This window comes from Ambystoma mexicanum, chromosome 7p, assembly GCF_040938575.1.
Source record: "Ambystoma mexicanum isolate Mex_15411 chromosome 7p, UKY_AmexF1_1, whole genome shotgun sequence".
NCBI lineage: Eukaryota > Metazoa > Chordata > Amphibia > Caudata > Ambystomatidae > Ambystoma > Ambystoma mexicanum.
The window spans coordinates 606,111,394-606,183,482 of NC_090939.1; the positions used below are offsets into that span (position 1 = coordinate 606,111,394).

The 72,089-nt window shown below is 45.7% G+C and overlaps 1 long non-coding RNA gene across 1 annotated transcript; it reads left to right on the plus strand.

Annotated features, from left to right (window-relative positions):
- Positions 1-13,379: 13,379 nt before the first annotated feature.
- LOC138526188 (uncharacterized) lies at positions 13,380-40,508 on the plus strand. The gene is made up of 2 exons (XR_011283516.1): positions 13,380-13,465; positions 39,638-40,508. It is a non-coding gene; the product is annotated as an uncharacterized lncRNA (long non-coding RNA).
- The last annotated feature ends 31,581 nt before the right edge of the window (positions 40,509-72,089 follow it).

Here is a 72,089-nt window from a genome sequence, read left to right on the forward strand (position 1 = left end):
CCCCAAACTCAAGCAATTAAAAAAAGTTCTTCCCCTTGTACGTCAGAAGTTTCATGCTCAGATTGTGACAGCAGGTATCAATGGTAGCATTGATTATTGCAATGCGATCTGTTTGACTCAGCCATCTTATCTCCTCCATCGCTTGCAAGTGCGGCGAAACTTGTCCCTTTTGGAAGATGAGTAACCAAGGCGTGGCAATCATTACACTGGTTGCCTATTGAAGCAAGGGTCAAGTTCAAGTCATTGTGCATGATTCATCGTGCCCGAAATGACAAAGGGTGCCTAGCCATTCAAGAGGAACTTCATAGTTATAATCCTAGTCTTGTGTGTGCCTTGATACAAAAGTGAACGGCTGGGTGGAAGAGCCTTCTCTGTGGCTGGGCGCAGGCTATGGAATTCTCTGCCCGTGCATTTAAGAAATAATGATGCCTTTGCATCATTCAGGAAGGAGCTCAAGACCTTTCTTTTTACATGGGGGGGGGTTCCCTTCATTCCCTTCATTCTGGTATCTCTGTACTACTCGTTCCCTCAGTGTAAGCGTCATAATGCCTTTGGCGAAAGCACGCTCTAGAAGAAACAAATTGATTGATTGATTGATTAAGTCTGTTGTTACTCTCTATTGTGAAGGAGGTGCCCTACCTACTAATACTCCGACTCCAAGCAGAGCATGGTGGAGTGTGGAGAGAGTGTTTCCGGTGCAGCAGGAGTTGTCACAGAGTTTTCCTGCAGCCAGTGTGTTGTTACTCTCTGTTGCAAAGGAGGTACCCTACCTACTAATACTCTGACTCCAAGCAGGAGTGTGGAGAGAGTGTGCCGCTGTTCTGCGGCTCTGAGGACCTGAAGAACGATCAAACAGCACTGAATTCTACCGCAAGTAGCAGAACTCTCTGGTAGGTGCACACATTTTACACTCTGTCCCGCTATCTGCGGAGCGGCAACGCATGCCTACTGACTGTTTAGGCGTGGCTTGGCGAATACAGCCTTCAGCTGCATGTGTTTGGTTGATCGCACTGAAGCGCTGTAAGCTTGTGAAGACTGACCTTACTACACGCAATTGTCTTTCTAACTCCACAATGAAGTGGAGACGGCAGGGCTTTAGCCCTTTGATCCACTGAGGCTTTGCGAGTTGAATATCAGCTGCCTTAACATGAAAGGCAAAACGAAATTATACAATTTAAGAATCCTACAATGCACTCCATTGGATGAGGAAATGGTAGCGACTCGGATTCAAAACACTGGCACAGCCAGCAACTCTGACCAAGCTAAAATTACCTAGTTTTTACCTCAACAAGCGAAATTGTATGGTCAAGCTGCTTCGTCTAACAGTGCTAATATGGATACAGCGATGATGGGGGTTGATGAAATGAGTAGGAGCGAACAAGAAATATTGGGGGCGGTGCTAACGCAACTAGAATATGAGGCCAGTAATTCTTTGACTGAAGTATCTCTGAGTCTGGAAAATGAAATTAGGGCAGTTGAAAGTGTGTATGAGCAACTCAGCGTCTCCCCAGGCCTCTTTACGACCCAAGAAGATGAGGCAATTTGTAATCCCTGACACATTTGTGGCGACAGATTGCCTAGATGACGTGTCTTATGGCAAATGATCGATCCTCGCTGCCATTTCAGGGAGATGATTCAAGTTGTTGCGATACTTCTGAGGCTGGTATGAGATCGCTGGCTGGTCTGAAAATTGTCTTCCAATCATGCATTAGGTTGTATGACACAGTTGCACTTGAAGGGAAAACTAATACTAACGGCCTTAAGGACGTCAAAAATCTTCTTTTGAATAGAGCCCACCCCTTGACTCACTCCAAACATACAGGGGCTATTGCCCTGGTGTGTCTATTAACAGGCGATTCATGTGTTAAAAGTCCTGAGGCTGTACAGGAGGAAATAAGATGCCCCTCAATTATCGATTCCCAGGAGGATTCTATCAATTTTGAGGTGAATTGTCCCTCAAAAAGTGGGCTCAATAAAAACATCATCAAAAAATGGACAAATATAAAAAATTGGCCTAAAGTTTCGAACAGAGGGTCACGTAAGTTCCTTAGGAATATTTGGTTGTCGGTTAGAGAAAGAAGGAAAAATGCTGGTGAAAATAATAAACTGTGATATCCGAAGATCATGCAAGAACTCTACAGATTCCATCATTGCGATTATTCATGATGAAGTCACGGGAAGTGGCCCACCACTAATTCCATGCATCAGTCGAATAACCCAATCTGATGATAATGGCATCAAATCAAGGAGAGGGTTAAAAAAGATAATTGCTGGAAAACTTAGATCTTCCTCGGTAGCTCCAGTGTCATCAGGGACACTGGGAGGCATCTCTAGCAGAATGTCAACTGACAGTTGAGCTTTGAGCGATCTACCTTCTGGACAAGTTCTGTCTGGAGTTAGCATTCCAACCAAACATGTGTCTGAAGGGGCACTGAATGATGACATCAATGCTGAATAGGAAGGAAACTTGTGGGAATGGCATGGTGGGAGGGACGGGAATAAAATAGGGACTTTGCAAGGACAGCTTTCAGCAGAAGATAGAAATCCATCCAATTACCTTCAAATCTGTCTTTGGCGAGGACAAGGACATTCCGTTAAATAGGCATCAAGTATTGGCTCTGTTATCTTCATACTCCTACGTTCTGTCCCCTTTCCTCCATACTTATGGGACATTCCTCCGTCCTGTGGGACGGGACCGGAGCACTTTGAATAAGCATCAAAATTTTGCAATATTTTTGTCCTTCCTCTCTTTCTGCACAGCACGCAGCCGTAACCCCGCCCATCTCGGCTCCGCCCTGTGCATCGGCATCAGTCCTTTTCTCCGCTCGAGTGGACGCACTTGCAACTGCGGAAGAATTTCTTCCTTTTTTCCTCCTCTCGGGCTCTCGCTGGCGATCGTGTAATAGTCTGTCTATGTTGTTTAAACTAGACTGTCCAGATTGTTCCTCGTGTCATCGACGCTTCGCGAGGGCGGATCACCATCCTCTTTGCTTAGAGTGTTTGGGTCCGGATCACCGTTGGGGCTCCTGTTTTTACTGTGATTCCCTTTCGGTCCGGGCACTTCAACGTCGGTTAGAGCGGTGGGAGGAGGTGTTTCGACATACTCCTCCTTCGCATTTTCAATCTTTCATCGACGAAAAGAAGAAACGCCCGGTAAGTTCTTTACTTTTCAGAGCACCCCGGCTGGGAGACACTTTCCCGGGTTCTTCCCGGGCCGGGAGGAGCGTTGACCGCTCTGTCACTGGCGCTTGCCCCGAGGTGCCTTCTGGGCCTAATAATAGTACCAGAGTTTTCTCCAAGGGGCTCCGTAAGGGGCCTGGTGACACCGGATCGCAATCCGAGGTCCCTCCTGTGGGGGCTGCTTGTAGACCTGTCTCTACTGAGTCGTGGAGTACCGGAGCTCGCTCTGAGGCCTTTTTGTCGGCTTCCCTCAAAAGTACCGGAGTGCGCCCCGAGGCCTTGGTTGGGCTTGGTGTTACCGAACGTATGTTCGAGGCCTGCGCTGGAAAGGCTGCGACCGGACTTGGGTCCGAGGTCCCTCGTATATTGGCTAAGGAAACCAACATTTCTGAGAGGCCTGAGAAGGCCTTATCAGTGAAAGCTGTTTCTCACCATTCTGCTCTTGTGGCGACGCCAGATCTGTTGAGGGGGCAAGGAGTGGAAGTTCCTCCTTCACCGGCAGTGCCAAGGTCCTTCCTGTGAAGGCTAGTTTGGCTATTGGTATGTCACAGAAACACTCCAGGCCACATAGAACCTGCTCAGCCAAGGTTCCTTGTGTAAAGGCTAAAATGAAGACCCCTGATACACCGATGGGGGCCCCTGCCTCACTTCCTCACGTGCCGCAGTTCCCCTCAGGTGACGGCAAAATGGCAGTCGTTCCCACCACTACCACAGCAGCCATTTTGGGTGCTACTCCCACAACTACGCCATCAGCCTCAGGTGTGGGGAGCGGTTCTGTAAGTGAACATAAGGTTCCTTGTGCACATCAGTTTCGTCCAGTTTATGACTGGAACGCTCGGATGCCCCTTCGGCACAACATCTCGCTGCCGGTGGGTTCGGCACCCTTGATTTTTGTGGACACTTCTGTGGATGGGCCTGTTTGGCAACCCTCCCCTCTGCGTCCCTGGAATTATCCTCCTCATGAGAGGCCTCCTCCGGCAGCTCCAAAGCCGTCTCCGGAGGACGCCTTTTTCGGCAAATTTCATACGCTCGTGCATTCCGACCCCATGAGGGAGTATTTCAAGGGTCTCTTTAGGGAGATATGCCTGCCTGCACCTGCGGCTCCACCCGTGCCTCCGGTGGTACTGCCGGTGCCGCCTTTGCCTACGGTGCCTCCCCCTACCCTTCCGCCCTTGCGTCCATTGTCCCTGGTGGACAAGGCAGTGCCCGACGTAGTTCAGCAAGACCCTGACCTGTCGGATGATGCGCAGGGCGATCAGGACAGCGAAGACCAGCCCCACTCTATTAGAGCTTTTCACGACCGGGTGCTGGACATGATGTGTCTATTGGATATTCCAGTGCCCGAGGCACCAGCCCCACAGGAGGGTGTGCTTTTGGGGGGCGTTCACCTCATCTCCTTCGGAGTGTAGCGGCCTGTTCTTGCAGAAGGACATTTTAGCCGAGGTCCGTAGAGTCTGGGAGAAGCCACAGTCTGGACTTTTCGTCAATAAGAAAATTGACGCGCACTACAGGTTGCATTCTTCGGAAGAGGTGGCCCTAGCATCTTGTCCTCCCCCCCCCCTCCTCCACGGTGGTGGCTGCGGCCACTTTACAGTCCAGGCCTGCAGCATCCTCTTCTACGATGGCTACTCAGGTCCTGGGGAAGGAGGACAAGCTCCTCGACTCCCTTGGGAGGATGATTTTTGCTAACTCGGCCCTGCAGCACTGGCAGGCCAATGCAGAACTAGTGTTAGCGGGGGCGAACATGAAAATGTGGAAAGGTCTGTCAGAGTTCGAGGAATTAATTCCGGTCGAGAAGCTGGAGGACTTCAAGGCGAGATTGTCCGATGCCAGGGTCTTGGCCCAGGATCTGCTGGAGGTCGCGGCTCATCACGTCGACACTTCGGCTCGGGGCCTTATGCTGGGAGTTGATACCTCTCGACAGGCTTGGTTGCACACCACCAAGTTCTCAAAGGAGGTGCAGGACAAAGTGTTGGACCTGCTGTTTGACGGTAAGGAGCTTTTCCATTCCTCAACGGATGTGGAGCTGACCAAAACAAAGCACAGCACCCAGACAGCTAAGTCTTTGTCTGTCCTGGTTAAAACAACTTTAAGAACCCAGAGCCCGTTATCGCAAAGCCGGCCCGCCTCTGGTTTCAGAAGGTTTCTAGATTGGAAATCCCGCAGAGTAGATACCCCTTTGGGTAATTCCCGCTTGAGGCAGCAGCAGACTTGTTTTTTCTCCCGCTCCTCCGCCTCCTCCTCAGGTTCAGGTTGTAACGCCACCGAAAAACCTGCCAAATGAGGGTTCTCCGCGCTCGCAGGGGACCCCGCTGGGAGGACTCCTTGCATCTCATTGGGAGGCGTGGCAGACCATCACCGAGGACAGGTGGGTTTTGTCAGTCGCTCGGGTGGGCTTCGGCTTACCCTTACCCCCTGCCCCACCCTACAACCCTCCTTTCCAGCAGTCGGGATCATCCTCCCTAAAAGCCGAGGTTCAGAATCTGCTGGACCTCAGGGCTGTGGAACCCGTTCCCCTTGGGGAACGAGGGCAGGGCTTCTACTCCCGGCTGTTTACGGTGCCCAAACCCAACCAGGCTGGCCTGCGCAACATCCTAGACCTTTCCCAGTTCAATCTTTTCCTACCCCAAGAGAAATTCAAGATGATCACGCCCTGCCAAATATGGTCCTCCTTGCAAATGGGCGACTGGCTCAGCGTGGTGGACCTTCAGGATGCGTACATGCATATTCTGATCTGGAATCCACACAGGAGATATCTCTGTTTCTCTGTGGGAGAGGAGCACTTCCAGTTTCGAGTGCTTCCTTTTGGCCTCAACTTGGCGCCGCGTGTCTTCACGAAGATGATGTCGGTGATTGCGGGCTATCTTCGTCTGCAGGGTATCCATGTGTATCCGTATTTCAACGACTTGCTCTTACACAGCCCTTGCCCATTGAAAGCCGCGTGCAATCTTCATTCTCTCCTTCAGCTCCTGTTCCATCTTGGGCTGTCGGTGAACTGGCGGAAATCTTCCAAGGTCTCGCAGGACTTGATTTTCCTAGGTTTTCGCTGGAACACGATTGACTGCAGAGTGTACCTGAGCGGGGACAGAATGGCGGATCTGTTAGCCACGTGTCAGATGTTTGCGCAGTCGGAGAGCATGTCCGCCTGCTGGTCCCAGAGGCTTCTGGACCTCATGGCCTCGTGCGTGTTGGCTCTTCCTCTTGCTCGTCTCAAGATGAGGCAGACTCAGATGGCTCTTCGGAGTTCTTGGCATCAGGCTGTGGATCCGGACTCCAAGTTGATAATGATTCCGGCTTCCATGAGAGCGGACCTGGAGTGGTGGTCATCTCTCAGCAACCTGTCGGTGGGGGTGGGTTTTCAGGACCCAGCCCCTATGGTAATGGTCACGATGGACTCCTCCCTTCTAGAGTGGTGTGCGACGTTGGATCTTCTTCAGGTCTCGGATCTTTGGTCACCTCAGGACAGGCTCCTCCACATAAATCATCTGGAGCTTCTGGCGATCTTCCTAGCGCTCAAGGCGTTCAGACCGATCATGCCCAACAAAGTGGTCAGTATCCGCACGGACAATGTGGTGTCAATGTATTACATCAACAAGCAGGAGGGCACCAAGTCTCCCCTTCTCGTGGACCTGTCCATCCAGATTTGGGAGTGGGCGGTTCTTCATGGTGTCTGGCTAGTTGCAGAACACATTCCGGGCCAGCTGAATGTCACGCAGATGCCCTCAGTCAGCGGACAATGGTCAGCTACAAGTGGGAATTGAAGGCAGATATCCTCTCATGGATTTTCCTGCGTTGGGGCACTCCGGAAGTGGACCTCTTCGCGACAGCAGCAACCAAGAAGCTTCCTCTGTACGCCTCCAGAAAGGGGCTGGGAGCCTCCTTCCTGGGGGATGCTCTCGAGATTCCATGGCACAACATGAGGGCTTATGCTTTCCCGCCTCTGCCTCTGATTCATCGGGCGATTTGCAAGCTGAAGAACACGGTGAACTGTTCTCTTCTGCTCATAGCCCTGTGGTGGCCGGCCAGGTTTTGGTTCTCAGAACTTCAACACCTGTGGGTGTATACACCGATAAGGTTACCGGTGTGCCCCGATCTTCTTCACCAGGGGGCACCCCTCCCCACAATCGTTCAGCTTGGCGGCATGGTGCCTGAGTTCAGGTCCTTAGAACATCTCAATCTGTCTGCGGATAACATGTGCATTATTCAGGTAGCCAGGAAACCCTCGACTAGGTCTCAGTACAGAAGCAAATGGCTCAGGTTCTGTCATTGGTGTTTAAACAAACAACTGGACCGAAGGGCGGCTAAAATTGACACTGTGCTGTCCTTTGTATCCCACCTAGCAGAGTCGGGAATTCACGTTCTTTCATGCAGAACTTCTCTTTCGGCGGTATCTGCCTACCTATCTACGGACCAATGCTCTTACTCTCTGTCTAATCCAGTGGTTAAGAGACATTTTGCAGGTTTGACATGCCTTTATCCCCCGGTTCGTAATCTGCACCCGTCGTGGGATCTAAATGTGGTCCTTAGGCGTTGTGCCATAGACCATTCGAACCAATGGCCACGGTGGACCATAAACACCTGTCCTGGAAGGTGTCTTTTTTGGTTGCCGTTACTTCTGCAAGGCGTGTGAGTGAGCTCCAGGCTTTGTCGGTAGAGCATCCCTTCTTGGTTTGTCACAAGGATAAGGTGGTACTACGGACAAACCCTTCCTTCCTGCCGAAGGTGGTCTCTGATTTCCATCTAAACCAGTCAATCTTCCTGCCGGTCTTTTTTACGAACCCTGCTTCAGAAGCGGAAAGGGTTCTGCACTGTTTGGATGTTAGAAGGGCTCTTAAATTCTATCTGGACAGAACATCCGAATTTAGGAGCTCTTCTCACCTGTTGGTAACCTTTGGTAATCCACAAGGTAAACAGGCCTCTAAGGCGACTATCTCCAGATGGATTGCTGCCTGTATTACGGAGTCTTACACTGTCCAAGGTCTGCAGCCTCCTAAAGGTATTCATGCACACCTGGTGCGGGGCAAGGCAGCTGAAGTTGCCTTTCAGAAATATGTCCCCTGGGAGACCATCGCAAAGGCGGCTACTTGCCTTTTGTAAACATTATTGTCTAGACCTGAGCTCCAGATCTGATGCTCAGTTTGGCCAGGCTGTGCTGAAGAACCTTTTTCAGTAGGTTTTTTTTCCATCCTCCCGTAGTTCCTGTAAGGAGTGCTTGGGAATCTCCTATAAGTTTGGAGGAAAGGAGACGGGACGTAGGAGTATAACCAGGCTACTCACCGTAGTGACCACCTTACTCCTAGTCCATAGTCCCCTTTCCTCCATACGCCTGCCCGCCGTCCCCTCTAATAAGGTTCCTCTGTTATTGCTTAATGGTCTCTGACCTGGCGATAGAAAAGGACTGATGGGCGATGCGCGGGGCGGAGCCGAGATGGGCGGGGTTACGGTCACGTGCTGTGGAAGGAATAGAGGAAGGACTAAAAATGTTGCAAAATTTTGATGCTTTTTCAAAGTGCTCCGGTCCCGTCCCACAGGTTGGAGGAATGTCCCATAAGTATGGAGGAAAGGGGACTATGGACTAGGAGTAGGTGGTCACTACGGTGAGTAACCTGGTTTATTCCTGCCCTTAAAGCTATTTCTTCTATGGATATATAATGTGTGCTTTTATTTGATCGCTCACGTTTAATTGAAAATATGGTGAGTGAGTGCCAGAAATAAATATTATTGAAAGGGTATGAGAGCTATTATGCAACACTTACAATGGACATCTGTACAACTGTAAAGAGAAAAATCAAGTCAACCTTACCGTGAAATGCTTTTTTTGAAGGTGATCAATGGAGGCAGGTTGCTCATGAATTTGACTCGTCAAGCTGGGGTTGGCTTAATACCTCACTCCCAGTGGCGACGAGAACCCAACCTGGCTTCCAATAGGATGGAGTTTAGAATTTTGAGCTGAAGTTCTCAAGGTCACAATTCTTTTTTTGAACTCTGACATTGATGAAAGGCTTTTAGGTGCTGATATTCTTATCGAAGAAACCTGGTTAAGAACTACTCCCAGCTTTGATGGGTGCATGATTAGTTGTAAAAGTGTGAAGAAACGTTTAAAAGAGGGACCTGTGGGAGGTCTATTAACTGCTGTCAAAATTAAGAGATTGCATACTATTCATGATGTCAAAACTTGCTTGGATGGGCTATTGATAACACAGTTTACTGACTTGGTTGATGGCCAGCTGGCCTATGTCCTTCTAATTAACATCTACTATAACAAACTCACGAGTGTTAGGGAGAAAGTTTTGAACAAGGTTGAAAATGTCTTGTTTGAATGGCATAATGCGAATCCGGGGAGCTTGATTGTAGTAGGAGGAGATTTTTATTATAAATGCACTGTGATCCCAGGAGAGCGGGAGGATGTGGACACAACTGAGGTTTCGGTAGACATTGTGCCTTCATCTAGAGGGGCCAGCAACGGGAGAAAGTGGTCGCAATTTTTGTCCTGACGGGGTTTTAGTTAAACCAACCGGATGGGTGACGCAAAGTTAGAAGAGGAGTCTGCAAATTTAACTCAATTGGCTTTTAATAACCATACAAATTGCACCGGACGAATGGCATTTGTCTTTCCTAAAATCAACACACACAAAAAACCCAGAGAGGATAGTTTCTTCTAATAGTGTTTTGAAAATGTTGAAAAGTGTGCATGGTTTAAACTCCAACAATCAATAACCATGTTTTCTCTGGAACATGCAGTACCAAAATGTGACATTTCAGCTTTAGATGTTTGATAATTTTCATCAACTTATCTCGTGGAGTGGTGAAGTGCCCAGTCTGGGGACCTGCCAGACCACGGTTTGAATCCTGAGGATGGCATAAAATCACAATTTTAAAAATGACAGGAAATGTTTGCTCATTTTACACACGGCCTCTAAAATACCAAGGGGGATGACATCCACTCCGTCCACCCATGTGTTCACTCGACTTAAGACCTGCATGCATGTTAATCAAGAGTTACTAATGAATATTGTCAAGAAAGACACCCGTTCTATATGGAGGACATTAAGCAAAAAGAGTGTGATGCAAACTCCCACCCAATCTTGTAGTGTATCCGAAGAGGCATGGGTGAATTTCTTACAGAATATGTTTAGTGGGACACGTGAAATGGGCAGCTCTCTGGTATCCACCATAGGGAAAGCAACAGTGTTCGTATGTCAATTTGATAAAGAGGACATTGAATTTGTGATTAATAATCTAAATAACTGCCATTCTAGTGGTCCGGATGGGGTAACAAATAAGATCTTTCAAATAAATTCCTCCCTCTGGGCTGATATACTGTGTCATTTATTTGAACAAATAGACTGGAGTGGAAAATATCCTTCGTCATGGTCAAAATCTATATGAGTTCCTATCCATAAAAAAGGAGAGGGGGGTTTACCTATGAGTTATAATCCCATTTCCCTTTTAAATACTTCTTCCAAGATGTTTGCCACTATTGTGTTGAGAGAATTAAGAAACTGGGCTGAGTCAACGCATTGGTTCCATCCCCTTCAAACAGGTTTTCGGAGGGGGATTGGCACTGTGCCCGAGTAGCTTGGTGTTGAATGCATGTGTATCCGAGGTCAGAGGCTGTTTACCTAGAACTTTGTATGCGGCGGGATTAGATTTATCCCCAGCCTTTGATAATGTGGATCTTTCCTTGCTCTGGAAGAAGTTAGTGAGGTGGGGTATTGATTCTATGAAGGTCAGGCTTAACATCAAAGGTGAACTTTCTAGTGACATTGAGGTAAGGAAGGGTGTTCGCCAAGGGTGTGTTTTAGCCCTGACTCTCTTTAATCTGTACTTATTTATGGGAGGAATTGCGGCCTTGGGATGGCTATGCTCCACATCGGTTGGATCTCAAGTTAGGCTGTATTGCCTATGCAGACCATTCTATTCTTCTGGATTATACTCCGGCAGGTCTGCAACGGATTTCGACAGGAGTAACTAATTATCGGACACGGAATCCGCTAACAATGAATCCTGCTAAATCGTAAGTAATGATTTGTAGCAGGGCGAAGAAACAGAAAAGCTATGTATGGAAGATTAATAGCGTCGTAATTGAGAAGGTCGACTGCATCCGATATCTTGGTTTTTGCATTTCCTGTAAACAATAACGAGAAAGACCGGAAAGTAAACTGGAAAAAAAGATAGGTGTATGCCTTTCTCTATTAAAAACTGTTAAAAGTAGACTCTGTGCATACTCACTCTTACCTCTGATTGAGTTCTATAGATTAAAGATTACTGAAATCGTTTTATATGGTTGCAAATGAATGAACTTTAGTAATACGAAATGTATCGATACATTAGAAGGTAGGATTTTGAAACAAGCACTAGGGTGGCCAATCTCCGTTCCGGTAAGTGTGATCAAACTAGAACTTGGGTTGGCTTCCTGGTTGTCACAGTTTATGAAACGGTGTCTCTCTCTCTTCCTTAAAATGTCAAGAGCCGAGAAACCACATATTGACTTTTACTTAAATGCTCTAATAGTAAAAGAATGTAATCCTTTTTTATATAAATTTCAGAAAAGATGTGAGCAGTTTATGAATCTTTTAGGAGCAGATGGTTCTGTATCTGATGCGATGCTTAAAGAGAAAGTGAAAAGGTGGGATAGAATAGCTGACATACAGGACCTAGGAAAGAGGAAGGGTCTGCAACGTTTCTTCAAGATCAATATGTAATAGCCACCTTGTCAGATGTGTGCAAGGGAAGCCACACTACAGTAAAGGAAGATTATTCTAAGGCAGTCATTGAAGTAGACACTGCCCCTGAAAGAGTGGGACGCTACATTGTAAATGGTTGGCCAGGTGAAAGGTTACTGCTGTTCGTGTTACAGCCAAATCAACAAATGGCCCCAGAACTTTGTTTCCAATTGCATGCTCTTCCGGGGAGTAAAGGCAATCCCACCTTCACAAGTAAGGCAAATGGCGATAGAGCAGGCCCCTTAAGGGAATTTATATGCAACATTGATGAAAAGATGCATTTGTGAAGCATATTGATGGCCACAGATGTATACGGAAGTGAACAATGCTGTAGAACACTGCCATGAATGCAACAACAGTGAAAGCGGCTCAAGCTACCTCAAGTGCTCCTCCCAAAACATAGACACGCCAAACAAACTCTAGGAAAAGGTTGTGCATTAGAGAATATGGAACACAATTACAAGTATGATATAGTGGTGGTGGAGTACTTATCCAAATTAATTGAACTACACTTTACCCAACATCGTCACGGCTACCATCATAAAGACACTTAAGAGAATCTCTGAAAGCAAAGATTTGGGAAAACAGTTACAGACAACTGGGTTCACTTGGTGTCTGGGGCAATGAAGAACTTTCTGGAGAGAAACACCATTTTGCAAAACAAAGCAACTCTTTCACCCTCAGGTGAATTGCCAGGTGGAAAGGGTAAATTGCTAATTGCTAGCTGTGGCTCCATGCAGACACCTACATGCTGCTGTCATGGCAACCGTGGTGGCCCACAGAATCAAGCTGAGCACCATCGCTGGAGTGTCCTCATTCCAGGCTAGGCAGGGCCACAGAGCATTTTTAACTTTAATACCATCCTGGATTCCTGACAAAAGATTGTACACTAAGGCACCCATCAAGGACCTCCTGTGGAGGATAAGAAAGAAACAAGATACGCGTAAAGAATTATATGACCAATTGAAATTGACTTGTACATCGGAAGTAATTAAAGGAGAAAGTGTAAAGCCCTGATTGTATCACAAGAACAATCTCACCATGTCTACATTCAGTGCCCTGCAATGAGCGCTCAAGAAAGGACACAGCTATGTCCTCACCGACGACCGCTGTGTATGGAACATGGAGAGGGGGTGTACTATGTCACAAGAAGCATACACACATCTGGGAGGACTAGTCAATATAATAAGCATTCATAGACCAGCAGCTGGAAAATTAATGACAGCCAATCCCTTTGGAGACATCGAGGAACATGTGTGAGTCACTGCAGAAACGGCATCGCCCTCAGCACCTCTACTGTATTGAACAACCAAGTCTCGATGCAGAACGAGGAACTGCCAAGTATTTCCCAATACATCCATTACGCAACATACAGCTGAGACATTACTCAATGAAACCAGAAACATCAGGCCAGCGAAAGAGAGGAACCTGCTGAGGTTCCGCAATTATGAAATTACTTGTTAGGACCTGACCTTTTGGTAAGAGAAGGAGAGGAGTATGTGGTATCCAGAGCTAAAGCTTAGCCCCATGCTGCACCACCAGGGCATGACGTCACAGAGGTAGGAAAGATTATGCGCGAGTAAGTGAGCAAAGAGTAGAGGAGCTGCTGGCAAGGAGATGCATACCCTTCGCCCTCTGGTGTCAGGTCCCGAACTCGCCCCTTACTCGCAGCACAGTTGTACCCCAAATAATTCCTGTTGTACAACACCTCATAGCCACCTAAGTTCTGTTCTTTGCATTTAGTACTGTTTTTATTATTACTTCCTTCTGTTTCTAACCATCATATTAAAAACTTGGAAAGCTTTCTGAGCCCTCACAGGCTAATGCAGAGGTGCATATTTCGGGAGGAAGTCGTCACAAACGTTCTCATTTGATCCGTTCCAACATCAGGTGGCATATTCAGGGTTCCTGGGTTGGCCACCCTCCAGTGGTTCTCCCGCTGAGAAACCTCCAATGGTCAAAGTATCACAGTGATGCCTCCCTTCTTGCAACCTTCTCCCCAAGGGACCTACCTTTCCAACAGTTCTGTTACGTTTTTGCTCTTCGCTGTTCACTCTGCTATTCAGTGCTGTAAAGTGTTGCTACGCTCTTGTCAATGTTTCAGACAGGGTACTGGTTAGTATTTAGTTCTCTGGATGGGAGTGTTTACTTAGAAACCTATAGCATTTCAATGTTTAGTTGAAGGTAAGTGTTGAGTTTGTACAGAGTGTGGGTTTTCATTAATCCCTTGATTATTCTTTGTTGGAACTGGCTCTGTCACTTAGTGTAGCGGGTCTCAGCAGATTGGCACTTCATGGTTTCTCGAGGGGGGCGGGAAGGAGGGATTAGCTTTCAATCTTTTTAAATGTGTTTATTTATAACACAGCACATCGGAGAACATGTACAATAGCATTAGTATTAGCTTTCAATCTTCCTGCATGGGAGCCTAGTGGCTAGCCCGTGTGTCCTTGGCATTCACTACCTCTTTGTGCAGCGTCTTCTCAGGGGCTCCTGTTGTAAGTGTAGTGGTTGACAACACCGTACGTCTAGCACCGCTTCTGGAGTACCACACAGGGCTGTGGGAATGAGCCAGATATGCAGGCACTTGGCTGAGAAATTGGTTAAAGTGCTTAGCAGGTGCTGTTCTGGTGGCAACACATGAGTGTTCTGACCTCCGTGTTTAAGGGGTGTCTGCAAAGTAGGCCCTCAAATGTGTCCAAGACCGACCCGATACTGGTATATGTTTTTTGTAAGGCCAACCCTGGGTGGTAATTTATTTTTGTGCACATTTACTCGTTTGGTTCAGAGTTGGCTGTGTAACAAATACATGGACTTGTTTTCTTTCAAATGCGGTGGAGTTTCCCTGGAATATTTTGCCCGATTTGTACATCCACTCCAGGGAAAACTAGAAGGGGTTCCTGCCAGCTACTTGTATCCTATCTTGTGTGGCAGTTAGAGGTATAATTCAAATATGTTAGTGATTAACAGGCGAGCCCCCCCTTCCATTACCCCTGCACACCGCTCTGATCACTATTTGTGCTCCACTTGAACTCGGGAGGTTTGATGTGCCCCCCACCAGACATCCTGCAGTCAGGCCCCATCATGCCCTTCTTGTCCAGGGTAACTCCAGTAAATTACTGTGCACAAGCAACAGCACAAATGCTAATGACTGGCCTACATGAAAATTACTCCTTTGGTTTTAATGAACTGGGGATCGCATACCCTCATTGCAATTGGGAGAGTAGGTGAAAACGTGAAAGGCCAATTCATTTTCTTCCGGGTAAATCTTCCAAGGTCAAATCGTGACATTACATTTTTGACACCCAATTCACTTGAAGTCGTGAAACCCTTTAAATTCAAATATGTGAATGCAGAAGGAAACGAGGAAAGTCCATAGGAGGTTTTTCTATTGAGAGGGTATGGCTTCCTTCCCATTGCCGTGTTTTTTTAGGACCTCTCGGCTTCATTGACCGCTGGGCAACTGTGACGCCCTGTTCTTTCTGTGTTTGAGCCAGTGTACAGCTCGATATCCTGTTTGATTAGAAGTGGCCCCCAAATAACCGTTAGTGGTACAGGCATGTGCTGGAGACGCGCGTTATTGGACTAACTGTTAACTAAACATACATTTATAGTAGATTCAAGACTATGGGAAGCAGCCGTAGTGTCAGTCTGTGCCCAGATCAAACGCTGCTGTTCCAGGACAGCAAATTGTGATGGGTACAAAGGGCAGGTGGAAGGTATGGGCCATCTGTGCGGTCGCCCATGGGCTCGTGCTCTTGGGCCCTCACACCCCAATCGCCTCCAAACCAATCCTTGGGAAGCGGCTGTGTCCTAATACTATTCTGCCAAAACTGGCATTGGTATCATTCAACATATCTGTGTATTTGAAAGGGTAACTCTGTCAGTTGTGAATGGTAGCAAATCCCCTAATTAATATAGTGTTAATGTTTGGGTAATGGTAACTCTTGTGGGGCTTTTGCATCTGAAAGATCGCACAACTCCACCAGTTTACTACCAAAATCTGCATCTTCTCTTCAATGGTGTCGCGAAATGGCCCGATTCTCCTTTTGAACTGTCAATTTTATTTCTCTATAGCAGGATTTAAACAAGGATTTCTGCACTCATTTGTGTGTATGGGGCCGAGCTTATTCATCCAGTCCTTCCGGATCCTTCCAGTTGCAGAAGATCTTCCGGATAGTGGGAATCCGAGCGAACCGTTTTCCTCCATCTGTTCTACTGTGGGTTTGTCCTTTCCCACTGCCCCCCTTTGAATCGCATGCATTCAGTCACATGTCAGAGGACACTGGCCGTTTAGTCCTTGTCCGTTATCTTCCCTTTCAGATTTTCTACATCTTCCAAGGAAGGGGATGAGGAGGAGGAGGTTGAAGAAGGTTCCTTTCCCTCCTTCCTGGCTTTATATCTGGCCCGGTCATCTCTTGGGACAATATTAGAGCAGTTGGGCCTCTTCAGCAGATGGGTCCCCCTTAGCTCTCCTGGAGGGAGAGCCCATAGAGGGCAAGGAGGAGCAGGTCTCCATGCTCATGTGCTTGGTGGTATGTTTCCCCACGGCTAGCTCAGAACCTTACCTGGGCCTCTGCCCCAGTGAAAAGAGGGACGGCACCACCCTCAAACCGAGAGCACCAATGAAGTGCTTAGTCTGCTCGCCTGGGAGAGATTAGGCTCGCTCCCAGCTGGTCCTGGATGGGCCCGCCCACTGGAGTGAGAAGGAAAGTCCTGAGTGGTCCGGTGGGAGACACCCCTGTCTCAGGGTGGGGCACCTCCCTGAGCTTCAGGGAGCGGGAAGACCGCCCAAGGACCGACCCCCTGCTAGGGCGGTCCAATCAGTCTGTCTCTGATGTTACAGCCTCTCTTTAACGCAAAAAAGGAGAGTCAGACTATGTTCCAATACATTTTGACCCATTTTGTTTTATTTTTACTGTATATTTGGAAAAAGTCATGACACAAATGATGCTGTTTTTGGTGTTGCTTTTAAGCAGGAGTGTCATGTTTAAACTAGAAATGTAAATAATCCACTATGCGCCTGGATGTGTCTGAATGCATTGTGTGTCCAATAGGTTCTCCAGGTATAGGGTGCATGGTCATGATATGAATATGTGTTTTGTTATAAACAGCCTTTATATCAGTTTACATTGCACACACAAATGGTTGGCCTGTATTAAGTTTGGTGGTATTTCATGGTACAGATTAAGCTTTATGTGGTTCTTCTTATTTGTTTCAACCTCTTGGTTGAACATTTGCATTGCTTCAGGATCTCTTCGATTGCTGATAACATTCTTACAGAAGCCACAAGTGCATCTCTACGTGGAGTGTACAATTTCTGTACTAATAAAAGAAAAACTATATGATCTATAAAAAAGTAAAATATCATTAAAAAAGAAGGTGAAAAGGAACTGCAAAAGCATTTCTTCAAAGCCAGGCTTGACTGCTCTCTTGTCCTAATCTCTGGCGGTGTGGCAAGGGCCCTGGCACAAGTTGAGCAGATTTTGTTTGGTCAGGAATACTGATGGGAGTGGTTACCACTGCTGCCGGCGGCCCTCCTGAAGGTAGTCCCACTTCTGAGTTGGCCACTGAAACTGTGAAAGGTGATCGTATTGCTGGGATACCACTGGAATTATTCCAGCAATAACACTTGACATGTTTTTGGACCGTTGTTCTTGTTTCCACCCTCCCATTGATGGTGTAAATAAATATTGTACAGTAGTGCTTTTACCACTACTGTACATTTTCTTAAATGCACAGAATGCTAAATTTGCACCCTTTGGTGCATTACGTGGATAAAGGTGGTGAGAGAATATGCACCCTTTCACCCCTTATCCTACCCACATCACCATGTCTCTTCCCTGTATTGATGGTGGAAAATGTGCCTGCTTCCCTCCTGTACAGTGAAAAGAACATTCACCTTTTGTGCCACATTATCCTTGCCTCCACCTCTCTCTTTGAAGGTCGAAAGGAGCAGATTTTCATTTGGAAAATCTGAGTGGTAATAACTGGCGTTCAGCTGAACTATTATTGCCAGAGGTATTTCCCTCTAAACTTGGAATTGAAAGAATGGAAAAAAGGGCCATATTTCGCAAACGCCACCAATTTTACTGTTACCTGCCAACTCATACAGCGCTCGCGAGTTTATCGTGGCCATGCTTGAGAAGGCCACCCAGTTCCGGAATTCAAAGGAAATTCAGGACTGGGTGATATTCTCACGCATGCCCACTGGAAAGTAAAGAATTCTACCCATAGCAGCTATGAGTACTGTGACCGTACAGTCACGGGGATGTATGTGGTGTGGTCAGGCAACTCAGAGATGGCTTGTTAGGATGTGCTGTTGGAAGTAGATTGACTCCCCATAGAATTTAGCTGTTGCTCTCTTCCATGTCTAATCCCCATTCCTCATTTTCATTTCCTACACTATACCTTTTCAGCATTTTTAGATTTCTTTTTATTCTGTTTCCCTTTCCTTTTCTATTTGTAGCATTTTTCTTGCCATTTTATTCTTGCCTTTCATTTGTGTTACTTGTTTCCTGACTGACCCTCTCTGTTTAAACGTGTTTTCTCCCCCTTTCTTATCCAGTCCTCCTTTCTTGATATGTTTCTCTTGGCTTTTGTTTCTTCATCTCCATCCCCCATTTGTCTCTTTCTGAAAATATGTTTCTTCTTTTGATCATTGTGCCTCTTTTCGACTTCTGTTTATCTTCTAATATTGTACCTGTTTTTTTCCTCCTGTAGGAAAACAATGGGCCTCATTCGGAGTTTACGGGACCAAGTGGCGTTAACATTATCCAATTTTGGCAGTAATTCAGTGGTAATTCTGCTGAATTACCGCCAAAATTGGATAATGTTAACGCCACTTGGCCCCATGGGTTTACCATGGGATACAAATGTTGGTAGGGCAGTGCTAGCCCCTATTTATGGAATCCTAGGACTCCATTGTTTTTTTTTGGCACAATTACCACTGGAGGTAAATTCCCCACTTTTCCTCCAAAAATTGGCAAAATTAGCACTCAGTAATTCATTTGATGGTAATTCGGGCAAAACGTGTACATTTGGCAGTGCAGGAAAAACTGAGGTTATTCATTTACTGCCCCAAAAAAGTGGCAGTAACTGAATTACCTCCACGTTTTTCCCACACTGCCAAACTCGGAATGAGGTCCATTGTTCTGTAACTGGACTCATATAATAACAGGCCGGTGTTTTATGGTGAGCTCAGTGTTCAATCTCCAAGTGCTCACATACTACTTCTGACATTAGACCTCAACGGTAGGGTCGGGCGCATACTGGAGAAGACTAGGTTATTATATGCTGCTGGACTTGTTCCCGGAAGGGAAATTCCTGACACTACACACCGGGAGGGAGAGGCATAAGGGCATGACTACGGAAATGCTACAATTGTACAGACTGCGATCAGCGGTGTCACAGTTGTGGGACTGCTACCCAATAGAACCCCTAGAAAGTGAACTACTGGTTTTTATATCTAATTCTTAGGGCTGCCAGAAACTACAGGTCTCCCTGTATACATTGATTAGAGAGAAGTCCCCAATAGGTGAAGTGAAGGTTAGAGGAAAGTGGGCTGCAGAACTGGAATTCGAGATATCAGATGGGTTATGGAAGAAAATGTGCTACTTTGCCAGGTCTGTATCAATGAATGTGAGATGTAAATTGATTCAATGTAAGATCCGTAATATGCTGCATTATACAATATGTAAGCTGAAGAGAATCTACTCTGACCACAATGGCCGCTGCCCGAGATGCGGTTATGAAGATAGAGGCAAGGTGTATATTTTGTGGAGCTGGCCAGACTTATGCACTTTTGGAGGCAAAGTTATTCAATACTATCCAAAGTGGTACTCGGACAACTTTAGAGGTCATCCATGAGTGTATTTTTCGGGATATTGGACAAGGTCCAGGAAAAACGTACATGATCTTTCCTAAACATGGGATGTATACTGGCCAAAAGGGGCATTCTAATGAGATGAAAAGACCAACAACCCCCGAGTGAACGGCAGTGGTTAAAAGAACTGACATGAGTCAATGACTGCGAGGAAACATACGTAGGTATTCATCCCATGGCGTCAAAACCTAGAGACACAACACACGATATAAAAACGTAGTATTAACTCTGTACTTAAGATATTACTCTGCGTGAAGCATTTATATTGTAGGAACGGTTAGCCTGATCTGTTATTGATTTTAATGTGTGTCTGCCAAGCGTAAATAAAGTTATTAATAAAAAGACTCTTCGGTCGGATGGAGCATCAGAACGCAAATATGGAAGTTTTGATTTCATTTGCTGTGATATGGGATATTGTACCCCCTACCGACTGTTCGTTACAAGGATATTGCAAGTCACCGGGTTCTTACTGATTAGAAGGTCATGGAACTCTGTAGTGACATGCAATATCCTTTTCACATATGTTGGGGGGTATTTTATTCCTTACAATACATGCACTCTCATTAATCTGTAATGTGTGTCCTCTTGCTTAATATAATGCAAGAGATTGTCCAGTTGCTGATATGTATAATCAAAGCAAAATGTGTTTGGAGTAAAAAAAACAATAAAATGCAGTTTGTAATGTGTTGTTGAAAAATAGTTTAAACAATGGGCCTCATTACGACTCAGGCGGTAAGGGGTTTACGGCGGCGTAAACAGCGCCAACCCTTACCGCCTGAGTACGAGGTCCCTTAGCGCCATGGAGGTTTTAACACCTGCTTTTAGCAGGTGTTAAAATCCATGGCGCTAAGGGACCATGGAGTTAATTACGCCACCGTAATTTACGGTGGCGTAATTAACGCCTTCCCCACTCCCATTATGCCCTATGGGGCAAAATGGGAATGGGGAAGGGTAAATGGGAAAATGGGGATTTACCCCCCCGCCAAGGTTGGAATGGGGCGGTAAATCCGCCAACCACCATGGCGTAAACGTAGTTTACGCCATGGTGGTAAAGTCACGGCCCAGGTGGTAACTTACCGCCTGGGTCGTAATGAGGCCCAATGTCATTAAATGCCTCTTAAAAACGTGTTCGTTTTGTGCTGTAAAATAAACAATAACATGCAGATTCTTGCACTCAATGGGCCTCATTACAACTCAGGCGTTAAGGGTTAACGCCGTCGTTAACCCTTAACGCCTGATTCTGATTTTAACGGCTGCTTTTAGCAGCCGTTAAAATCCATGGCGCTAAACCGCCTTGGTGCTAATTACGCCACCGTAATTTACGGTGGCGTAATTAGCGCCTTCCCCACTCCCATTATGCCCTATGGGGCAAAAATGGGAATGGGGAAGGGTAAAATGGGAAATGGGGATTTACCGCCCCACTCACCTTGGAATGGGGCGGTAAATCCGCCATCCACCGTGGTGTAAACATAGTTTACACCATGGTGGTAAAGTTGGCGTACTTACCGCCTGGGTCGTAATGACCCCCAATGTGCTAAACCCCAGCAGTGCACAAAATGAATACAGTGGCATGAACAGTTTCTTATGTGTTAATGGCTGTAAAGGAATTTGAAAAGCTTCTGAAAACTTTAATTAGCACCCGGGGCAGGGTCAGCAACCAATCAGTTTGTTTGGAGCGCAGGCTGAAACTGCTAATCTCAGCCTGTGTTCCGAGCCATCAGGTGGCTGCTTTCTCCGCCTTGAACTGCCATTTTAAACCCCACACTCCCTTTCCTTAAGCTTTTTTTTTTGTTTTTACACTCTTCCCTCCAGGACCCCTTTTTACTCTTTGTATTTTCCGCCACCATCGTAAGCAGCTACGCCTTCCATCTCTGTGGCGGCCATTTTAGGACAGTATTTTGTTTGAATGAACAGGATGCCACGCAGCGTGTCTGGTTCATTCAAACAAAATACACTGCTCCCAACACCCCAGATTACCAGATTGGCAATGAGGGGTGCTAATAGCGTTAACACCCTCTTGGGTGTGCTGGATCCTGTGTTATCCCCCTGGGGACCCTTGTTAATCACCCTAGCTTCGCTCAGGCCTTTTACCCAGGCCCCAGGCTGATAACACCCGATCTGGCCGCCAGGAAGGGGTTAACTCTTAATTATGTGCTGCAGGGACAGCTGCAGTTCTGCTCTGTGCGGGCAACAGGCATTGTGACGCAACAACTAGCCTGTAATAAGAAACGTGGTCACAGGCTTTTATGCAGGTATTGTAGGCTGCCATGTATTATGATGCGTCGGTACAAGCTGTTTTATGGTGGTATTGTTTACCATTGAGTAATACGCTTCTGCGTCTCAGCACAGTCTCTAGTATGGGTTAGGCAACACCTGTTGGAGTTGTTCTTTGCTGGATTACCCTAAAACAAAGGTCTTTTGGAATAATATAGGACATGTTCTGCTAACAAAAATGTTGGCGTGGGCATAGCAGACGATTCCAAATATTTCTCATGCCTGATGATCACAAACCTTATTATGTCCTTGGTGTATGCTCTGCCTGCTAATGTGACTGCCCATGCTTTCTGAAGTCTGCTATTGTTTTTTGTCTAGTCCATGTGGTCAAAAGGTGTCAATCTGCAGAATATAAGGAAATCGCAAAATCACCCATAGAGGCCACCTTAACCTATTGATTGATGAACTAAGCCTATGAATGAACTAGCACTCTATATGGTTGCTGAGGGGATTGCATTTGTGCAGAAATAGGTTTTACAAATAAGCATTTAACAGTCACAGATTATAAGAGAATGGGCCTCATTCCGAGTATGGCGGTAAGGGATAGCGGCCACCGGTAACGAGACCGGTGGCGGTATTCCCTTACCGCCATACTCCGAGTTCCTTCTGCGCCCTCGCCCTTAACGCCTGCTTTGAGCAGGTGTTAAAGTCGAGGGCGCAAAGGGGCCTGCAAGCCAATAACGGTGACCGTAATGAACGGTCACCGTTACTTGCATCTTCCCCATTCCCATTGAGCCCTATGGGGGCTCATTTGGGAATGGGGAAGAGCCTTGGTGAATGGGGAATTACCGCCCCGCCATCCTTGGAATGGGGCGGTGATTCCGCCATCCACCAAGGCGCTGCCGGTCCGGGTACGGCGTCAACCAAGGCGTTAATGGCGCCATTGGTTAGCGCCGTACTCGGAATGAGGCCCAATGTTTGGTATCAAGGGTACAATTATTCAGTATTCTCGGGCACCCAACTCAACAATAGATTGTGGAAAAAAATGAGCACACCCACATTTACATGTGCTCCGTCACACTTATTATTCAAGATTCTGCACAACTTTCACAACATTCAGTTCTATCCAATCATACTGTTGTTCTCGCAATATTTTACAAGGTGATTGCCTCCAAAGGATGGTTTGTCTCAACTTGATGCGAGTAAACATAATCTTTAACAAAATACATTTTGAGGCACTAGCTTCTTGGCCATCACTGATTTTATATTCTTCAATCGACATGCATGTTTTGGCATGAAATGGTGGCCCAGTAGTACTGTGTCTTCATCAGGACCGAATGGGGTTCAGTCGTCGTAACCTATTCCTGTTTTGGCTCCAATATAGTATCCACACAGCAGTGGACTAGAAACATTACTGAAAGTGGAGGAATACGCTCCCTCAAGTGTTCTAGGAAAGAGGGGGTAGAGGTGGTGTGTGCCATGAAGGTGAGGGGTGGCCCAAGCAGAATTTTGAGTCAGCTGATCTTCTTTCAAAAGAAGTGGGTGCACAACAAGAACATACTTTCTATCCAGTTGTTGTTAAGTCCACCATGTGAGCTGAGGACCAAAATATATGGTGGCCTCTGATCTAGGAAGTTGGAATGCTCTTCATGGCTCAGTAGATACAAGTGAGGATACTCTAAAGCACAAGAATAAATAATCAAAATGGTATGCAATGGAATAGCCTAATTGGGGTTCCCTGTTTCCCTTGCAAATACAAATAAATGCAGCGAGAAATAGGTTTCTGTCTACTATATATTTATTTATAAATGATGAACAAATGGCAGGCAAGCAGGCTCGGACTGGCCTATAGGGCAATAGTCCCATGGGCGAACCAAAAACGCAAAATGCTTGTGTGGGCCAGTTTTTTGGATAAAAGTGGGCCACTTATTTGGCCAATGTGGGCCAGTTTGATGAGTTACTTGACTATGAGGCCAACAGTTTTGACCAGTTTTGCCGTATAAATATTTTTTTTAATGTAGAATTTGCATCACATTTTATCAAAAACCTCCCCCTTGGGTACTATTCAAACAGCATCACAAAAGAAATGAATTCACATTTGCAACTCTGGGCCACTTTTTCGTTGGTGCCCAAGACTATTGTATGCCCCAGTCCGACCCTGCAGGTCCTTCCTGTTCCTGAGCATATGGGTAGTGGCCATACATTTCTTCGGAGATTGTGGGGGTCCAGTCATACAAGTTGTTGGGCTTTGAGGTGACTGGCAATAGCAGTTAATGGGCATGGGTGGACTGGTTGCACCGCCTCTGAGAATTTGGGGATGAACTATTCCTGTTGCTGGGTAATGAGAAACTGACCGCTGGGATGAACCATTCCTGTTGCTGGGTAATAAGAAACTGACCGCTGGATCAGACTCACTGGGCTCTAAGGGAGAAACAATATCATTTTCCTTGATCTAACGTTTCTCTTAAGATAAGAGAGCAGTGGCCATGCAGCATAGGGTGATTCAGCTTGCAGTAAGTAAAAGAGAGCAGTCCGACACTGGACAAAATTAAGCCGCCGAAGGACCGGCAACGTTGCCGGATGGACTGATACAAGGGACAGAACATCACAAAGTGCAGAATGTCCTCTAGATGGTAATAACACTAAGGGCAACTAACTGCGCCTGGAAAACCCCTCCATTTAGCAGTGTCCGCTCTTAAATTCAATTTGGTGAAACGAGCTGTGATAAGTACCCAGCGATCAGAAATGTGATCCCCAAAGGTAAAATGGGGTTGGATAGAGCAGAATGGCTAATCATTGCCAACCTTCTATTAGCCATAATTTGAAAAGCCCCTTAAGATTATTTTAAAGCTGTTTTAGACTCCACCCCCAAGTAACCTATTTGGAGGGAAGAGTGGCGCATTACATTGGGGCAAACGATTATCGATGTAATTTAGTAAGGGGATTTTGTTCCAACCATCAGCCCCCACAATAGCCTTCAAAATGTACTGCGTCAGCGAGGCTCTGGGATTTGCCCAAATCTGGAGCCATAATCAAAGAGGGGGCCAAACGCCAGTGATCCTCCAAAAGACTGCAAGTCCCAATTCTGAGTGTATTGAGAAAATCGGTGTCCGATCTGTATCCTGTCAATTATAGGCCTATATATTCCAAATGCTAATTATATTGCAACTACATAGACAACTGGTATTTTGGTATTGGTTTGAAAAAAAACACGTTTATTTCTATTACCTGTGTTTGTGTGACTATTTAGTATGTCAGATGTCCCTTGAATCACTGGCACACGTGTGTTAAGTTGGTAGGAACAGGAAACGTATGTATTCGTACTAGCACCAGCTGCTGTGGCTTGGGGGGTGTGGCATTGTGGCTGTGTGCGAGTTTCATTGTGGGTGTGGCTATATGATTGGGCTTCACATTATGTTGTGTGAAAGATGTTGCACTTTGTTTTGTGCTTCGTTTGTGCATTTTCATGTGTAATCATGTATGTTCCGCAAAGTCTTCCTTCACCTGTAAGAGCAGGCTGGGTGTATGGAGACGTATTGTAGTATGGTGTGAAATGTGTTTCACGACTGGCTTTTTTAGGTATATAGTTTCAATTGCTCTGACTTCTATTGTGTGTATGTCTGCGATGCCTCTGTGAAAAGCTTTTTTTCATTTTTGTGGTATGTACTGGTTGTGATGTGGCATATTATTTCTTCTATGTTCAGTGGCTTGTACCATGGAATATTTTTCCAATATTTCTCTCTTAATACTGTTTCCATAACTTCTTTTAGTCCAAGGGGGTAGATGATGGGTCACAGGGTGATAGGTGTGTGTGCACCTAGGGCTTCAGTATGTGCCAAAAGTCTCAAAAAAACAAAACAGACAATTGTGAGATAGTGTGGGCTAAACAGTGCACTTTTCAACCTCTACCCATGCAAAACACTGTTTTTTCTAACTATCATTTTAAGCATTGCATTTCTCCAAATTTGGCATGTGTTCGGATTCAGCCTGATCAGTTGCATGCGTTTGTTGAACTTTCCTCACCGAGAACAAAAGTTAGAGTAGATTATTTTCCAATGTAAAGTTCAATGTACCCTTAACGGTAGAGCTCTGTTTGCAATGGATGCATCTCAAAACATCAAACTTTTCACTGCGAGTCTCATAACATCGATTTTCTTTTTTATAACCCATTTATGTGCCAATGTATGCATGGGGAGACCGCCCGCGCCCCACTTCCCCACTTTAATTTAAACCCTAACCCCACTACTCATCTCTAATTTCAGTTAAATTCCATGTTAAAAATCCCATGTTTTGGTATTCGCAGTAAAATGGTTCGATGTTTTGGTACGATACTAGCTATTCTTTGTTTTAAACACTCAAAATGTTAAATCTCAGACCAACATAAATCGGTATTTTTGTGGGTCCACTTACCAATTAACAGATCAAGTTCACTAAAAGGGTCCCTTAAAGAGTACACACTTAGTAAGGGATTTGAATCAGTTATTTCCTTGCTCAATCTTTTCTTAGCTACCTGCTTTGAGTGTTCCTCTCACTACTTTCTCAAATGCTCTCTTTTTGTCAGGCACCACTCAGCAGGGCCCTCTTTTCCAATGCAGCAATGGTGTAACGAATGTCAGTTGCCATGGAAATTGGGACAACAATCCCGCCGCTGACGCATTTCTTCCACGATGCATGGCGGCTGCAACGTCATGCATGACATGATATCGGAATGTTCCTTCAATCAGCACGCACGCAACTAGTAACTCCACAGTGCGTAGGAATAGAACCCCAGGATAAGGAGAGAAAACTGCTTCTCAAAACATATTCATACGAGTGGCATTCTCCATTTGCTCTTCCTTGTCTCTGTTTTTGGATTCGGGATTTATGCCCCTGGACTGGCTTGGATCAACCTCTTATTGATATTTGCCTTCTTGGCTCTATTGTTGGCATCAGCATATTTTGGCTTGTCTTTTGGAGTACCCTCTGGATTTCGTGTTTCATGTTGACTTTCCCTTGGATCTTCAGCAGTATACTGCCTCTTTAATTGCAATAGTCCTTCCTGGCGGTATTACTCTTCAATCTGCCAGTCTCCTTTGCCACCTGGTGTTCTTGTGAGTATCGAGGATCTTTACTCCCATAGATTTCAGCCTCGTTCTGCCCAGGGAGGTCCCTGCATCCTCCTCCCTCGCTGCTCGGACTAGTCTTGACTGGATTGGACACTTGGAACTGTGTAGGTAGTTGCACTCTTGTTCCGCCCCGGTAAGTGCATCTCTGTTGCGTCCGGTCTCTGCTCTGTCGAGCGGTTTTCTGGCCTATGGACAATAACCTCAGAAAAAAAAGAACACCAGGAACCACATTCCTAGGTTAACCACCCTTGTCCTTTACTCGCAGCTGAGGATTGTACTGCTGCTTTTCACCCAACCTTACCGTGGATTCTACCTACCTTTTCCCACAAGCCCTCGACAACCGAGTACAGTATACATTTTGGTGGTGGTGTTCTCGAGAGGAAAGTATCCCGCACAGGGGCTGACGCGTATTACACATGCCAGCCTTCTAGCCCCTGATACCTTTTCTCAGTACTTCACTTAGCCCTTGCTTATCATCTTGTAGCCTTCTGTTGATCTTGTTTCAGCACATGGCCCCTTGCTGTCAACTCATCTTTCATGCGCCCGCACATACAGACCCAGATCATAGAAATAAAAGTTGGCAAGCCTCTTATCACACACTTAGCACATATTATCTTTCAAGTAAACCCGTCATTCTTACCACTATAGCTCTCCTATGTGGAAACTGTGCCGACCCTCATTTGAGTCCAGTTCTGTGTACAAAGTTATGTAATCATTTCATTTGGGGACATTTATATTGTATTGGTTACATGAAGCTTTAATGAAAAACAAAAAAAGAATACACCACCGTGAAAAACCTGAAGGCACTCTCACAACTACTCCCCAGGGATCTTCTGCTCAGGTGGCATGGGAAGCTATATATCGATCAGTTGTGGCTTATGCTTAACTTTCAATGGAACCCATGATCATCTGATTGACATGCACATGCACTTCTTTGAGGACTGGTTATTTCACCCAATGATTCAATGAATCTATTTCATGTGTTTTCTAATTAACACACTTGTAGCATACTTGCCTTTACCTGCAACTTGTCGAGATGTTCGAAATATGTTTGTTTCCATCTTGACTCGCCAGCAACCCGGATACACGCTATCATATCATCTACGGTTGGTATATCCATTTACTGTCAACCTCACCCCCATAGATTGCCTGTAGGGAACCCCAACTGCTACACCACTTTCTTGTCCAAAACTTTAATGGATCGGTAAAGTAGTATTCTGTATAATATACAATATTTGTTCTACTATACTGAATGTATGCATACTTTAATGTTCCCTAAATACGTGAAGTATACGGGTTACCACTATTTGAATCCACTACCAAGTAGTACGGTGAACCAGGATGGGATGAGCATCAAGTGCCGGCCATTTCTTATGAAAGACTTTCCCACACTGGTATGAACCGAAAGAGGCTACAAGCCACTTTTTTCAAAACCAGTTAAGTAAGCGTGTAAAAACCTTAGATCTTGATAGGTTGACCTTTCAGTACCGGCACACGCAGTCTCTGCAGCTCCCAATTACAGAGAAGAAACCTGGAAGCTGGACTGAAGCTATGAATGAAGAGGAACACCTAGCCCATAACCAAGCACCTCGACCTACCCAGAGCTTGTCACTCAATAGCAGTGGAACAAGGTCTTCCATAAGTAGATCGTGGGGATGCCAGTTGTCCTTTGAATGGTTTAGGGATCTAATACCACCAGGACCTGATCGATGTACTGGGGTTTCCTTGTTTCTGTCCATTGATAATGTGTAGAATGATTTGTGCTTGTGAACTGTAACATCACTTCAAGGTATTTGTTGAGGACAGATAACCCTGTGTTTTTCTGAAGCCGCAGCGTAGTCTGGTCTTTCAGCCTGGAATTGGCAGTGTCTATGCCAAGCCCTCTCACCCCCCACCCCTGTGATACGGGGCACCAATGGTAGGTTATAGCTGTGTCATGGATTTTATTTCTGCATCAGCAACTTGAGGGGTTTGACCTGATGCATCATACATATTTTTAAAAGCACTGTGAACTAAGTGACACTTTGGGAACTTTTAAATGTTTGCAACGCATCTGATGCACTGTGGTTGGTTTGTGGTTCCTAAGGCAGCAAGAACTAAGGCCATGGCGCAAAAACGCCTCCACATTTTTGTTAGAGGGAACCTAGGCATAGTGCGTAAAACGTGAGCATGTAGATGTATCACCAACAGGAAATGCGCCCTCAATCTCCTCTACCGTTGGTACTGTCCCCCGTAACGCCTACACCACTCTCAGGAGTCCCTGGACCCAGCCTGCTGGAAGCGGTGCGGCATCCGTGGGCACAGGCTTTCTGGAAGAAGGTGCTCCAGTCGATTGAAGTGATTACCAATTGCCAATTGCCACTGATCCCCGAGGTGGCCTTGCTGGGTGCTGCATGGCCGGAGAGCTAGTTGAAATCAGGAACGACTGCTAGGCTACTCATGCAGCTGCTCCTGGCGACAAAGATCTCCTTGGCTTGCAAGTGGAAGGCCCAGGAGGGCCTCCTATTATCACTTTGATGGATTAAAGTCTGGGAGATCCTTGTAGCTGAAAAAGTCAACGGCAGCTAAAGAGGGGGCACTTCACCGGTTTACAGACTGCTGGGCCCCAGTCCTGGAGTACCATAGAACGTTCCCAGCGCTATCCTTCCAACCACGGCTAGCAAGACACTTTCTACGCTCTCAGTGGTCCCCTCCCTTAACGTAGGAGGGCCACAGCTATCAGGAGGTGTCTGGAGACATGTACGTGAAGGGGGAGGGACGGATCCAGTTTACATTATGTGATATCGCTTGGCTGCCTCTCAGGGCAATTCTGTATGTAATCTGTTGCAACCTGTTCTTAAATAAAGTTGTTAAAAAAACGTGAGCATGGCCAATCCAGTATTGTAGACTCCAGCTAGAAAAGCAACTGCAGCACGCAGCAAGAGGGTCAACTCGTTATTGGCAATAGTGCCAAGGAAGTCTCATAAATGGGGAATACATACAAAAGAGGGGAAGACAAAGTTCCAACAGGCGCTTAGTTCTGCCAGCACACAGACAAAGCAAAGGTGCAGCTGTCCAATGTTAGGGATTTTGTGATTGATTTTGTATTGTTATTCAATTGAGATGGTCAGCCTGCTTCGTCTGATTGATGAATAAAAATACTGGCCCTATTCTAGTCCACCCTTTTAAAATGTGCTTTTAAATGATCTTAACATTGTGCATAAAAAACTAGGAATTCATTAGCTATCACGTATTGATTATTCTGCCTGTCATATTTGTTATTTTTCTTTTCCTTTAAAATTCACCAAGAATGTTTGTATTGTCTGAATATCTGTTCTTTGTAAATATTAGTTAGCTTGTTTTTTCAATCTTCATTCATGTTTCTAACCCGATTTGTTCATAAGAAACACACTTTGTTACTTATTAATTAAAAATGTATTTTTTCTGCAAAAGTCAGTAGTTTGCTGTGCAGTTGACTTATAATTGAGTATGGCAGCGAATGCATTAGACTTTGTTCCTACTGACTCATAGTTATAAAAAATGTAATGTCACACATGGGCCAACAAAACAATTATTTTCAAAACCACTCACAAAATGTTTGCAATGAATAGTCCAACAGGGGTACCTTCTCTTTCTTTATTTGCTGTCATGCATGGGCAATAACTCCAGCATCTGCTTCACAATACACCATTGTAGCTGCACAAAACCCAGAGCCAGCCCTCTGAAGAGAGCCCTGACATGTATAACGCCCAGTTCTATGAAATACTGCTTAGCCCAACGTACTGGGAGAGCATTGCCCACTCGCCACTCCAAAGTAGGATGGGCCTCAGGGGTGTTGCTAGGTCTGGAAAAGATCTGGGGCTACGCTAATCTTGGGACTGCTGGGACTGGGGGCCAACTAGCCTTTTTGGTTGTAACCCCTCAGCTTCTATCCGAGGCTATAATCCCCTCAGCCCCCCCTAGCAACGTCTCTGATGGTCATGGTATGCTTGCAGGGGGGCGTTGGACAGGGTGTGTCTCAAGCTAGGCCTATGCCCCTCCTGGTTAGTTTGCTGCCGGCTGGGCGAGGTGGGTACGGGGGTGGATTTTGTAAAGGCATGCTGTAGTGCAGAGAGAGAGAGGTAATAGTGTGTTACACATTCAATGCGATACGTTTGTTGTTTAGGCGTGCATGCATGTGCTTCCAGCTCTTCCATGGGAACTAAACCCAGCATTTCCACTGCAAACCAGAAGAATGGGAGCTATGTGGGGCTCCAGTACGTTTGCTACAGAAATGCAAGACCTTTCTTGATGCAGAATAGCATGAACATCGGTGCAGCCATAGTGTTCATGGTAACCTTCACTGCTGAACATGTTGCTGGGGATGCCAGAGTGGTGCATTGAACTACTAATGGATGGAGTTTGTTTTGCAGATGAGTGGAGCTTCTCAAAATTGAGCTCTTTGTGACCGTGAACATTTGCCTCCCTTGTTATCACGGGTTCGGCAAACTTTGGCTCTCCTGGTGTTTTGAACTGCAACACCCATCCACCTTGGCCACTATAGTTCATGACGAGTTGCAGTCCAAAGCATCAGATGAGAAGCAGGTTGCAGGCCCCTGCCACTCGGTATAATGACAGAGAATATCGGGAAGGTTTTTACCTTGATTCCGCTCCTATCTCTCCAAGCACCCTTTCTCTGTATCATGTTCCCCAGGGCTCAATTTTGGGTCCGTTACTTTTTTCTATATCTACTCTACCTTCCATCATTGAATCGTTCACTCTCTCCTCTCATTTCTACGCAGACGAGTCACAAATCTTTATTTCTTTTTTATTTATTTATAAGGTGCCAAAACCCACAAGCATCAGCGTGCTTACAAAAACACAGAGAACCAATGAAGACAGGACAAAACATTAACTAATGCATGGATCGTTTACTGAAGGGGGCGGCGGTTGGTGAAACAGAAGGCACAGTAAGCTAGAAATGTATTCAAATAGGAGGGTTTTTAAACATTTCAGAACCTGTAGAAAACGTGGTTCCAAGGTTAGGTCAGTAGGCAGCTTGTTCCAAGTTTTGCACTGCAAGGACGGGAAAAGATCGCCCTGAAGATCTAGCTCTTTTTTTAAAATTGTTTTTTTAAATTTGTTTTAGTTGTGATTACAACTTTTTAAATGTTAAAACTTTTCAGGTACAAATTTTACCAGATAATAAGAAAACAAAATTGATGTAGCTATACAGTACATGTTTTTGAAGAGCATTTCCATCACACATTTTTCTTTTGCAAAGTTAAATCTCATTCATTCTTTGCTATATACTGTACATTTCGTTATCTCTTTGATTTGCTGCTGTTTGCTCAAAGCATTTTAATGTTCGTGCCTCTTACTACACATCGATTTCCCAAATTTAGTTTTTGAAAAAAGTTAATTGTAGCAATACTTAAAGAGACATGTTGTGCATTCAGGATCATAAACCACATTGCAGTAGGTGTTAAGGTGCAATAGTCGAAAAGACATTCATACAAATAGTATTTCTAAAGTTTCCACCTGCGCCTCTAGATTGCAAAATCTGCAAGCAGTTGGAAGATCATGCTGCTTAGATCTCATTGCTATTAGAGCTCTTGTCGGCCAGAGATTGAAGCAAAGCTTCATTATTTGCCTGTAATATATTGGATCAGGAAATCTTTGTAAATATTTAGGGGTTTAATTCATCATTTTTGGAATAAATATCCCAGCTTTAAAGATTTTGTACTGCTTACATTTTACCTCTGTGTTGGCCCAATCCTTATACCAAAACATTTGCTTGGCACGGTCAGGGTTCGATATAAAGGTAGGTTTATTTGTATTTGTATTTATTGTTTTATATGGCGCCTTAATCCAAGGCGCTTTATAGTTAACAAAAAGAACACATAAACATGGAACAGTAGAAGCAATAACGGTAAATGTGAATCAAACCAGAAAAATCGGCATGTAGAACAATTTGCATGAGAAAAGGGGAAAGGAGAGGAAGGTGGTTTGGAAGGAGGGAGGAGAGAGAGAAAGTAGTGAGTAAAGTGAATAGTAGGAGGAAGGAGAATTTAGAAGAGAAGGGGAAAGATGAAGAGAACAAAAATAAGGGTACTAGAGGGGCAGAGAGAAGGGTGAGAGGAGGAAGGATGTCAGGGATGGGAATGAAGATGGAGTGATTTCAAAGAGGAGCGGAAGGAGGGATAGGTGAGGGAGGAGCAGATAGTAAAAGGTAGGGAGTTCTAGTGTAAGGGGGCAAGGAGCTGAAAAGAGCGGAACGAGAGGAGGCACAAGGGGGTGGGGGGACCGAGAGTAAGAAAAGATCAGCAGAACAAAGAGAGCGAGAGGGAGTGTATAATGAGAGATGAGAGGATAGGTAAGGATGTCAGCTTTCTCCAGATTTTCTATGCAATCGTCTTTCCAAGTATTTAACATATCGTTAGGTTTGCTCTCGATGGCCTGTGAGATGAAAGATATAACAGTTGATTTGAATGTGTCTTTCATTAGAAACTTCCTATGAAGTAGTAAAGAATTCCAGCGTACAGCTGCCTTTAGTGAAATCAGATCTAACTCCTAGCGGATAACTGCAATTGGAAAACCTTTAGGCAAAGATAGTATTGTTTTCCAAAACAAACCTAAATAATCCCAGTTTGGCTGGTTTTCCAGGAATTTGGATTGAGCATCATATGTTAAAGTAGGAACAACTTTTTTCTTATAGGATTTCAAAGGGGTGTGCAGGAGAATTTGCCATATTTATGATGAACCAATTTTGCTTGCGCGCATAAAGATTGCATTTTGTGTTTCATCTCAGCTTTATAGGGTGCATCAGATTTGTTATTGTTTATGTATAAGCCTACATATTTGTATTCATGTACGCTTATGAGTGAGGTTTTACTAATCGTCCAGTTGAAACTTGATTTTCTATTTTTCAATTTGGTGGTCTGGATTTTTAGGATGTTAGATTTAGCAATGTTAATTCTTAGTCTGTTCTCCAGGGCATAGGATTCAAGCGCACCTCTGGGGGTTTGATCTAATGAATCTTCAGCATAAAGCAACCATGCTATTGGATGCATGCTCATTCTAGGAGGAAAGGTTCTAACCGAGGCAAGATGTTTATGAATATCTTTGATATAGAAATTAAAGTGGATGCAGGAATGCAACCTTGCTTGAGTCCACAATAAGTTCTGATAGAACGATAACTGGCCTTCACTGTTTAACTTCACTCGAACGGTAGTTTCAGAGTGGAATTGCTGTAATAAATTCAGTATGTAGGGGGGGCAACCGGCTAACCTCAATTTCTGCAACAGTAAAATGTGAGGGATTGAATCAAACGCTTGTTTGAAGTCTATAAATGCGATATATAATGGTTGTTTATTTACTATCACTTGTTTTTTTAAGGCAGATACTATGAGCAAATTGGGTGCCATGTCCAATCCACTGACGAAACCAGATTGGTGAGGGTCTAGCATATTCTTTATCTTTAGCCATTTGGTTAAGTCTCTAAGTAATAATCTTGTATACATTTTTCCTGGCGTATCTAGAAGTGCAGGGGGTCTATAATTAGTTAGTTTAGTCCGATCTCCCTTTTTAAAAATGGGTATCAGTATCGACTGTTTGCATGAAGAGGGAATGGCACCTGTTCGTACTATGTTTTGGAATATTGCATGCAATATTTGGGACCATTTATCCGACTGTGCTTTTATGCTCACATTAGGTAATCCATCGGGTCCTGGTGCTCTCGACAAGCTTAATTTTTTGATTTGCATACAAATGTCTGAAATATCAATTTCTAAATTAGCTGCATGGTTGCTGCTCTGTTGTAGGGCACAGTGGGATACAGGGGAATCCGCAAATAGAGCAGTGAAATGACTAACCCATTCTTGCTCGCCTATTGCGTTCAATAGAAGTGAATATGATCCTGTTTTCGCTCCTTCTTTAAGAAGCTTCCATATTTGGGCACTGGATTTAGTTGTTAGTGCTTTGATTTTTTTCATTAGCTTTTTGTGTCTTAAGAATTTTATGTTGGATTAGAAAGTTCTTATAAGTTGTACAAATACTGGCAGTCTTTTTTGTATACTCTAGGTAAGAATTGGAGTTTATGTTCTTTAAATCAAGTCTCTTCTTCATTTTTCTATTCCTAATGTGTAACTATTCCTAATATTCCTCTTGAGTACACAATAGCCGATAAGTCGGACGGTGGTCAGGACCTGGTTTTTGTAGAAAAAAGGATAGACTGTCAGTGTACACTTCTTGCGAACAATTAGAAGACTCTGTGGGGTGGGTCACTTTGAGCAGTTGATCTAGTAGACTGTATAGTTTAGGGATTGTCCAGCTAATTTGATTTCCTCCCTCAGACAATTGTAGGGCCGGTTTATAGTACTGTGTCAAGGGATATGGATTTTTTCAATCCAAGTAGTTTCTAATATGTTATGATCACTGTATTCAGTAGGAATTATGGTGAATTTTGTGACACGATTTATTGAGTTGACACAAATACATAGTCAAGTATTGCATGAGATTGATTTCTCTTCCAGGTTGGACAAGGAGGAGTATCGCCTTCAATAGTTCCATTAAGTAAGGTCAGATTCCATTCGGCCATCATATTCATCCACCTGGTGGCTTTGGGTGTAAGCAATGTATCGTTTGAGGAGAGACATCTTATATTTAGGTGTCCTACAATTATTGTTGTGTAGAAGTTTGATTGATTTGCAATGACATCAAGCATCAAGGGTACATGATAAAAAAAAATCATGAAATGGCAGGGTTCCAAGACACATTGAGGATGTTGGTGCACGCAGCCAGAGGATGCAAAGTAATGCTAAGCTCTAATTTAAGGAGCTATATGCAAGAGTGAGGGAACAACCATGGAGAGAGCTTGCCAGCAGATTCTAAATCTTAATGTTGCAAGAAGAATTTTGGATAGGCTGAAAGTCCCATTGTTCATAGCCTCTAATGTAATTTCATAAGCGGGAATGGGTTAATATTTTAACCCAAACGATGGCCTCGGACTAGGTTTTACAAAAGAAATAACAGATGATGCTGTTGAATTTAAAGGGTTGGGAGATATCGGAGACATGATGGGGGAATGGGACAAATCAGACTTGTGAAGATTTGCTGAAGCAAGGTGGGTTTCTGATACCATATTAATTTGAGGTTGATGCTGCATGTAATTTTCGATAAAAGGTTCATGAGAAAAGGAAAGCTTGAGTTTGTCACTCAAATTCATGTTCACTTCTAGGGGTATTTCTAAGGCAGGCTTATTTAACGTGTTTTTGACTATTTGTGATTATAGAATCGGTATGCCCGTATTATCTAATGCATGAACAAGGACATCAGTCTTAGTTGGTAATATTGTTGCTGCTCGGGCAATCTGATGGTGGCATGTTGCTTCAGATATCTGATTGGAAGATGGGGAGCTCTGAGTCGGACTCGCTAAAAGATCCTCATCTGATATTTGTAGATGTGTTCCGACATCAAGGGTGGAAACCGCTGGTAAAGGTGGTCGGCTCATGACTGGGCAAGGTTCTTTTACTCGATCATTGGAGGCTCGTATGGATGGTTCTGAGCTCTGGGACTTTAAAAGTTGTGTCGACTGCTCCCTCGTGGAGGATGGCCAAAAGTGTCTGATGTCAGTCCCCACAGACTTTTGGATCGCATGCCTTTGTTTGTTTTGTTATTGCTTTTGAGTTTCGTTTCATCAGATTCCATGTATTTCCCACGAGTTTGTCAGTGTTTGAAGGCATTGCTGTTTTAAGCATATAGAAGGGCATGGGAGTAAATCTAAGAATAAATAATGATCAGTGGGGAAGAAATAAGCAGAAGGCAGCGCCCTGTGGGAAGTTATCGCAAGCACTGTCTGCTGCTCATTTTAACAACAGAACAGCACTGGCAAAGCACTCCCATAATGCATGCGCGCAATGCCCGATTTTTGTATGGCTGCTGAGATAGGAGGCGGGGCTTGAGGGCACTAATGGATAATACATGGACAGCATATTAGTTTTGAGGAAAGTTAATGCCAACAGTTTAATGAAATAAGAGTTCAGCGCACCAGAGCCAAATGATGTGAAGTCACGGGTAACGCAGCTTTGCAGTATATGGCAATCCAAGTGGTTAGCAAGAGTAGCAAGGCAAGACAGTATCCCCAGCAGAACAGCACTCGCAAAGCACTCCCACAATGCGCCTCTAGCTCTTTTACATCTTGGGACAGTCAAATATCCAGTTACTCTTGTGAGGGGATATAGGATTGCTCGTTCCTTAAAATAGACAGGTGCGCCTCCATTGATACATTTATGGATCAAAGAAAGAGCTGTAAAATGTATTAATAAAATCAATTATATAAATACATATTCTTGCAGACACATTCAGCCAATTGAGATTCCTTCTAGCTTGGGAGACCTAATCCCTCTTTGCAATGTAACAGATGATTCGGACAGCTTCATTTTGAGGTATTTGGATGTTTATGGAGTTTTTGCTAGCCCCAAACAAAAGGGCATTACAATAATCCAAGTGTGGCATGACGATGGCTCTGACCAGAGTATGACGATTTTTGAAGGACAAGAGTGGTTTGGCCTGCTTCAACACCTTTAGGTGGTACCCTGTGCTACTGACCACTCTGTGAACATGTGCATCGGAGCCAGGAGAAGCTTCGGCATACACCCCAAGGTCTTAACCTTATCCATGATGTCTATGCAGTTTTTTACAATTCAATGTACATGTGGGTGTACTCTGAACCCAACTTGGCTCTGGCCTTCGTAGATCCAAAGATCATCAGCTCTGTCTTGGTGCTATTTAAACACATAGAGTTACTGGACATATAGATTTTTATCAGGCCATAGATGTGAACTAGTCTGATTGAGTCAGCCTTGTAGTCTCCACTCAACTCCATCAGAAGTTGGGTGTCGTCCATGTAGTTTGTGAAATGGGGACCCTGGGTTGATAGAAGATCGCAAATGGGCTTTATGTAGAGATTGAACAATGTGGGTGAAAAACAAGCCCCCTACGGGACACTGCAGTGTATTGACTCAATATCAGAAGAAGCATCACCCCAGCATAACAGTGAGTTCCTATCACTCAAAAAGGAAGCGCTTACCAATGATAGTCAGGGAGTCCAGTAAGCATGTGTGGTCAAGCAGATGAAGGCGGCCGACAGATCTAAAAGAACCAGCAGCCCAGACCTGCTCTCTTCCTACAGCTCAAGAATGCACGTCTCGATGTCTAATAAGGCAGTTTCTGTTCTGTGATTTGCTTGGAAACCAGATTCTTTGGGTTTTGCTGACTCCCTTTATGTTTCTATATCATCATGCCTTTCTGCTGTCCAGAGCTGGGTGCATTCCCACTTCCTCCTCCTCTTCAACCTTTCAAAAACTGAGATTATTTACTTTCCACTTGCTTCCCCATCACCCGTTTCCTCAACTCCTGGTTGTCCCCCATGACCCCGCGCTCTGTGCTTCCCTTTTCATCATCTGCATGTAATCTTGGCATCCTCTTCCTATCGTTTCACACTGCAAAACTACTGATCACCTCTATTTTCTCCCAACTTGACTACTATTCACTCATTTCCATCTTCCTCCTCTTTGTTCGGTTTTCAATTCTGCTATTCTTCTTTTCTCACTACCTCCTCGCTCTTCTATTACACCCTCTCTTCTCTCCTTCTTTATGACTCTTTACTTCTTTTTCACTTTCTCTGTATAGTCTTCAAGTGTTACCATGGCCTTGCCCCCCCTTCCTTGCATCCCTCACGTCACTGTATTCCCCTTCACGTTCTTTGTTACCAGCATGTTCACCTTCTTACATCCCCAAACCTCCTTGTGCTCCTTTACGTTTCCATTCGTTCTTTATTCTTGCCCCAAACTTTAGAATGCTCTCCCGTCTGACATTCATGCCTCCTCCACTCTTGACATTTCCACTCCCATCTCAAGCCGCATTTCCTAACTTATCTGCCATCCTTCTAATTCTCTTTCCTTTGCTGCTTATGATTAGATTCTTATTTCCCATATTTTATTACCGCTTTGTTTATAATGGACAGCGCCTTGACGAAGGTGCTCTATAAATTCCAATAAAATACACATACATGCATCAGAACTAAATATAACACACTCTTTGGGTCAACAGACTGGAGCCTACTTCTTTCAGTATTGAATTATGCTTTCTTCAGAAGTGGATTGGAAAGCCTGGTCTCTTTTCACTTGGTGGCTGTTGTGATGGACTCCAGGGATTCTGTGTTTGGGTTAGCTAGAAGTAGGGGGGTTGCTAGGTCTGGAAAAGATCTGGGGCTATGCTAATGTTGGGACTGTTGGGACTCGGGGCTAGCTAGCCTTTTGGTTTTAGCCCCCGAGATTCTATCCAAGGCTACAACTATAAGACCCAGGGCTATAGCCCCCTCAGCCCGCCCCCCCCCCCAGCAACGCCTCCGGCTAGAAGTGGACAGGCCATCTCAGTATGGCAGGGAAAACTTAATTTGTCAGTAGGGTCTCACCTCTCCGCTGAGGCAGGTCAAACATCAGACTCCCTGGGGTGACAAGAGATTCTCTCATTGCTAAATTAATAACCATGGTTTTACTCTTTCTTTTCAGAAAAATAATTGCCCACGTCGGCGAGGCACAGTTCTGGATATTCAGCTAAAGACCATGAAGGAACAAAGATGCTTTGCAGAAAAGTGGACACTTGGAGCCTCTTCATGTTACAAATGGTATATATTTGTGTACAGCGGGTGACACAGGCGGAGACTTTGTCAATATTGAATAACTTTGAATGTATCATTTCGGCACGCTTCGTGGCACCTCCCACAACCAAAGTTGAATGAACCGAAGTTTGGCCTTGCAACCACTTGCCACTGACACCAAATTCCCGGACAATGTACTGGGAAACCACCTAGGTGCTCTGGGATAAAATGGATGTTCCGCGCCTACCTTACAGACGATTTTTATTGACTAAAAAACAAGAAAGGGAAACCCTCTGGAGGTCCCTCTTTCTCTGCAAGGGTGCACAGTGTTTATTTTGTAGAAGTGCAAGCTTTAATTACAGTAAATTATTAATACAAATGTATATGATGTCAGGCTCCTTTTGGGAATTCCAGTCAAGTGTCTTTCTCTATCTGCTGCTTGCTTTCCTTGTGCATCAGCTTCCCAACGCAAGAAATGTACAAAAAAGTCAAAATGGCGGTTAAAGCTCACAAATATATACTGTATGTTATTTTATAAATTAATTCATTTTAACTCTCTAGAAGTGCACCTAATTCGGATGATTTGGCAGCCTACTGGTGTTTAATGCATAAAATAGCAGGTGCAAGGTGTTGCAGGTAACTTCGACACCTGCTGAGCGAGCGACAGCAGAAGGAACACAGATGGACAGAGGCCACCCCGGATTGATTTTAAGTGCGCACAGTAACACTCTGCCATATTTGATGACCACTTGAAGGAAATAAAGTTGAAAGATTAAAGCCAAGCTGTTCATTATTGCCTGCAATGACGCGCCAAGGTCAGTCAACATTTTAATCTTTTAAATTGAAGACATTGGCCCTCATTACGAGTTTGCCGGTAGGCTGCTGGTAGTACCGGTGGCCTACCAGCAACCTCGACTTACCGTTTCCCCACCCGATATCCCGGTAATATTGGGCTATTTCAGGCGGCAGCGAAACAGTATGTTCCCATTCCCGTGGAGTCGCGTAGGACTCCACGGGAATGGGAACAATGAAGCACCGGCACTGTTAGTACCGGTGCTGGTGCTTCAGTGAATTATCTGCCGCTACAGGCTTAAATTACCGGCAGGTCAGGGCTACAGGTCGTTCACAGCCCCTATCAGCCGACTTGGAGTTAGCTGGTCCCATAAAGTTGTTAACAGCACCTTATTTCCAAACCGGCTCATATATAATGAGGGCCATTGTCTCGGTCATTGTTTACGAGTTCCAATCCATAAAACCAACAGTTGAATTCCACACCATTAAGCTTTATATATTAAATAAATTGACTCTTCGTTCTTTTTTCTCTGTTTTTGAGTCCCACAGCTCCAAATGAAGTTCCAAGTAAACCACTGCCCTTGAACTCCCGATATGGTACTTGAGCAGTGCTGAATGCAGTAAAGCATAGTTTCACTGGACAGTTGTCTCTTCCAAAGTTATAGAGGTGGAAAAACAGTGTGTGAGAAACCCGAGAGTAATCTCACATCTACTCCCCCCGGATCCTCTGTTTAGGTGTCCAGGGATAGGCCATTGTTTTTGGATCTCAACCCTGGGGCGGGCCATTGAGGGAGGATCACCTGAGTGGAGGGTCCTTGGGGATTGGAAAGAGGGTACCTGAGGGCGTGACGTGGTACCCCCCTTCTTGATAATGCCCTTCCCAAACCCTCCCTCAGCCTCTATAGGGTATATTCCAGCACACTCTCCTCCTTCCCCTAAACACTATTCAAATACTGAGACAAAGAAGAGGAAAATCAAGAGGAGTTCAGATTTTCCATGTGAAACACCACTGTGGTACTGGCACGAGGAAGATGAAGATCAAAGCACACCAACGTTCCCAATGGACATGTCCCATTAACGAGGCCAGGAATGGACAGGCAATTGTCTTCAACTATGCCCTTGCAGCCTGTTAACTATTTAGATGGGTATAAACGGAAAACACACATGCTCGGCAAGAAGAACAAGTTGGAGCACGAGGTGGAGAATGAGCTGGAGGGCGGATCACAGCAGAACCAAGAACCGGGCCAAAGAGAACGAAACTTTGAGGGGCTATCAGGTGAAGCCAAGAGAAGCATGGCGAGAGAGCGTGTCTCCAGGGAGCTGAAGCTGTCTGCAGGAGGAAGCCAAGGGCTGTGCCTATCCCGTGGTGTATACCGGCCAGTTCATGCTTGTTCCCCTGGGTAACAGTAAGAGCACAAGATGGTCTGATGGGCAGGTGGGAAGTCCCTGACCTCGGACGCAAGGACCGTAAACGAAGGAAAGCTGAATTAGGCTGTTAACTCATTTGCTGGTAAAGAAACTACTGTATACATTGTATCGGAATGACCGCAAGGGAAAGCACCCGTTATTGAAGTCTCTGGTAGCCAGTTTAACAAACGTGAAATGTGGAAAAAAGGATACAGTTAACAAGAAGACAATTGAAAAAGCATTCTGGAAGGAAACAGTATCACAGAGTGGTCGCATATAAGAATATATGCATTCAAAAGTCTCTGTGAAAGGAAAGGGAAGAGCTGCAACGGCAGGGGAGCTGTACGCAACTGAAAACTGAGCAAAACAGAAATCTTTAAAGAAGCTCCTCATCGGAAAGAGAGCTGGAAGAAAATGGAAGTAAACAGCAAAGTGGAAGTAAGAAGAAATGCTAATGGAGACATTGTGAGTGAACCAAAAACATTGAGAAGCATTGGGGTGCCCCCAGGAAGGAAGCTGATCCAGGAGGGCTAAAGAGACCCCAGCCTAATAAACTGTGAGTAAAGATAGGTACCTGGTTGCGCAACCTGTAATGAGTGGACTGCGCGGTCTGCAAACTGCGCCATTACCAGGGGAGGCCCAAGTATAAGAAGCACTTGCTTATGCATGGCGAAGGGAGTCCCACAAGCAACAAGTGAAGAGAGATATTTTCTACCTTCAGAACTGCTGTATACTTTTCTGGTTGAAAACAAAGTTAAGGACTTCTTTGATATATTGAAGTTGAAGGTCAGAAGGACTTGGTTTTGCATGGGGAAGGGAGTCCTGCAAGCAACAAGTGAAGAGTGATATTTGGAACTGTTGGGCATTATACTTTTGTGTTTGAAAATAAAGTAACCTTGGACATTGACACTTTGGCCAAATACCACACACTGCATTTCTTTGTAGAAGTGAGGGCAAGCATGGGTTTTGACATACAGTAGTTTACGTTTGACTGACAGACTTAGACTTCCCTTCATTTTGTTTTCATTAGCGAGCATTACCATCCTAGACTTTAGGGCAAGATAGGTATTTTTTCCATCCTGATCACTAAAAATAAAGGTTTTTCATTTTTATCTATTTGTCTGGGTCATCTCTTGATACCATTCCTTTCTCACAATCGGTTAAACGAAAGGGAACGTGTCTGATATAAACTCTATTATGCCAGGATAGAAGTGACATCAAAAGAAAAAGGATGGCGTTGTCAATTAGTGTCGAATGGTCTGGAAAGTTAGCATTCTTCCCCATTGGTCCTCCTCATTATTGACAATGGAAGATATGTGACCAAGTGTCTTGGACTTCGCCTATAAATGCAGTCTTGATCGTGAATTGAGCACAAAAGGCGACCTTCAAAAATAAAACTGCTAAATATGCAAGCGCTATAGATCGGCTTATATGATAGTCGATAAACACAGAACGTTTGCATTAGTATAAAAGTCCACTTGCTCAAAGGAAAGTGCTATGGGTAGGATATAAGACAAGGGTGAGAAGACGAGAAGTAAGGAATGAGAGACAATGCAAGGCTTCAGTAAATACAATTGTATATAACCCATAGGGCTTATATGACACCCCAGAGGATCGCTAAATTTAAAAATGCAGTACGACAAACTTGTCCTAAGTGTGGTGAGGCAAACGCCGGGATGACGCATATGTTCTGGGCGTGCCCAGAAATTGAGAAATTTTGGGGTGAAGTAGCCCACAGATTGGAAGAAAAAGAGGTTAAGTTGAATGTTGAGGTTGCCTGGGCATGTGTGTTAGGAGGGTTTCCCAGGCCATGGAATCTTAAGCATATAAGTAAACTAAAGAATATGGCATATATACTTGTGAAGTGCAGAATTGCTATGGGATGGAAGGCATGCCACAGACCAAGGATAGAAGTATGGTGGAAAGACCTTCAAAAATGGGCAGAAGGGCAGGACGCTAGCAATTTGGGAGGGGATGAAGCAGGAGCCCTGACATCCTGGAAACATTTAATTGCCACTCTGTTTTGGCCAGCTCAGGACTGGCCGAGCGACCAAGATCCAGCAGAGAACACAGAAGAAAGAACTCCTTCGCGAGACAGAGATGCAGAGCATGAAGTAGTATAGGCTCGGTTGGGGGGGTGGGGAGAGGAGATGCAGTAGACATTTTGATTTGCGTGAATTGGAATATTGTAATAAGTACTGCAAGTTTGGTTGTTGTTTGTTGAAACAAAATTAATAAAAATTGTTTTTTAAAAAAAAAGGAATGAAAGAGGGTGAAGTACAAAGAACAAGTTGAAATACTGGGTGTGTGGCAGGCGGCACCCCACAAAAACATTTTTTTGAAGTTAATAGAACTGAAAAGGAGAAGTGTCTTCAGGTCTATATCTAAAAAAGGTTGACATTTAGGATTTCACATTAAGGGTGTCTCGATTGTTTGAATGAAAGGTCGAGAATAGGAAAGTCAACCTCTAGCAGTCTTGCAATCAGTAATCTCTATATGAGATGCCTAATTTTGAGCGTGAGCTCACTCCACTACCATGGTGGAGCACGGCAGATGTGACTGGCATTGCCGTGTTCTGGGAGCAGTGCCACTCTCACGGGTGGATAGAGCAGCACTGTGTGCTAACTGACTAAACCCCCCCTTTTCCTCCACGCTGTAATAGCAACCCACAGTCTTTTTGGGGGATGTGGTGCTCGTGATGTTGAAGTGTGGGTTCACCTGGTAAGTAGCCCAGCTGTTTTGTCAGTGTGTTCATCTAGCACAGGGTTAAGCTAGGAATCTGAGTGGCATCTTAAAATGGAATGAAATGTGTATAATTAATGCATACACCCCGCATTTGTAACAAGTGCTGCCTTCCTGTGGGGTCCCCTTATACTCACGATGGCAGGTTTTTTTGACCCCCGTAGTAAGGTTACTGCCAGTTGTCAGTCAAAATTCACATGTACGTCTGATTTCGGATCATTCAGCTCAATTAAAGCTACCATTTGTAAATTACTGATCGAGATTACCAACACTGTAGTTCTGAATATGGTATTATTTAGAATGGTATTTAAACTGCTTCAAGGTCATACTGTGCCATTTCCTTGCTTTAATTTGCAGAAGTTGTGTTCTTTACATTAAGCGCTTTGATGCTCATGGGTTTGGTGCGCTTAACAAATGCGAAAATAAAAATAAATTAGAGCAATGTAAGACATATGGAAACCAAAAACACAAATTATTACTTTTTATAAAGTGTTAATCACGTTTCCATGTTTTTGTAAACGAAAGAACAACTATTAGACTCTGCTTTTGTCCAGCGATTGGGTATTCAGTCAGGTAGTACTTGTTCTGTGTCCTACACCCATATTTAGGACCAACATTTCCGCACTTTACAAATACAGGTCCTCATGTCGATGACTGCAAGACACCACGTCTGGACTCTAGTATTGGTTGTACATCATGCCATAGGTCTTGCACCCCTGGCATGGTCATGCGTCATCTGCAGGCCTTCCCTACCTCCTGCGAAAGCCAATGTAATGTGCAGGCCCTCTTCCTCCAAAGTAGAATGGTTGTTCAATCCCCTGCTAACCTTTCTGTAGAATCATGCATTTTTGCTCTATTCAATTGTCTTTGGGCCTCATTACGAGGTTTGCGGTAACCCCGTAACACCCGACCGCCGCCTGCTATCCCAGGGCCACCGGGATATCACAAGCGACGGCGGTACCAGAGGACTCCATGGAATTGGGGACACTGATGCACCGGCACCGTTGCTTCAGTGAGAGGGAAGGACCTGATTACCCAGCAGGTCAAGCCTGCCGGGGGTTCCGTACCCCTACCAGCATTTTCATAGTACAGCAGTCCGGAATGGATGCTGGTACGTTGCTACCGGCACCCTTATTTCTGGACCGCCGTACTTGGAATGAGGCCCTTTGTCTCATAGAGCAGCGCTATTTCATACATTACTTTATCAACCCAAGATAACCCGCTCTCAAGGATGCAGACAACCATGCTTTTCAGCTACTTTGTATCCCTACAATACATCACTCATTGGCTCTGAACTGGGGATGTACTTCCAGGGATGGGTATGTGTGACTTGCTAGCTGAAATGGCGTATTATACTCCAACAATACAAATGCACACGTTTCCTTCCTCTTGCACAACTGGTAATGAAATCGCTGTGCACAGGGGATGTTACTCTGTTGTCTTACACAGGCCCTGAAGTATAGCATGCCCATGTCTATGCTAGTGGAATGGTCTGAAACTTACTTCTGTTGTCCATGCTGACCTTTTGACAGCAGTGGGTGCAGCTGACCGCCGTGGGAAAACCTGCACTTGAAGGGAGCGGATGTGCGTTTAGGCATGGAATTCTGTTTACTCTCCTCAGTTGGCCGTGAAATTATATATTTGCTTGGGATTTTGCCCAACTGACATTCGAATCTCCAATCCTGAGAAATGGGGCCTCGCTCTGAATGGCAGCACTTTTTGGTTTCCTCCTAATGTATAGAAAAGAATGACCTTGTGCTAAGTGGAAGAACGTGATGTTGTCTTGCGCCAGTTGATGTGGGCTTTGATTGAGCTTTCACCTAAACCCATCACACCACAAAGTGCCATCAGTGAAGTGCAGCCAGTGCGCAAGAGGGTCTGTCTTATGCAGGCTCGGACTGGCTTATCGGGCAATAAGACCAGGGCCGAAAAAAAACCTCAAAATGCTTGTGTGGATCCGTTGTTTGGGTCAAAGTGGGGCACTTTTTTTGGCCAATGTGGGCCAGTTTGATGAGTTACTTCACTATGCGGCTAATAGTTTTGACCAGTGTTGCTGAGTATTGTTTAAAATGTACAATTTGCATCACATTTGATCAAAAACCTCCCCCTTGGGAACTATTCAAACAGTGTCACAAAAGGAATGAATTCCCATTTGCAACTGTGGGCCTCTTTTCTGTTGGTGCCCAAGACAATTTTATTATGCCCCAGTCCGACCCTGGTCTGAGATGTGTTATGAGAAGGAGAGAGTGGAGTCGAAGATGATGCCTAGAATTTTTGCCCAATCGGTAGTTGAAGGCGCAGGTCTAAGGGAGGCCGTCTAGTGTGAAAGCAGGAGCTGGGGTCCCAATGAGGACAATCTGTCTTACTGGTACAAGGCACCAGCTGATTTCTGAAACCTTGTAAAAGCAGGGATAATAAGGATTGGCGCTGAAGTGTTACACAAGTACACCACAGACTCCCAACCCCCCTGTAGACGTTATGACAAAGCCGGAAGGGCTGGGGTCACGTTTTAGTGTTGGCCAACATGCCCCAGCTTAATCACTTATTGTGCTGCGCTCAGGTAGTTGTAGCCATTTGCCCCTGAACAGAGCTGCTTATTTACTGAAGCGTTCCTTTGCACGTATCTCACGAGGGAGACTCTTCACACATAAATACAGATGGAACTTTGAATGGCGGGAGAGAAGCGCTATTATTAATTCAGTTGGAAGACTCGAGACAGTCATCTAGGAGGGTTGAGCATAGTGCGCGACACTGCAGCACCTCTACTGAAATTACCAAATTGATCCTGCCTCGTCATTGACGGTGCCCCATTACCAAAAGAGGCACTTACTAACAATCACCGCCGCCCCTGGGATCTTCAGTGCTCGGTACCCATTTGTGAGATTTGACACTGCACTTTCCTTTACAGCTGCAAGCCCAGGCTTCTCAGCGCAGTGTCCTATTGCTAGAAAGGGTGCCATACTGGACATCACTGCTGTGGCCCGGCTTCTTTGTTTGGTGTTCTGCATGGGGAGTAGACCCCTCTTTGCTGCCTCTCATTCTGCTCGTTCATACTATGCAGCGCACCCCGTGAGAATGAGAGGAGAGCTGAATGACTTGCTGAACCTGCCCCTACATAGGAGGCACAGACTGAGTCCGTGGGCCGCTGCTGGGGGACATGGCCCAGGTTGAAAGACTTACTTGAGGCCCCCCCCCAGCCATTTGCTGCAATTGTCCTGGGACCAAGAAGGCTGACAGCCCATGGAGGTTTGTGTAGCGGGGCACAGATGAAAGGGCAGGCTGCCAACTGGACAGGTTGGGATCTCCAGTCATGGTTTTCCTGGTGCCCATGAGGTGCTTGCTCCAGGCGAGGTTCTCCTAAAAGTAAGTACGGAGCAAAGTGAAAAGATGAGCAAGATTTATAATCCCACTCTGCACGGAGAAAGATTGTGTGTGGCATTGGAAGCCACCAATTCCAACAAGGCAATAAGAGATTTGTTTGTCATTGTTTATTTATACAGCGCTTATACAAAGGTGGAGTGCCTCAAAGTGGGAAGGGAGTACAGTAATCATTATTAGGCCTTGAAATTTCTGAATGATCTAACAGAAAAATCTAGCATACTAGGCCTGCCAGCATTTCTCCTAGTGCAAGTGGATGAAGTGTTACAGTTGCGACCAAGCTAGGGAGGGGGGACAGAAAAAGGGGGTGGGACAGAACAGACAAACTTACTAGTCCTAGTACATTCAGGTCATGCATGCGTACAGATGGAGGTGCGAGGAAGGGGGGTAGGGTGTCAACCACAGCTCCAGTCCAGCAGGGCCCTGGGTAAAGTGGAGAGAGGTTGCACAGCTCATGGAGCGTAAGCTGAACATGCAGTAATGCTGAACATAGTGCAGCGGCCCGGAGGCAAGTGCAAAACACTGGCGGGGAGCCTGGGACCTGTAAGGCTCTGGAGGTGAACCGGGCAACCAGTCAGCAAAAACTGAACAGAGTTAGGGAAGTAAGGGGGAAGAGGGGTGGAGAGAAAAGAACGCAGGTTAGCAGGGGAGAGGGAGAGAGAAGGAGGAAGAGAAGAGGAAGTTATTGAGGAGTTTCTGGAACTTAAGGTGCTCCGGCACAAGACGGAGAGAGGCAGGGAGGCTGTTCCAGAGGGAGGCACCTGCAGAGGATAAAGGTCTACCCCCAAATCTCTGTTTGTGAAAGCGGCTCACCCACAGAGAGTTGGAGGAGGATGAGCGGAGGACTCTAGAGGGAGAGTATTTAGGAAGAGAGCGTAGTAGATATTGCGGGCCCTGGCCCCAAAGAGCCTTCTGGATTATGCAGAAGGTCTTGAACTTGATCCTTTCAGTCACATGGAGTCAGTCGAGGGATTTGAGCACCAGAGAGATGCAATCCATGGGCTTGAGGCCAAGGATAAATCTTGCGGTTCTGTTCTGGGTGAGTTGTAGAGGACCGAGAGTAGAAGTAGGAAGTAGTACAGCCTAGAGAGAAACAGGGCTCTTGAGGTGGTGAGGTAGAATACCTCTGAGGAGGTGCAGTTGGTAGTGGGACTTTTTGGAGAAGTCTGAGATGTGATAAGAGGAGAGAGTGGAGTCGAAAATGATGCCTAGATTTTTTGCCTAATTGGTAGGTGAGGGCGCAGGGCCAAGGGAGGCTGTCCAGTGGGAAAGTGGAGCAGGGGTCCCAATGAGGACAATCTGTCTAACTGCCATTGAGTCAGAGATCGTTAGCAGCACACCAAGACTGAATTGTGGATAGACAGTCAGGGATGTACGAGGAGGAGGCCAAGGGGGCCATGTAGCTATTGAAGAACCAGGGGTATAGGTTAGATTCCTGGGGGACACCACAAGTAGACAGAGTGATGGAGGAGAGAAAGGGCCCAAGTTCCACCTGGGAAGAAAGGAAAAAGTTGAACAAAGCATTAGCAAACCTCTGCAGGGACACCGGTCTAACATTCATTAGACACAGTGGGATAGCATTAAACAACCCAGATCTATTTCATCAGGATGTGACACACCTGTCGATAGAGGGCATGGAGTTGTTCACAAGGGACATTTTTTAGGCATTGGCAGAAAGAGGTTGCATCTGAGGCACTTTTGGGGGAACCCAAGCGGCTTCAGGCCCACTGAGGTGTGGCGGCATGGGTCAGGGGCGAGGGTGCCCGAATTTGGAAAATGGGGCGCCAGTAAACAGGTGCCGAAACAATATTTATCAGGAACCAGTCCTGCTTGCTGACCGCAAAAGGATAGCTGGGCACGCAGAATATGGAAAAAGGCTGGCAAGATGACGGCATCACTCACCTGACCATGAGTGCCCAAAAGCACACACACACTGATTTTTTTTTCTCACATTTAACTATGTTATATATAATAAAGCCCATGCCCCAAAAAATGTTCCACCTTATCATACGCTGAGTCTTTATCTGCAACACATTGTGTCTCTACACTGCTTATAACAGCGGGGCTGCTTCGGACTTCAGGCCCCCATGCTGCTGCTAATGTGCCGGGCTTCCCCTGGCATTCGCAGACTGGGTAAAAAGGACTTTTGGGGCCCCTCCATGCTGCTGCTGCCCTGCCACACCATCTACAGATGTAGGAGCATGGTACAAGACCTGCTAAAGCCATATGGACATTGAGACAGCCTTGTCCAGGTTACCACTGGGGTAAGGATGTTGTATATCATTTTATAATATAAAGTGCATTCTATACGGACTTTCCATTGATATTTTAAAGGACTTTTTTAGATTTAAAAAATGCAACTTCTTAGGAATGATAGTTATCCCCTTTTTATAGAAAAATAGAAAACTGCTGGTGTACTGGGACATCTTCAAGTTCTATATAGATACCATCCAATCACTAAAATACCACACACCAGCATTCCTTTTTTCGCCTTTCCTTGGGTTGTACATTTACTCTAACCTTGTTTTTCTTCCTCAGAGTGTGGGGTATTCCAATGACTATTGTCTTTTCAGACCCAGTCCTTTTTCTAGAGCGGCACAACCAGGGTGATCCATGAACTCAGGAAAGCGGATGACACAGAAGATTGGCAAGAGGTGCTTTAAGTACTTAAGTCAGGAAAAGTGTATTACTGTGCTCGCCTACACCTGCCTCACCCTACTACATAGTGCTGTGTAATGCCCCGATTACCTATGGTAATCCTATTAACTCCTTCTATTCTTCGTTCCATTCCATGATACTGAGGGCTCCTGTATGTAGTCCTGGCATTACTGAAACGCTGCATACCTCTTCCTCATCCCATGTCTCACTCCTTGAAAGAACACCAAAGATACACCGTTTTCAGTTCGCCACAGAATGCAAAAAGGAAGCTGTTAGCACATGGTAATACTAACTCCAAGATCCACATCCCAAAAACTGTGAAACCAAACGGATCCAGACCCTCAAAACCGAGGGAGTATAAAAAAGAAGCATTAGCCAACTGATTTGTATTTGTATTTTGCAGTCTATCTTAAATCTAATGCGATCTTCTACTGCTAGCCAGTGCAGGGCACAATGAAAAGGTGAGACGTGCAGTTTTGCCCAACTTAAAAATCATTCAGATTGCTGCATTTTTTGGGTGGAATACCAATGAACTGGCTATTACAGTAGTCCAGATGTGCATTTGTCGGGGCACCCACGACAGGGGCATGGTCTTCATTGGGAATATAGGGGAGAACCTGCCGTAAGAGTCTCAAAGCATAGTGCACTGCCTGAACCTTTGCTCCAACCTGGCACTCGCTGCCAAGATCATCCTGCCAAACACATCCAAAGTTCCTAACCGTAGAAGCAAATTTTATATTAGTTCCTAGGAGGGGCAGAATAGGCCGTTTCTTTGCAGAAATAAGTAGGTGTGTTGGGCCAAACAAAATAAGTTCAGTTTTGCCTGCATTTAGTTGTAGTTGATTATTAGACCGCCAGTGACTGACATTGATATTGATATTTTATTTCTATTGCGCTCGTACACAAGTGTTTCAGAGTGCGACGTGTCAAGGGAGGGGAACAGGGGAGAATAAAAACAACAATCTTACTAGGCCCAGTGACATTGAGAACGCGCAAGTGCATGGGAAGCGGGGGAGCAAGGACAGAAGCAAAGAGGAAGGTCTTGAGGTGCTTCCCGAACCAGAGATGGTTCTCCTCAAATTTTAGAGTGGCAGGAAAGCTGTTCCAGAGGGAGGTCACAGCACTGCCCAAGTCTACTAAATGCTTCATCAAACATGACAATCCTGATGAAGATTTGAGTGTCCTCCGCATAGGAATAAAAACTCATCTCATGTTGTCTCAAAATCTCCATCAGTAGGCACATATATAGGTTGAACAGTAAAGGCGAGAGTGATGATCCCTGTGGGACTCCACAATTCAGCTTAATGTTGTCTGACAGAAACTCACCCAATCTCACCTGCTGATGACGATCTGTCAAGAATGATTTGAACCAAACCAATTGCATGATCAGAGACCCTTCCAAGCCCTTGCAGTCGGTCCAGGAGAATGTGATGGTTCACTGTATCAAAGGCCGCGGACAGGTCCAGCATCACCAAAAGGGAGAGCTCACCTTGATCCACCACTGATGCAGGCTCTGTCAAAAGTGGGAAAACCATTATGACCAAGCTTCTCACACTCTGGTTGTAATGCACTGTGGGGCCTGAACCCATGATCGTGAAGATATGAAACCAATGGTCCACTTCCCAAGGAGTCTCCATCTTTGTATGAAACAAGTTACAGACAGACCACTTTTCCTCACTTCAGCTCGTCTGAAACAGCGCATGGCCATGAGGTACAGACGCAGAAGTGTTGGCGGGCCAAAAAAGTGAGGAGCGGGCTGGGGGATGAAGTGGAGAGTCATGTGGGGTTGAAAACAGAATGAGTGAGGAGAGGTGACTGGGGTTTTAAGGAGACCTGGGTTGTGAGGATGTCCACAGCATGTAACGGGGGAGTTGGGTGGGGGATGAGGGTGGTGGGAGTGAAGGAGCAGAGACCCTCGGGAGACTAGGGCTGCAGGGACGTCCCCAGCATGTGACAGGGGAGTTGGGGGGGGGGGGAGTGGGGTGGGATGCATGAGGGGATGGGCAGCAAAGTTTCCATGACAGTTTTTCTCCATAGTGCCAAAGCCGCACCCAAGAAACAGAGATTCTGCAAGACTGGCCTGTGGGGAATTAACATGGAAACCTGCCCAAGCTCGCTGGGCAGCCTCCTGAGAAAAACGCTGGCAGAAGAAAAAACGCTTCCCTGGGCCAAGAGGCAGAAAACAGAAAACCGAGGAGTCCTTCTGTAAAGCTGGAGATGCCGATGAAACTGGGTCCAGGAAAGCAGTGTCATCTGCCACTCGAGGCAGCAGGTCCTCAAGGGCTTTGGAATATCTCACCAGAATTCTACAATAAGAACATTTGGACTTTCAAAAAAACTTAGCATATACAGCCCCATAGACCATGCTTGAAGTGAGATGAGAAATCGAAGGGGAACTGTCATAGGGGTGTGTGGCCTAAAGGGGGGGAGCCACAAAGGGTCAGCAGGTTGCTTAGGCAAGGGCGGCGTGTCGTAAACAATACATAACATTTCTTTGAAGGGCTGTTAGGCAACACACATTTTAAACAGCACACATTTCTTTCTATAGTGAAATATTTTGCAACAAAGAACAGCATATTCAGTATCCGTAAGCCATAAACTTTAAGTCTTGTCGCAAAAGAAAATGCATACTTTCGCCTGCTTCTTGTTTCACACGGCTTGCACCTCTCCTATTCTAATCACACGGCATTCACACTTCCTTTCATGGCTGTGTTTTCAGCCACCGAGCACTAATCGCCAGTTTTACATAATTTGCTGGTTGTAAAGAGAGCCCGCCTTCCTTTGCCTTAGAAAGGTAAAGGGCATAAACCAGGCCATAGGGAGCACCAGCTCTGAACAGCTAATTCTGTGCCCTTTCTGGTCATGAGTGATTTCAGGTTTTGTGTCCTGCCCTGTGTTATAATTAGTGTTGGTTTAGTGTGGAATTCTATACATAGAATTCCACACTTGCCTCTTACCTCTTGTTTACTTCTGCCCGGTGTTCTGTGTTCCATGGGCAACAGCTGGTGACTTGGAGCTGAGAGGTTATCCACAGGATGAGTGCTGCTGGGCTCAGACTGGTTACCAATAAAGGTACTTTCCTCATCCAGTGTGTGCCTTCGTTATTACACTGGCGACGAGGGTAACCAGCCTGTCAACCCGCGCTGCCATTCCGGCTGTCCAGCAGCTGCCTGTTGTCCTCTGCTATATGTCCCTTGGTTCGAGGGGCAAACGTCCAGGCTCTGGTCGAGCGGTCTGCTTGTGAGGAAGGGCGATTCCCCGCTGACGCCGTCCGCGTTGTGCACTACAGCACGGGGCCATTAAGAAGAAGTGGCTCCATCTGCACGCGTCCGTGCTGCAGCCAGTGAACGCCGGTTGTGACCATCGGGCCCTCGACTTCCCATCCGGCTGTAGAGTACCCCCAGCACGTCGGCATCGGCAGCCGACGTGCCTACAGGCCTGTGCTCCCCAGCCGGGGTCGAGTGCAGGTCCTCCGCACCCAGTGCCTGATACCGGACTCAAGGTGAGAAGGGAGGGGCCCCTGCCTCCTGCGACGTTGCCGCTTCAGCGGGGGGGTGTGCAGGGGGAGGCTGCAGAGAGACATAGACTTGTCTGCCTGCTGCTGCCGTCCCCGCCTTCTCGCAACGGCCGGCACTGAAGGACAAACCAGCCATCCAATCCCCACGCGGATGAACATTGGGGGCGTTCCCAATAAGTATTTTTGGGAAATTAACTCTTTGTCTGCCCTCACGGTGGGTTTCTCCAGTCGCACCAATATAATTAGTGTTGGCTTAGTGTGGAATTCTATACATAGAATTCCACACTTGCCTCTTACCTCTTGTTTACTTCTGCCCGGTGTTGTGTGTTCCATGGGCAACAGTTGGTGACTTGGAGCTGAGAGGTTATCCACAGGCTGAGTGCTGCTGGGCTCAGGCTGGTTACCAATAAATGTACTTTCCTCATCCAGTGTGTGCCTTCGTTATTACGCCCTGCTCATCACATTTTACTGTTAGTGGGGGATGGGGGGCAGAGAGTACCCCTGGCAAAAGCCATTTTTGGAGATTGCCGGGGCTCTGCCTGGGCTAGCCCCAGTCCACTTAAAGCCCTGTCCATACAATGCTGAACTGCTAGTGAGCAGATGGAGGCAAACCACTTCACAGAGAAAGTGATGGATCCTGGAATACACAGTGTCACGAAACTATGTTCAGAGCAAATTGCGCAGGAAAGGAAATATCCAAGCAAGGAACCCATAAGATGTTAATGGCAATGAGTAAAAAATCTAGCCCTCAAAAAACTTTCTCTTGAATGAAATTAAGATCACCTCTACCTCTACCAAAGACCCAAAAGGGGGTGGGGGAGCAGAATTCTTCACGGACCGAGGGGGAGAACACCCAAATGGAGAAACTTGCCCTAGGGGAGGGTGGTGAAAGGACAAACTGTAAGCAAGCTGCCTATGGAAGAGTAGCAAGCTTTGGCATGCTAGCTAGCTGCCAATACCATGGAAAATAGAGAACAACAAAAACAAGCATTGGCCAACCCAATGGTTGTGGCTTTTGTGAAGGTATCGCATAGGCCTTTGACAGGTACTGCCATAATGACATTACTGGGCAACTGCTGGAAAATGATGTGATTACATGGGCCTGGCAAATGCCTATCCAATACCTATGCGCAAGCCACAAATATTGGCTTTGATAATGCTTGTTTTTCAACAGGACTTCAGTGCAAGGCAGAGCTATAAATCAAGTGGCTGGAGACACACTTGGTTAAGGCATTATTAGTATGCCAGTAGGGCATGTGGAGCTGCAATTAAGAATGCATTCCCGGCAACTGCGTAGAAAGAACACTGGTAGGGTTCACTTCCCTTGTTGTGCAATTGACATTACGCGCATAACGTGTGAAATGCCCATTGCCCAATCATGAAAGACAAAGCTGCAGAGGGGGAGCAGCGGAGGGGAAGGGCAGTGCGAGGTCAGAGAGGTGGGCATACGCATTTTGCAGATTAGGCGAGAGAGAAGGGACGGGCGTTCCAAAGATGTTCCCTGGATAATGAAAGAGGAGACCAGGAGGGGAGGGAGACAGGCAGAAGTTCCGGGCTGTGTCCTCTGGAGATTGAGTGTAGGGATGCAGAGGTGGGCGAGGGGACAGAGAGGCGAACAGATCCATTTCAGAACTTCCTTTACCCGAAGAACAGCGCACAGGTACAGTTCTGAAATGGTTTAAATTCGGATTCACTACAGAGAATCCACTGGCTGACAAAAGGTTGATGTTACTGCTCAAAGAGATCCCGGGAGCATGTGTTTTGGGTAGGGAGGGGCAGGCAGTAGATAAGGGCCATAGGGTTTAGCATGACCATGGGCATTCAGTGAATGGGTGTACTACAGCGCAATAGCATTGGCTCTTAGTTGGCGCATAAGCATCACATAATAGCCAAAATTAAAAATTGTAATAAAGGAATGGGCCTCAGTCCAATAGGGCACACAACTGTGACCTCTCTCTGGCTTCCCTCAAGCAGAGAGGAGGAGAAGCTTACAAATCTGTACAGACAACAACATATGTATTTCAGCAGGTATAATAATCTAGAAATGAACCAGTCAGGGGGGCGGGTACCAGTCGGGAGGATAGCTCAGGGGCAACACGCTCGCCTTGGAAGCAAGACAACGCGGAGCAACGCTGAGCAACACATGTTCGATCTCCGCTCTTAGAAACCTCTGGGTATTAAGCACATTATAAATAACCAATTATATATTATACATACCTGTCTGAAATTCCCCTAGGAAAAATGACAGCGTGTCCTGCAAATGAGTACAGGATTTCAACACCAAACTGAGAGAGTGGAAAGGTGTTCCCCACTTTGTTCGACCAACAATTTGGCCGAATTAGGCTTTGCCACATTTCTTACCATGTTGTTTTTATAGCAAGGGTTTGGGTCGTGTATATGAAAAGGAGGCGGGGGTGATAGGGGAGGGGGATCTCCCTCCTGCATTTTGCCGTAAAGAAATACAAAACTGCAGAAAATGTGATCTGACCAAATAAAGGCAAGAAGACTTCATAGATCGGGTGTAAGTAAAAAACAGAGCCTGATAAATAAGGATCCTATTGCCATCCTTAAAGATGCAGTGGGAGTGGGATGCGACAACTAATGGGCAATGCTGCATGGGCATCCCACAAGTGAGGCAGGGTAACTGCTGTTACCATCGGCAGCTGGGAGAGGGGCAGCCGCAACCCCCCGCGCCTGCTCCTCCCCCACCCAGCTATGGAGACACGCAGTCTCGGCGGCACAAAAGCCACGGAAGGGTAAGGTCCGAACAGTCATCGCACCCTTCCTCCAAACAGCAAGGTGCTAAGCGCCATATGGAAACAACCATCAGGCAGGGCCCAGGTTCAAAGATCTGACCCCACCGGGGGGTCAGACAGTCGGCTATCTGGCCGGGGGCTGCGACAACAGCGGCCCCCACCACATACACAACAAAGACCCAGGGCCTCCCTGGGTCCTATAAATGAGAGCAGCATGCTCAGAGTAAACACAATCTGTTTGTGGACCCTGAACGGGGACCCAAGCAAACAGGAGGTTCACTGTTTACTCAGTGTCTTCCAAATCTTCTTGCTTCTTTAGCAATCTTTGAAGTTCGCTGTACATCGCAGTGTATTTTTCCTTCCTGAACATTGTACTGTTCAAACCAATTGCAACGCAGTTTTAACGAAGGAAGAAACGACAACCGAACGGCCAGCGCGGACGCTGTCAGCTTCAACATTTTTGGCATAGATCGAAAAGCGAGCGGCGAGCGGCGAGCGTGTCCAATCCACAGCAAACAAAGACGCGTGCTACGGAATTATCCACAAAACCAGTGCGAACGAAGGAGAAGCGGTACTCGAACAGCACGGCGCGGACGGTTTTCCGATTCAACATTTTACAGGTGAGCCACCGTGCTGGGGCTACGAGGGAAGAAAAATAGACATTTATGTCCAGGAGAGATACATTGTATTTACAGTGGACCGGAACCCCCGCGTTATAAGGCAGACGGGGCAAGATAACACAACCCAATTTTAAATTTGGCACAGTCACAAACCAGCGTGGTAGCTCGTCTTTGCTTGACAGCCACGCAGAGCTGGCGAACAAATTGCCAAGTTCGGCGGGCCCAAAGACTGCAGATTTAAAATAATTTCTGTAATATTGCAGGGCGAGCTCACAGCGAAACCAATTGTTTAAATCCAGTAAATCAAACATGGTGGCTGCCCAATTTTCGGAAACCCGGGCAAGAAGGCACCAGTCAACAGTTACCCAGCACGGGCAACAAATAGAACAAGCGCAAAGAACTCGCCGATAACAACGTTTTAACTTCGTGATAAAACCTTTTTTCTTTTTCCTATAGCAGGCATAGAAAAACATGGGCCCCAAATGGAAAACACGGGCACCCCCAGCACCGGCGCAGAAGCCCAAATCACCACAATTGCTAGCAGCCATTAAAGCGGCAGAGCACTACGGATGGGCATGGGTTAGAGAGAACATGTACGGCCTACCCAGGGAAGGAATTACCAGCCCACCCAGCCAGGAGGAGGTTCCTGCACCATCGAAAAAGAGAAAAATATCCGAAGACGCCAGAAAAGGTACCAAAACATTTTCAAAATTATGCGAGAATATAGCGGAATTGCAGCAACTAATGGTAGAAATAAGGGGGAAACAGACGCCGCCCGCAAGGGAACCTGGGGCCTCAAACCCTCCCATCACAATAGAACCTACTATAACGGTTGTCAATCCATCCGTAACACCTCCTATAGCAACTCCGCCACAACAAGTACATCAGTTGCCAATAGCGGCCACAGGTATAAATGCAACAGCCTCCAAAAATCCAGCAACTGATCCAACAGGTGCCCTAAAAGCATGGACAACGCCAAGCGCAGACAGCCCAGGCGCGACAGGGACACCTGGCAGCAATACAACTGACATTATATCAATCTGTAATGCGCAAGTAGAACAAAAAATGAAATCTTTCCAAACAGAGATATTAAATAGATACAAAAGATGCCTGGCATGGAACATTGATACCACAATCAAAGAAGCCATATGGGCCAAAGAGTGTATAGAAATCTTTTCCCTAATAGAAGCACAGCGCAAAGGGAAAGACGCTTTTAGAGATCCCAAAAAATAGAAGAGAAAGCCATTGCCAGGAACGCCCAGGTCGAGCAAAACTGGGACAACTGGCTACAGGCCTTTGCCATACTAGCAACAATATATGAAGAAAAATTTCCTATGGATGGTAGGAAGATCTGGGCATATGTTGATAAAATAAGGGAAGTAAAAGTAACGAAGAAGGGGAAACCATGGCTTGCATACAACATCAGATTTAGGAGGAGCATGTCAGAAAGACCGGCCATTGAGCGGGATGAAGTCCAGAACGATTTATACACCCTCAACGCCGAACCTCCCCAGGAAGAAGATACCAGGCATTCTTCTTCCAAAAATAGCAACAATTTGCAAGTAAGCAAATCCCATGACAATGATAAATCCAAAAAAGGGGAGCAGCCCTTTCGGAGGAACCAGCCTTGAGCGGTGAAAAATAATGCCCACAGACAGAACAAACAGCAGGCTGGCAAATCCAACATTCCATGCAGAAATATTGGGAAAAACCAGTGTACATGAGGCAAAGAATGCTGGTACAAACACGCCTGCACAAACTGCAATGGCGACCATGCAACAAGCAACTGCACCAGACTGCCAGCCAAGAAAGAATGATATCCCAATTTCAGAACCAGGACGAACGGCCATCAACCAGGGCAATTTTAGGGACGCCCTAAACAGCTACCCAGACATAGAAACCAGCAGGATAATATTGCAGGGTTTCACCAAAGGGTTTTTCATCCCATTTAAGGGCACTGGGTCACAATACATCCCGATGAATCTAAAGTGAGCCAGGAACAACCCCCAGATAGTAGAAACCAAAATCAAGAAAGAACTGCAACTGGGCAGGGTAGCAGGTCCTTGGGATGCCATGCCTCTAAAGAACTATTTAATATCTCCACTAGGCCTGGTTCCCAAAAAAGAACCTGGAAAAATGAGACTAATTCATCACCTATCCTACCTACCCCAAAGGCTAGTCTTTAAACAATGGCATCCCACACACAGAATCCGCTGTAACTTACACGCATTTCCAAGAAGCGGTAGGGCTCATACAAGTGCGTGGCAGAAACGCCTTGATGGCGAAGCTGGACATCGAATCTGCTTTCAGACTTTTGCCAGTCCACCCAGAGTCACAGAAGTGGCTAGGTTTCACTTTTAACAACAAATTCTACGTAGATAGATGCCTTGCGATGGGGTGCGCAGTATCCTGTGCACTGTATGAGCAATTCAGTTCCTTTTTTCAATTGGCTTTCCAAAAGCAGAGACCAGGGACAAAAATAGTGCATTACCTAGACGATTTCATGGTCATAGGGCCACCAAACTCCGAGGAATGCGGCCAGGCGTTAGCAAAGCTGGAGCACATGGCCGCACAGTGGGGAATTCCCCTAGCAAGGGAAAAAAACACCAAACCAGACACAAACATTATCTTTCTGGGCATCGAAATAGACTCAGCAAAGGGGCTCTGCAGAATCCCAAAAACAAAAATAACAGAACTCCGGGCTAAAACACAAAACCTGATAATGAGAGATAAGGGGACTGTAAAGGAAATACAATCCTTAGCAGGCAGCCTCAATTTCGCATCCAAAATAATACCTCAAGGGAGGATATTTTCCAGAAGCCTGGAGTTCAAAATCAAATCACTCACCAAACCACACTTGCATATCCGGCTAGGCAGAGAGGTCAAAAAGGACCTGTAAACATGGGGAAAATTCCTCAGAGATTTCAACGGGTATTTACTTTGGCGAACGCCTTTAAACACCCGGTCTAACAGGGTCCTATACACCGACGCAGCTGGGAGCAAGGGGTTTGGAGCCATACTAGAATCCGAATGCGTGGCAGGACACTGGCCCAATTCATGGCAAACAGCAGGGTGGACAAGAAACATCACCTTACTAGAAATATTCCCCATCTGGCTAACAGTACACATCTGGGGCAGGCGACTAGCGAATACAGAACTTTCGATTTGGTGCGACAACATGGCTGTAGTGGGCTCCGTAAACAGAAGGTCTACGAAATGCCCTTTAGTACTAAAAGTATTACGAGCCATTACAACAGTCACACTACAAGAAAACGTTTTACTCAAAGCGAAGCACATTTCAGGGGCAGATAATAACATTGCTTATGCTTTATCTCGCTTCCAGTGGACAGGATTCCGAGAGCTAGCGCCGCACGCCCAAGAACAGATGATGCCAATACCAGCAGAATGCTGAGCAATAATGTGATGACAAGAATAACGGCATCAACGCCAACACCAGAGAGCACAGGCCGGGATGCCCAACGAAAAGGCATCTCTAAAACGGGTGCCAACAACACATTGGCATCAACGCCAGCACCAGAGAGTGCAGGCCGGGATGACCAATACATCGCAGGCACCTCTAAAAGGGGTGCCAGCAACACATTGGCATCAACGCCAGCGCCAGAGAGCCCAGGCCGGGATGCCCAACAAAAATCAGGCACAACAACAACGGGAGCTAACAACCTCACAGGCTTCCTAACAGAGTTGGCAGAGAGGGCAGTGGCAAGCACCACAGCAACACAGTACAGTAAGTGTTTGCAAACAGTATTCAAAGCCACAGGTTTAAACCACGTAGAACTAATAACGATTAAAGATATAGAAGTATTTTTAAAATGGGCCCGGGAACAAGGTTTCAAAAGGGATTAGGCTAAAAGACACCTGGTGGCAATCTCATACTTTACGAACATTCGGGGCGATTCAGACCCCACTCAGAACACACTCATTTCTTATGCAATGAAGGGATGGGGCAGACTGGAGGGGCCGCAAGTGGACACCCGCCGACCCCTTGATTTCACCAAACTGGTACAGATAGCAAGCCATTTGGAAGCCATATGTTGGCACCCTTACGAGATAATGTTATTTAAAACAGCCTTTTTCCTAGCCTACTTCGGGGCTTTCCGGGTAGGGGAACTCATCGCTTCCAGCACCAAGGCCACAAACGGCCTGGGCGTCATGGAAATCAGGGTGAGACAGGAGAGTGTTAATATAGAAATGCAGCAGTCGAAAACGGGTGCAAAAAGAACCATCAATATTTGTTGCATCGATGAGGCAACAAACTGCCCGGTGTGCATCACCAACCTCTATTACGCACAACGACCTAAAGTAGGGAGGAGTTTTTTAATCCACAAGGATGCATCGGCCCTAAGCCAGTACCAATTTAAAGGAGTGCTGATGAAAGCAATCAGCAGAGCAGGGTGGGATCCCAAACATTTTGGCACTCATTCCTTCAGGATAGGTGCCGCCACCGCTGCATGGCAAGGAGGTTTAGCACCGCAACTACTAAAAAACATAGGGGGATGGAAGTCAGACTTCTATAAAAGATATATCAGACCGCAACCGATATAGCAATCCGCCCTAATAATACTGTCTTGCTTTTCCCTCCCTCCCACCACCACAGAAACAACAGGCGAAGTGAGGACCACACTCCGATCAGCATGGATAGTTGGCCACTCATTCGTTTTCAGGACAGGCAGATGGACAGAAGAGACTAAAGATGGGCCACCTTTCAGAAACACCATTACGTCATGGTGGGGATACAGAGGCCTACGTTGGGTGGGCGTCCACGAAATATTAGCGGAACTGGTGGCATACAGGGACCCACCAGAATTCCTGATCATACATCTAGGGGGCAACGACCTAGTCAACACGGCTAGACGCACCCTATGTGAAGAAATGTGCTCCTCCCTAGCAGGTATTTCGCACAACTGGAGGGGTACCGAAATATATTTCTCAGTCATCTTACCAAGAAAGAAATGGCTAGGGTCCAACTGCTACAGATCTATAGACATATGCAGAAGAAAACTGAACAGGACTATAGAGATATTCTGTATGACTAGAGGACTGGGTTTCATAAAACACCCAGCCATTACACTAGGCAACCCAGACCTTTTTCTCGACGACGACACCCATCTGTCTAGCCAGGGCATGGAGCATTTTTTTGGGAAATCAATACAACTCTTGCTCACAGGGGCTGTCACTAGGGCATACTCTTGGGGGAACACGGCCAGCCGGGAACCTGCCCGTGTGTGGCGGCACGGGTCCGAGGGGGTAACCTCAGGACCCAGTGCCCAAAAGTATGATACCATCATGATATGTGATATTGTTATTGTCATAACCCATATCTGTACAATAAAATCCTACGGCCTTTTATTGCCAACACTTATAACAAGTTGTGAGCCTATGATTACGGGTGAGACTTCGGGGTTCGGCCATTACTAATGCATGCATATGGGTTCAACAGTTATGGGCAATGCTGCATGGGCATCCCACAAGCGAGGCAGGGTAACTGCTGTTACCTGTGGCAGCTGGGAGAGGGGCAGCCGCAACCCCCCGCGCCTGCTCCTCTCCTCCCCCCCAGCTACAGAGACATGCAGTCTCGGCGGCACAAAAGCCACGGAAGGGTAAGGTGCGAACAGTCATCGCACCCTACCTCCAAACAGCAAGGTGCTAAGTGCCATAAGGAAACAACCATCAGGCAGGGCCCAGGTTCAAAGATCTGCCCCCACCGGGGGGTCAGACAGTCGGCTATCCGGCCGGGGGCTGCGACAACAGCAGCCCCCACCACATACACATCAAAGACCCAGGGCCTCCCTGGGTCCTATAAATGAGAGCAGCATGCTCAGAGTAAACACAATCTGTTTGTGGACCCTGAACGGGGACCCAAGCAAACAGGAGGTTCACTGTTTACTCAGTGTCTTCCAAATCTTCTTGCTTCTTTACCAAAGAACCCACCCACCCTACAAAAGGGGAGAAGAACAAAAAGATGTACAAGGCACTGTACGGTGCCCACAACAAGTCGTGGGACACAAGAAGGTGGCACGGGTCCGAGGGGGTAACCTCAGGACCCGGTGCCCAAAAGTATGATACCATCATGATATGTGATATTGTTATTGTCATAACCCATATCTGTACAATAAAATTCGACAGCCTTTTATTGCCAACACTTGTAACAAGTTGTGAGCATATCATTACGGGTGAGGGTTCGGGGTTCGGCCATTACTAATGCATGCATATGGGTTCAGCAGTTATGACTGGAGGACAGAAAATGAAGCCCTGAGGGGAAGCTGCACTGAACCAACATGGCCCCATTGGAGATCTAGAGGGCTTCTGAAGCTAGAGCGGCTTCCTCCACTGGTGTGATATATCTCTTCTTCCAAGAGAAGAGTACAAGCAGCAATATATTGACCCTCCACACCAATAACGTACTCTTATCAGGGAGAAATCAGTGTATACATGAGAGCAGAAAACGCTGAAGAAACACTCTGTAGCGAGGGTTAAAAGGTGCCTCTTCCACAGTATGCATTACTCACTAATGCTTATGAGATGTGTCCGTTTTTGGCCATTCCTTTGTAAATAACTTCATTGACATTTGATTGCATATGTTTTAATTTGAAGTAAAGACTATTGATTGTAATTGTCGTGCCGTTGTTGCAGTGGAAAGCTATGCCTGTAGTATATACGAAAGGGACGCTTTCACCATTCTGCTTTGGGTTGGTGACATCAAACTAATATGTGCGTCACAGAAGTGGAACAGAAACCTGTGACTGCCCTGGAGTGTGGCATGTTGCAAAGCGGGCCCATTCCTACAGAAATGAGGGTACATCCCCCGCTCGTGTCCGCTACAGTAAAGTTACTGGAACTGAATAAGGACTGCAGCTAGTGTCAGATGCTCGTTAGGATAATTCTTCAGCATTTTCAGTTCGGGTACCCAGACTGAACGGCAATTATTAAATTAAAGCGTGAGAACGTGACGGTCGTTAAATGTATTAAAGTAGAATGGTATGCAGGGCGGAGCTTGTCTGACTCCCGGGAGGATGCTGCCCCCAGAGCTCCAGTGCTGTCTTCACTGTTTGAGCCACCAGTACCTGCTTGTCATTTTGACATGTGCCATGTATTCTGGGTGGTGCTGGAGGCCCTAAGGGACCATCGCTTACCACCTTTTCCAGCACCTGAAGACAGGACATGGCCCCGTAATCCTTGGTAAATCCTAGGCCGCCGGGCTATCCGTGCACTTAGACCACATCGCCCGTCCACTGTGATCTGGCCATGTACCGGTGTGCATAGTGTCCTTACCAGTGTGACATAGCAGAAGGCGGATAAGTAGAACACATAGGTATGCTCGTGGACAGCAAGACCTGCAGGGCATTGCCATGAGTTGCTGGCATCGTGGTGCAGGCAATACTGCACAAAAAGTGGTGAAGAGTCGCAGAATTAGCATACAGAGAAAAGTACCTAGAGCCGGGATCACCCACCTGTACGTTAGCAGGAGCTACTTGTATCTGAGGGACAATAAGCAGGGACTACTGGGATGTGATCTTCATCAGCATTGGCATTTGTATGTTCTTCTTCTTAGGATTTTCCTGGGTGACCACCGTCATTGATTTGACCATTTGCACCCACCCTTGTCAATTACATCCCTTTTTTTAGTAATTTCCCCACTTTCGTATTTCAGCCACATATCGTATTATTTTATTATCTGGTCCTTGTTAGTCTCTTTGCCTTTCCCCTCTTCCTTCAGTATGTCTCTCATCCTCTATACCCAACCTCCTGTCTTCTGTCATATTTTGTAATGCTCTACTATTTTCTTTTGCCAACACTTGTCACAATTTCCTGACAGGGGTCTGCCCATTTTAAATAGCTTGTAGTTTAGTATGGCGTGTCCTAATCAGAGCCTGTTTAAAGTTGTTTGTGTTTTTGGGGTTCCCCCTTTTGTTCTCTGTTACTAGTTCTGACCTCTTTCTGCAAGTCAAAGTAATATGTCCATTGGCCACTTTTTCCCCATTTTTCTTGCCTCTCTGCTGCTACTGCTGTCTTAATTATACCTGTATTTCCCTTTCACTAAGAGGAATTCTGACATCCACCATTCCTCTCTCCAGTATCAATATTTGGCAGTTAGTTTATTTACTCTTTATCCACAAAAGAAAATGCATATGCATTCACCATTACATGAAAAACCTCAAAACGTGTACATTTCTTGTGGCACTACAAAGCCAAAACGATTTGAGGAGGATTTCAATCAATGTGTTGATACAGTTTTAAAACAAAATTCTGCATTGTCAAAAAAATAGAACCCACTGCTATTTTAGCGCACCCCCAATTCATGCCAATGGTAACATTGTGGCATGCTCATATTCCTGGTCACATAATTCAGCCAAGGAAAAGTAAGACAAATCCTATTTTGTTGTCTACCCTTAAAAGCATTTATGTTAAAAAGAATTGGCAAGATTATGGCTTTCATGCCCTGACAGGAGGGCGGACATGGCCTTTAACGGCTCGCCGGCGAGAGCTAAGGCAAGCCTGAGTGAAGTGAGGGCCTCAGCTCGGGCTCTGGGCCGCTAAAGGCCATGTTCGCCCTCCTGCCAGGGCATGAAAGCCATTCCCACCCCCGGGGTTCGTCTGGGGTGCAAATGGCTTTTACAATTTGTCACTGGGAGATACGCGCTGCTAGCACAGCAGAACTCCTGATGAAAAATTTCCATGTCTATGGTAGCCAGACAGGAAGAGCTCTGGGACCGGAGCGCAATTTCCCGGTCCCACAGGTAAGTGGAGGGAGTGGGGCGGCAACAGGGAGAGGCTCCCTGTTGCCTCCCCGCAATGAAAAAAAGAAGAAAAAAGCAGCACTTGGAGAAGGGCCTCCAGTGGCTAGGACAGCGGGCAGGGATTGTGTATTCTCACCCGCTGTTCCAGCCACCTGATTGTCTGAGCACCCTTCCTCGGGTGCGGATTAAGAAAATTAACGTGTCATAAGCATTGTGATCAAAGTATCCTTTTGCAGAGTTAGTGTTAATCACAGGGTTAAAATAACAATCCATGTTATAGAGATGACTTGAAACTTGCACAACTCCTAAGCACCCACCCAGACAATATATGAATCGTATATTAATATGCTGATCATCACAAAGGGTATGATTGTTGCATGAGGCAGTTCATTCATAAGAGGCAGTGACATACCACCCTATGAAGGAGACAGTATACCAAAGAAAAATAGCACCGCACACAGGTGCGCCACCTCGCCCTGCAGGAATCATTTGTTCTGACACATGCCGAATGAGTCATGCCTGGCTTGTCCATATAGCTCTCTCAGACATATTGCTGGCACCAGCATCACCAACATGATTTGAAATGACAATTATGGCATATTGTGGGCGTGAGCACCAATAAAATGTGTTTTACAATGGCAGTGCTGGTACATATTTTGAGCAATGACGTCATGAAAATATGTAGTAAAATGCTCCTGTATACTGTTGGTGACCAAGCAGCTACTGATTTTTCCATATATAATTACTTCCCAAAATATATACCTGCAAACCACTGTTTAATTTTCTCACCTAAAAATATAATTCATGTTGTTTCATAAAACATTGGCTGAAATAGAACTAGCAAATCACATGCGTTGAGTTCTGGCATTGTTAGCACATGCTAGCATTCCTGTTTAGTTTTTTTTAAATGAAGGCCAACAAGCATCAAAATGCAGTTGCTGCTAGTAGTTTTCCAAATTTATAGTGCTTGGATTCCTGTACTGCGACACACACAGAACTCTGCTCCTCCTTAGCAAGGCGAATTCCATGTTCACCTTTAATACAACTGAGGTACTACTTCCTTAAAACACTACATCTTCACATCAAAACGAGTTTTCTCTCTCTCTCTCTGTCTCTCTGTCTCTCTGTCTCTCTGTCCCTCTCTCTCTCTCTCTCTCTCTGGATCTAGAAACACTGCAAATAGCAGAGATGTGGTGATGAAGTGGTGAGGCAGTGACGTATGAAGCAGAGGAGGCATGCGGTGTGTGCTCCATTCTTACCCATCCTTCACTGAATCTGCAGAGACACTAAGAGATCATTATTATTAGCGAATGCAAGATGACTAAGGGGCATCCGATGAATGGCTTTTGGTTGCTCCCACCATCATGCCCCTGAAAGAAATACTGAAACGTGGCTCAAAGTACTGACTTCTTCAAGCCTAGATTGAATAGGGGGAGGTGGGATCCTCACAAAAAGCAGGCGAAGGATGACTAGTGGGACAGTACAAAGTGGATAGGCAGCAATTTAAGATGTCTACAGTGGAAGAGAGGCCGTTTGAGATGTTGGCCAGAGTGGCAAAAGCCAAATCCTCATTTGACATTTTACCTGGGAAGATCAGGAACATTGAGGTTACGAAAATGAAAGGATACTTGTGATGACTTGTTCTAACTTTGTGCCGTCCAAAACCTTTTTGAGGTATATTTGGGTATAGAAAGTCTGGAGTATAAGACTTGGGAAGTCAACTTGAGAAAATTGGGATCCTTAGTCCAGGCTTGTAATAGAGACATTGAGAGTTTCATGGGGGACTTGCTAAAGTGAGGCCAAGCTTTGGGCCCCTGGAACCTCAATACGGGATGTGCAATTATAGCTGCTCCCATGACTGAAGCCCAATGAATGATAGGACAGCAAGGGAACCCTTATGGCTGTGCCCTCTGACCCTATAGACGGAGGAGATCCTGATGATCTGAGGTTTGATGAGGAAGATCATCTGGCGGGAGGATTGATGGATTCTGATGTTCCTTGATGTAAGTCGGGGCTGACTCGCCATGTTCATGGTGTACTAATGAAGAGGTGCTTAGCTGCATCAGCTAGTACCCAGCTAGGCTCAAAGTGTTCACGAAGGGAAGACGTTTGTGTTTACTGGCATAAAAGCAGCCAAAACATTTTTTTTTGGGTGTTTAGATGAAGGAAGTCCTGTTTGTGATGCGATGCTGAAGCTATGCCTCTTGATTTATTTGCCCCCAATAGGACTGCTAATGCTGCTGTTGTCTGTTTGGTCTGATGGTGGGCCTTTCATTTTGGGGTCTTTTTTTTCAGGTTAAACTTTTGGATAATAGTCCCGCCAATCTCAGCACCCATGCTCTTCCACAGGTTGGTGAGCTATGGTGACCTACCTTTTGGGGATGTTCTTTTCTAGAGAATATGCAATACATTGGAGGAGGGCTGACTCTTGGGGCCATTACCCTTGAGTCATTTGAATGTCATTTAAGGTTTTTGTAAGTGATGAGTTTTGTTATGGTTTCTCTCAATAAAAAAAGATTTGGCCAAAAATATAATTGATCCATAGTTGTCTTAAAGCTTTTATATGTATCTGTCAAGTAATAATGCCATCGTCATCATCCGTCACTACGGTAATTTCTTTCCTTTTAATTGCAGTTTCATAGAGGGTCAGCTTACAAAGTATAAACATACTTTAAATGGACGGATACCTATCATTATTCATTCAAGGTAGGCACAGCCAACAAACTGCAAAAAGTGACAGACGTAAAGCTTAAACTTGATTATAGCCACTGATATTTATGGTGAGCAGCTTCAGTCCATTGCTTATCAGCCCATCTGCATTACATTATGGAAGAGGACCAAGCATCTGCCACTGCAAACGGCGCAGTCCAGCTCAAACTGCTAGTCCACATCCCCGCTGCTTTGTCACAGAAGCTCTTTTCAGCATGTATCTGACATGTGGGCGTCCAATCATTGAGATGCAGATCAATTTCTTGGGCACAGTTGAGTGAAAGGAACCCACATTTGAGTAGACCTCTCCCATTTAGGGAGAATGACTACAAAAAAATAAGTGATGGATGGAAAGCTCTAAATGAATTAACCGAATAATAATAAAACAATTATAAAGATTATAACCGATGGGAGTTGCTCCGGGCAGTGTCCATGCCATTGCATTTTTGTTTGCAAGTCCTGTTAACGGAAGAGACCAGTTGCAGAAAAATAAATCCTGGTCCTGCCCTGAGTGACAGCAGGCCAGCCTGAGCTGTTATGCTAGGCCCCCATCTGAATGGGAACACAAGTTGCCCTCGTCAAGTTTCCGGCACGTTGGGTATTACCAATGAGATTGAATTTGATAGTCTAGTCACAATGATTGAAACATCTGCGGTTTGGGCATGCTCCCTCCCACTTAGGTATTCTGACTACACACACCAAAAAGTGACGGTTGGAGCATTCCAAATTGTTCACATCAAAGGATTTTTTGACTCATATCCACATCAATCACATTGTTTTCAACCGGACTGCACCTTTTCGCAAGGGGGAAAAGCTAGTAGCCATCAAAATGGAGGCTCACAAAAAAATGCAATATGTTAAATTCACTAAATACCGAAATACAGAAAGGATAGAGAAGCTACCAAGCCATTTGCTTTTTCTTAAAAATGCCCAAAACATGTTTTGAAAGCTGTGTGCAGAGCTGCCCACAGAGCATACCTGCATAAGCAGCATGTAGAACCAGCTTGGTCAAGGTGATGTTCTGCAGGAAACAATCTAACAACTCACTGATTAATAAAAGGGCTGTAGGTTCTAAGGGTGAGAGTGTTCAATGTCTCATAATCAACGCAGGACCATAGAGCCCCATTATTTTCTTTACCAAAGACGACAGCAGCAGCAGCAAGAGTATTTGACTAAAACCCTTCCAGAGACTATTTCTCCTTTTCCACTCCATAACCCTTATTTAAAAAAAGCACATGTGTTGCAGTAAAGTATGACACGTTCAAGTAACTGCAATATTTCAAAATCATTGAGCCTGTGGAGATGAAGCTGGTATTTTTCAATAGGACTAAGTACATTTGTTAATTCTATATATTCTTTAGGAATAAAACACCCAGGATCTACTCTTTGGAATGCTTGCAATAGCCATGTACAAAGTGCCTTTAGTTCACCAGAATATTTCTTCAGACCTGTGGTTGAACCAGAGCCAAATGATAATTCTAATGAATTGGTAGTATAATATATGGTCAGGGAAGAGCTCATAACATGGTGCTAAATGTTGCATCAGTGATATCACATCCTTTGGGGCTCTGCATGTAGAATTACTGGAGCAATGGACTATGCCATTCATGCTATTGACACTGTTAAGCATCAAGAACTTCTTAAGCACCAGGTACATTGTGGGTCTGCCCCCCTGGTCCTTCTCCAAAGGCCCGTAGAGACAGCTATGACCCTTTGCCCCACTTGGTGCTGAAACCAAATAACCTTGAACAGTAAGACTGATTACTCTACCAACTACCCTCCTGTCAGTATCAAGAGTGCTTCCCTTTCCTTTATGAAACTGTCTCCTCTGTGTTCCTTTACAGGGTGGGTTGTATTTTGTAGTGTGCTATAACTGTCTGCTGTAGTAATAATAAAGTAGATATGTTTATACAACCTTGACTCGAAAGTCCATTTTATCATTGGGTGATAATTGTATTTTCACTGTGTTGTAACTAACCAACGATACATGACCTTGCAGAGAGAAGCCTGCTGTTCTGTCCACCTTACCAAAATTGAACAAGGAGGTTTATAATTGACTTGTGTTCCAATCTGTTCGGATCCCTTCTGGTGTACGAGAGTGTGGGGCTGATTGATGGTTTAGAAACCGATATTCACCCCTGGACCACTGGTGCCCCGGAAGTTGATTCGTCACAATACACTTCAGATACCTAAGTATTTCAACATATTCCCTGAAGAAGTATGTCAGGAAATCCCTGTGGAAAACCATGTTAGTCCTTTTTTTGGTGTAACAGACTTTTATTGTATCTTCCTCCTACATCACCATGCGTCCTGACATATTGCCTGAAGATGAACCTTAGGAAAGCCATGTGGAAAACCATTTTTAGTCTTTTTATGGTCTAACAGGTTTTTTCCTGTAGCTTGAACCCTCCATCAACATGGGCTCAAACACATCCCTATAATCAAAGTAGAACAAAATGCAAAATCTCTTCAATACTTGTATCCAAGGTCAAAGGTGTTGTGTACGTGGTACACGAAGCGCGCATGCGCGGCCCAGCGGGCCTGCGCATGCGCACCAGTTAATAAAGGCGGCGCCCGGGGCAGTTCGCGCCGGAGTGCCGGAACAGGCAGACGTCTCCAGTGTGCGTTCTTGCGCGACGCATCTGCGCGCTGGGGCCCAGACCTAAGGAGGGCTCACACTCCACCACAGTGCCCCCCGGGTCACAACACTGGCGACGAGGAGGTACGGTCCACTTCCGTGCCCGACTACCTCGGAGAGACGGAAGTCTGCCGTATTATGGACCCACGGAGCGCCGGCGGCCATCTTCTTTTCACTCGCTCCCCTTCACACGTGGCGACAGTGGTTGCGGCCCAACTGGGTGCTCGTGCGCCACTCGCCAGCGGTGTTGGGGAACACTGAAGAATAATTTTTGGAAAGCTCACAGTCCTGCAGGCGCAGGGCTGTGGCAATCAAGAAGAAAGAAGTGGATTTCACACCCCAACCCTGCCACGAGGCCAGGACAAACCACCCTTCTCCCGAGACAGCCAA